Source organism: Rana temporaria, chromosome 3, assembly GCF_905171775.1.
Source record: "Rana temporaria chromosome 3, aRanTem1.1, whole genome shotgun sequence".
Classification (NCBI taxonomy): domain Eukaryota; kingdom Metazoa; phylum Chordata; class Amphibia; order Anura; family Ranidae; genus Rana; species Rana temporaria.
In genome coordinates, this window is record NC_053491.1 from 458,547,502 (window position 1) to 458,619,590 (window position 72,089).

At 45.8% G+C, this 72,089-nt stretch overlaps 2 protein-coding genes across 4 annotated transcripts; both read left to right on the forward strand.

The window, feature by feature from the left end:
• The first annotated feature begins 10,858 nt into the window (after window positions 1-10,858).
• Window positions 10,859-35,299, forward strand: LOC120933497 (transmembrane 4 L6 family member 4-like). Of its 2 annotated transcripts, none has more exons than XM_040346733.1 (5): window positions 10,859-11,113; window positions 18,812-18,877; window positions 25,084-25,253; window positions 28,865-29,075; window positions 34,995-35,299. In XM_040346733.1, the coding sequence occupies exons 1-4, from the start codon at window positions 10,931-10,933 to the stop codon at window positions 29,061-29,063; spliced, it is 618 nt and encodes a 205-aa protein (XP_040202667.1). In that variant the 5' UTR covers window positions 10,859-10,930; the 3' UTR covers window positions 29,064-29,075; window positions 34,995-35,299. The 2 variants fall into 2 exon arrangements, with proteins under 2 accessions (XP_040202667.1, XP_040202668.1); XM_040346734.1 differs by having other exon boundaries at window positions 34,998-35,299.
• A 12,102-nt stretch (window positions 35,300-47,401) lies between these two features.
• LOC120930944 (transmembrane 4 L6 family member 4-like) lies at window positions 47,402-68,929 on the forward strand. 2 transcript variants are annotated; one of them, XM_040342076.1, is made up of 5 exons: window positions 47,402-47,646; window positions 53,046-53,111; window positions 61,091-61,260; window positions 65,512-65,722; window positions 68,618-68,929. In XM_040342076.1, the coding sequence occupies exons 1-4, from the start codon at window positions 47,464-47,466 to the stop codon at window positions 65,708-65,710; spliced, it is 618 nt and encodes a 205-aa protein (XP_040198010.1). In that variant the 5' UTR covers window positions 47,402-47,463; the 3' UTR covers window positions 65,711-65,722; window positions 68,618-68,929. The 2 variants fall into 2 exon arrangements, with proteins under 2 accessions (XP_040198010.1, XP_040198009.1); XM_040342075.1 differs by having other exon boundaries at window positions 68,638-68,929.
• Window positions 68,930-72,089: the final 3,160 nt, after the last annotated feature.

The window sequence follows — 72,089 nt, forward strand, 5'->3', positions numbered from 1 at the left end:
TACCGAGCGCAGTACACTCGGGTATATTCGGCCAGGCTCGGCTTCTCACGCATAAACGTCACAGAGCGTGACTACGAGCGAAGCCGAGCCTGGCCGAATGTACCCGAGTGTACTGCGCTCGGTATATGTCGGCGCAGGCATTCAAACACTGTGCGGGAAGCGGGTATCGGCGTATATCGCGCACCCACGATTTTGCCATGATTTTCAGGGCAAAAAAGTGCGCGGTATACGCCGATAAATACGGTATATATATATATACTGTATATATATATATACACACACACACACACACATATATATATATATATATATATATATATATATATATATATATATATATATATATACACACATATGACCACTGTAAGTAGTGATTAATCACTTCCTCCGTTTATAAGCCTTATCTAAGGGTAACTGTGGGTCTGCTGGGTATCAAAATCCTGCTGATGACTCAGTTTTCTAGTTAAATCTAAGTAGATAAAACCTGTTGGCCAGCAACCAGCATCTTTATAGCTATTGCTGGATCAGAATAATTTTTACTTTGACCCCAAACATGTACAAAACACGGCAAGAAATAAAAGGTAAAAAGGTCAATGTGTAATAAGATAAGATATTAAGGTCTCAGCAATAACATGGAAGCCAGAAACCAAATAATTGTGGAAAATGTATGAGCCAATATTTCATACGCATGAGAGTGCAGCTCATAGGTGTGCGCAGCCTAATGCATTAGGGTGTGCACCCTTAAAGGCGTTGTAAATGAAACCTGTAACTGTTTACAGGGTATAGAGACATAATTGTTAACTGATTCCTTTTAAAAACGATTAAAAATAGATAAAAATCAATCATATAATGTACCTGTGGTTTCGTTTTTGCATGTTGTTTCCTGCCTCTGCTGTACAGAGCCACAGAGCCAATACAGGGCAGTGATGGTTTGGAAAACGAAACGGGATTGGTGCTGAGGGGTTTTAGACACACAGTAATCACACCTCCTTGATTAGTGACCACAGAGAGAAATATCCCAGTACTGTGGTTATCAGGAAACAGACAACCAGGAAGTGTGGAGATCAGAGAAGAATTACAGCAACTTGAGAGCAAAAACGAACAATGAGGACATGAAAACAGCACTGCATTAAGGTAACGGAAGCTATTAAGATAAAACAAAAAAAATCCTTTACAAACCCTTTAAGCGCAAACACACATGCATGTGTATGAATCTACATATATAAGACCCGACACATTGCTCTACCTCAGTGAAAGAGAAGAGCATAAACACTTCTCTTATGGCAGAGCCGGTAAGAGGGAGATCTTTCCCATCTTCCTGTTGCTACACAGAGCGATAACACTAATGCGCATGGGGTGATTAGGGTGTGCCTGGGCACACCCGGTGCGCACGCCTATGGTGCAGCTTGTCCATTCACTAGAGACCGGTGACATCACTGACACTTCTGGAGCTGCTGGATAGGATGGGTCCTCCGTTTTTTTGCCTAGATCTTCTCAAGAATCTGAGGCCCTAACACGCACCAGGTTGACTGTACAAACATGCAAAATCACAGGAAGTCACTGTGATCAAGTAATACTTAGTACTCAACAGTACTGCTATATCAAAGCGAACAGGCACCAAATCAGGTAGCAGAGGCAAATTTTATATATTGTGACCCAGTATGGTTTGTTACTAAGCAAGCATACAATGGGTTAACAATGGAAATAACACAATTTAGAATACAATGTGATTAAAGTGGTTGTAAACCCTTTACAACCACGTTTGCCTACAGGTAAACCTATAATAAGGCTTACCTGTAGCTACCGTGCATTTCTTCTAAACTTGCAAAGTTTAGGAGATATTTAGCTAGATTCAGGTAGGGTGTCCTAACTTTGCAGCGGCGTAGCTTAGCGTGTTTAGGCTACGCCGCCGTAAGTTAGCGAGGCAAGTACTTGATTCTCAAAGTACTTGCCTGCTAAGTTACGGCGGCGTAGCCTAAAGCGGGCGGGCGTAAGGATGGCTAATTCGAATTTGTCTGAGGGGGCGTGTTTTATGATAATGAGGCTTGACCCGACGTGATTGATGTTTTTTTTCTAACTGCGCATGCGCCGGGCGCCTACATTTCCCAGTGTGCATTGCAGCTAAGTCCGCCTATTGATTTCGACGTGGACGTAAACGACGTAAATCCCTATTCACGGACGACTTACGCAAATGACGTAAAATGTTCGAATTTCAAAGCGGGAACGGCGGCCATACTTTAACATTGACTACGCCTCCTAGAGGCAGCTTTATCTTTAGGCGGCCTATCTCTTACGGAAACGGCGTATCTTTACTGCGACGGGCGAACGTACGTTTTGTGAATAGGCGTATCTACTGATTTACATATTCTACGCCGACCGCAATGGAAGCGCCACCTAGCGGCCAGCCTAAATATTGCAACCTAAGATAGGACGGCGCAAGCCGTCGTATCTTAGATATGTTTAAGCGTATCTCTGTTTGAGAATACACTTAGGTCGGCGCAGATTCTGAGTTAGGTCGGCGTATCTACTGATACGCCGACCTAACTCTCTGTGAATCTAGCTAATTCACTGTATACACATATGCCAACGTCATCGAAGAGACGGCTCGTACGTGCCATTTCTTCAGCTAGTGTGCAGTTACCGTATGAGAGAGTGAGACCAAATTTAACACACCTGCTCCCCATTCACATATGTGACCTTGTAACACTAACGAGTCACATGACACCGGGGAGGGAAAGCGGCTAATTGGGCCCAATTTGGACATTTTCACTTAGGGGTGTCCTCATTTTGTTGCCAGCGGTTTATACATTAAACCACTTAAGGACCCTCCACTGTATATGTACGTCCTCTTTTTAAACATGGATATCTCAGTAACGGCAGCAGCTGCTGCCACAACTGAGATATCCATGTTTTCAGCGGGCGGCCGTGTAAACGATAACGGCGGTCTCCGCGGCGGATTCGCCGCGAGATCGCCGTTATCGGTGGCGGGAGAGGGGCCCCCCCCCCCTCCCGCCGCTTTTCCGCACCCTCCGCCGCTTACCGGAGCCGTCGGTAGCGGCGGAGGAGATCGGATGCTGCCGCCTGGAGAGTGAGGACTTGAGTGAGGGCAAGATGGCCCCCACCCGTCCTCATAGCTCTGCTGGGCGGAAGTGACGTCAAAACGTCAGTCCCGCCCAGCCTCTTAAAGAGACAATTTTTTTTCTGTCATTTTTTTAAATGACAAATTTTCCTTTTTTTTTTTTTTTTTTTGCATTTAAGCCTAAATATGAGATCTGAGGTCTTTTTGACCCCAGATCTCATATTTAAGAGGACCTGTCATGCTTTTTTCTATTACAAGGGATGTTTACATTCCTTGTAATAGGAATAAAAGTGATCATTTTTTTTTTTTTTATATTTTAGTGTAAAAAATAATAAAATCAATAAAATTAAATAAGAAAACAAAAAATTTTTTTTTTTAAAGCGCCCCGTCCTGACGAGCTCGCGTGCAGAAGCGAACGCATACGCGAGTAGCGCCCGCATATGAAAACGGTGTTCAAATCACGCAAGTGAGGTATCGCCGCGATCGTTAGAGCGAGAGCAATAATTATAGCCCTAGAGCTACTCTGTAGCTCAAAAAATGCAACTTATAGAATTTTTTAAACGTCGCCTATCTAGATTTTTAAGGGTAAAAGTTTGACGCCATGCCACGAGCGGGCGCAATTTTAAAGCATGACATGTTGGGTATCATTTTACTCGGCGTAACATTATCTTTCACAATATATAAAAAAATTGGGCCAAATTTATTGTTGTCTTATTTTTTAATTCAAAAAAGTGAATTTTTTCCAAAAAAAGTGCGCTTGTAAGACTGCTGCGCAAATACGGTGTGACAAAAAGTATTGCGATGACCGCCATTTTATTCTCTAGGGTGTTAGAAAAAAAAATATATATAATGTTTGGGGGTTTTAAGTAATTTTCTAGCAGAAAAAACTGTTTTAGTCTTGCAAACACCAAATCTGAAAAACACCTGAGGTCTTTAAGTGGTTAAAGTGGATGTAAACCCGAAAAAAATGTATTTAATTTTTTTGATGTCACAATGTACAGTATAAGATTTCCTATCATCTGTGCCCAGTCTTGCCACAGTTAATCCAGCTCTGAGCAATCCTCTTTTATTGTTCAGTGAAAAAAACAGACTTACAGAGAAAAACCTTAGTCCGTTCCGCCCCCTTGCTGTGAGTGACAGGTTATTTACATATCTCATGCACTAGCCTGGAGACAGTCATTATTTTTTAATTCCCACCCCCACTCCTTTTCTGAAGTCATGTGGCTACTTTTCTGGATTTTGACTGGATGTTAGTGATCATAGCAGAATTTAGTGTAATGCCACGTACACACCATCACTTTATGTGATGAAAAAAAATGACGTTTTTAAAAACGTCACTTTAATTGACTGTGTGTGGGGGAAAACGTCGTTTTATGTCTTGTAAAAAACGACCAAAAAAAATTGAAGCATGCTTCAATTTTATGTGTCGTTTTTCAAAAGTGCACTTTTTACTTCACAGAAATTGACCGTGTGTAGCAAAAAACGTCGTTTTCCAAGACGTTTTTTCATCCACGCATGCCCAGAAGCTACTTATGAAGCAAGCTTCAATGGTAAAACGTGGTGAGAACGTAACCTCACTTTGCAAGATCATTGTAAAAAAACGATGGTGTGTAGGCAACTTCGTCTTTGAAAATTGAAGTTTCAAAAACGTCATTTTTTACTTCACAGAAAGTGTCGTTTTTTTCCATCACATAAAGTGATGGTGTGTATGCGGCATAAGGGGAGTGTAGAGGAGGGCAGGGAGTTTACTGACATCACGACTCCACCCACAGAGCTCTAGAGAACAGATCCACCCACAGAATCTTCAGTTTTTCAGTTCTTATAACAGACAGAGGGGAGACATTTGACAGGTAAGGATACATGCAGGAGGCATCTACCGTGTTTCCCCGAAAATAAGACCGGGTCTTATAATAATTCTGGCTACAAAAAACACACTAGGGCTTATTTTCAGGGGATGTCTTATTTATTTATGGTATGTACAAAAAAGTTTCTCCCCCTGTCAGCTCTGGAGTCAGCATTGTGAAATTATGTAATCCCAAAAATAAACCTTTGTTTAAAGACCTTATAAAATTATGTAATCCGTTCTGTAAAAAGATGATATCATGTGCAGTGTGTCTCCTTGTGTAACATTATTGTGGAAAATACCTTATTTACAGTGCCGCTTGACGCTCACGTGACCCGCTGGAGCTCTTCTTCCCTACTCCAAATACTGCAGAGGGAGGGGCCAAGATCCCCAATGATGTCAGCCCCACTCTGAGTACTGCAGTGGGTAGGGGCTTAATAAAGTTTTATTGAGAAAAAAAAAAAAACAGCTGACATCAGCCGAGAGGAGAAGAGCTCCAGCGGGTCACGTGAGCACCCAGCAGTGCTGTAAATAAGGTATTTTCCACAATAAAGTTACAAAAGGGAGACACACTGCACATTATATAATCTTTTTACAGAACGGATTACATGTTTTTTCAAGGACTTTAACTAGGGCTTATTTTTGAGGTAGGGCTTATATTGCAGCCATCCCAGAAACTCGAGCTAGGTCTTATTTACGGGGTAGGGCTTATTTTCAGAGAAACAGGGTATATCCTTATAGATCAGCACTATGGCAGTAGTTTAGAAAGGATGAGAGTGGGTTTACATCCACTTTAATGGCTGTGTGTTGAGTTATTTTGAGGGGACAGCAAATTTACAAGCTGTACACTCACTACTTTACATTGTAGCAAAGTGTCATTTCTTCAGTGTTGTCACATGAAAAGATACAATAAAATATTTACAAAAATGTGAGGGGTGTACTCACTTTTGTGAGATACTGTATGTATGGCCTATATTACTACTATCTCATGTTTTTATGAGCATATGCTATAATATTTTAAACTGTTGTCATGGGTAACTGTAAGGAAGAACAGCTACAGCAACCAGTCGTTTGGTGTGGTACCTGGTTAGGTGACAGGTCCTCCAGTAGCAAGGGGGTTGGTGCCCTGACTCTCTCCCTAGCTATCCGTCTCCTCTGGGAGAAGACAAGCGTTACCGAGGTAAAAGGCCTGATCACTAGCTACGGGAAGGAAGGAGTTAACTGAGGACATATATGCATTCTGTTGTTGGGGTAACAGAGGTGGACAGTGGACTGGTGGAGAGGGCAATGGCTCTGTATGTCCCTATAAATGCAACACATATAGTGCCTTGAAAAAGTATTCATACCCCTTAAAATTTTCCACATTTTGTCATGTTACAACCAAAAATGTAAATGTATTTTATTGGGATTTTATTATAGACCAACACACAGTGGCACATAATTGTGAAGTAGAAGGAAAATGATAAATGGTTTTAAACATGTGAAAAGTGTGACGTGCATTTGTGTTTAGTCCCTTTACTCTGATACCCCTAACTAAAATCTAGTGGAACCAATTGCCTCCAGAAGTCACCTAATTCGTAAATAAAGTTCAATAGTGTGTAATTTAATTTCAGTAAAAGATATGGCTGTTCTGTGAAGCCCTCAGAGATTTGTTAGAGAACCTAAGTGAACAAACAGCATCATGAAGGCCAAGGAACACACCAGACAGGTCAGGGATTAGGTTATAAAAAAAATATCCCAAGCTTTGAACATCTCACGGAGCTCTGTTCAACCCATCATCCAAATGGAAAGAGAATGGCACAACTGCAAACCTACCAAGACATGGCCGTCCACCTAAACTGACAGGCCGGGCAAGAAGAGCATTCATCAGAGGGGCAGCCAAGAAGCCCATGGGAACTCAAGCAAAAGATCCACAGCTGAGGTGGGAGAATCTGTCCACAGGACAAATATTAGTCGTGCTCTCCACAAATCTGCCCTTTATAGAAGAGTGACAAGAAGAAAGACATTGTTGAAAGAAAGCCATAATACGTCCTGTTTGCAGTTTGCGAGAAGCCATGTGGGGGACACAGGAAACATGAGGAAGAAGGTGCTCTGGTCAGATGAGACCAAAATTTTACTTTTTAACCTAAAAGCAAAACGCTATGTGTGGCGGAAAACTAACACTGCACATCACCCTGAACACACCATCCCCACTGTGAAACATGGTGGTGGCAGCATCATCTTGTGGGAATGTTTTTCTTCAGCAGGGACAGGGAAGCTGGTCAGAGTTGATGGGAAGATGGATGGAGCCAAATACAGGGCAATCTTAGAAGAAAACCTGTTAGGCCTTGTACAGACGAGCAAACATGTACGATGAAACCGGTCCGCCGGACCGTTTTCACCGTACATGTCTGCCCGGGGATTTCTGTATGGTGGCTGTACTCACCATCATACAGAAATCTGTGCGTAAACAATACGCGGGGCGTGGCCGCGCCGTCGCCGCGACGATGACGCAGCGACGTGGGCGGCCCTGCCAGTTCAATGCTTCCACGCATGCGTCAAAGTCATTCGACGCATGCGAGGGATGGCGGGCGCTCGGACATGTACGGTAGGTCTGTACAGACGACCGAACATGTCCGAGCGGACAGGATTCCAGCGGGCTGTTTTAAAACAAGTTCGGAAATATTTGCCCGCTGGAAAAAGGCCCGGCGGGCAAATGTTTGCTGGAATACGGTCCGCTCGGGCCTACACACGACCGAACATGTCTGCTGAAACTGGTCCGCGGACCAGTTTCAGCAGACATGTTCGGTCGTGTGTGTGGGGCCTAAGAGTCTGCAAAAGACTTGAGACTGGGGCAGAGGTTCACTTTCCAGCAGGACAACGACTCTAAACATACAGCCAGAGCTACAATGGAATGGTTTAGATCAAAGCATAGTCATGTTAGAATGGCCCAGTCAAAGTCCAGACCCAAATCCAATTGAGAATCTGTGGCAAGACTTGAAAATTGCTGTTCACAGACACTCTGGGCCAGATTCACAAAAGAGATACGACGGCGTATCTCCTGATACGCCGTCGCATCTCTGTGTTACGGCCGTCCTAACTATGCGGCTGATTCATAGAATCAGTTACGCATAGCTAGCCCTAAGATCCGACAGGTGAAATTGACTTACACTGTCGGATCTTAAGGATGCAATTCTAGGCCGGCCGCTAGGTGGAGAGGCCATTGCGGTCGGCGTTGAATATGCAAATGACTAGTTACGGCGATTCCCGAATCTAACTTTACGTAGTTTCCGTCGAGTTACGCCGCGTAAAATTAGGGCTGAGCCCTAGTTGTTCTAAGCCATGTTAAGTATGGCCATCGTTCCCGCGTCAAAATTTAAAAAACCACGTCGTTTGCGTAAGTCGTCCGTGAATGGCGCTGGACGCCATTTAAGTTAACGTCTAAACAAATGACGTCCGTGCGACGTCATTTAGCGCAATGCACGTCGGGTAATTTACCCGACGGAGCATGCGCAGTACGTTCGGCGTGGGAACGCGCCTAATTTAAATGGTGCCCACCCCATTTGAATTGGGCGGGCTTGCGCCGAGCGCATTTACGTTACACCGCCGCAAGTTTACAGGTAAGAGTTTTGAGAATCGGGCACTTACGCTATAAACCTGCGGCGGTGTAACGTAAATCAGATACGTTACGCTGCCGTGGAGCAACGTAATTGTATCTGAATCTGGCCCTCTCCATCTAATCTGACAGAACTTGAGATATTTTGCAAAGAAGAATGGGGAAAAATGTCCCTCTCTAGATGTGCAAATCTGGTAGAGACATCCCCAAAAAAGACACTTTTCACATATTTATTTGTAAAAAAATTGAAAACCATTTATCATTTTCCTTCCACTTCACAATTATGTGCCACTTTGTGTTGGTCTATCACATAAAATCCCAATAAAATACATTTATGTTTTTGGTTGTAACATGACAGAATGTGGAAAATGTCAAGGGATATAAATACCTTTTCAAGGCACTGTACATTGGTGCAAGTGTGAGTCAAATGTTCTGGGACCAGGGACCCTGATGTAAGGAGCACTCTGATGGGAATCTGGTATAAGGAGCACCCTGATGGGGACCCTGATGTGAGGAGCACTCTGATGGGGACCCTGATGTAAGGAGCACTCTGATTGGGACCCTGATGTAAGGAGCACTCTGATGGGGACCCTGATGTAAGGAATAGTAATATGGGGACCCTGGTGTAAGGAGCACCGTAATGGGGACCCTGATGTAAGGAGCACTCTGATGGGGACCCTGATGTAAGGAGCACCCTGATGGGGACCCTGATGTAAGGAGCCCCCTGATGGGGACCCTGATGTAAGGAGCACTCTGATGAAGACCCAGATGTAAGGAATAGTAATATGGGGACCCTGGTGTAAGGAGCACTGTAATGGGGACCCTGATGTAAGGAGCACTCTGATGGGGACCCTGATGTAAGGAGCACCCTGAAGGGGACCCTGATGTAAGGAATAGTCTGATAGGGACCCTGGCTTAAGGAGCACCCTAATGGGGACCCTGATGTAAGGAGCACTCTGGTGGGAATCTGGTATAAGGAGCACTTTGATGGTAACCCTGATGTAAAGAGCAGCTTGAAGGGGACCCTGATGTAAGGTAGGACTCTGATGGGGACCCTGATGTAAGGAGTACTCTGATGGGATCGTGGTGTAAGGAGCACCCTAATGGGGACCCTGATGTAAGGAGCACTCTGATGGGAATCTGGTATAAGGAGCACTCTAATGGGGACTCTGATGTAAGGAGCACTCTGATGGGAATCTGGTATAAGGAGCACTCTAATGGGGACCCTGATGTAAGGAGCACTCTGATGGGAATCTGGTATAAGGAGCACTCTAATGGGGACTCTGATGTAAGGAGCACCCTGATGTAAGGAGCACTCTGATGGGGACTCTGATGTAAGGAGCACTCTCATGGGGACTCTGATGTATGGAGCACCCTGATGGGGACCCTGGTGTTAGGAGCACTCTGATAGGGACCCTGATGTAAGGAGTACTCTGATGGAGACCCTGATGTAAGGAGTACACTGATGGGGACCCTTATGTAAGGAGCACTCTGATGGAGACCATAGTGTAAGCAGTACTCTAATGGGGACCCTGGTGTAAGGAGCACCCTAATGGGGACCCTGGTGTAAGGAGAACTCTAATGGGGACCCTGGTGTAAGGAGAACTCTAATGGGGACCCTGGAGTAAGGAGCCCCCTAATGGGGACCCTGGTGTGATAAGAACTCTAATGGGGACCCTGATGTAAGGAGTACTCTGATGGAGACCCTGATGTAAGGAGTACACTGATGGAGACCATAGTGTAAGCAGTACTCTAATGGGGACCCTGGTGTAAGGAGCACCCTAATGGGGACCCTGGTGTAAGGAGAACTCTAATGGGGACCCTGGAGTAAGGAGCCCCCTAATGGGGACCCTGGTGTGATAAGAACTCTAATGGGGACCCTGATGTAAGGAGTACTCTGATGGAGACCATGGTGTAAGGAGTACTCTAATGGGGGCCCTATAATAAGGAGCACCCTAATGGGGACCCTGATTTAAGTAGTACTCTGTTGGGGACCCTGATGTAAGGTGCACTGAAATCTTTGGAGACCCCTGAGCTATATCATAGCAGAGTTTTCACAGCTCATCTATTTGTGTTGAGAAATGCAACAGAAAACCAATTTTTTACTTTATGAAAATAAAAGTTATGTTTTAGAGTCTATTGGGTTACCCATACATATTTCTTTAGCCTTTAGCCTGAATCTCGGGGTCATCGTGTCATGTCTTGTCATGTTTATTATGCAATGTGGAAAATTGTGCATAGGACACTGGAATAATTGATTTTTCCAGTCCAAACGTCACTATCAGGTGAGTCATTGTTATCAGAAGGCTGGGTCTGGTGTGAGGATATAAAGGACCAAGATCAATATATTCTTCACAGTCTCGTCTCCTTCCACCTTTTCCGATCTCTACGCTTGGATCGCCCACTGCTCGCCATGTGTACGGGAAAATGCTCCAAGTTTATTGGGATCTCCCTCTACCCTATGGCTGCCATTGCCGTAGTCTGCAACATAATCCTGTTTTTCCCGGGATGGAAGACTGAACCCATACAAAACCCAGGCGATCAGATGACTCCGGAAGTTCTGTACCTGGGGGGAGTCATCGGAGGCGGATTACTGGTACTGATTATATTGTCATTTATTATTTGCAAGTGCATATACCAAATCAAACAATATTTAAAGGGTGGGTCCGTTGGCAATTGATTTTATCATTACCTGCGCTATTGCATTGGAATGTCAATGATTGACCTGTGACATGAAACTTCCGCAACCTCATCTTAGTAGCAGAGTTTGGCTGTTCCTCATCCAGTTTTAAGGCACCTGTCTCTGTTTCAGGTAATGACTGTGTTTCAACTATTGGTATAATTAATTAACCACTTCAATACCAGGCATTTTCACCCCCTTCCTGCCCAGACCAATTTTTCATTTTCAGCGCTGTCGCACTTTGAATGACAATTGCGCGGCCATGCAACACTGTACCCAAATGAAATATTTATGTTTTTTTCCCACAAATAGAGCTTTCGTTTTTTGGTATTTGATCACCTCTGCAGTTTTTATTTTTTGCGCAATAAACTAAAGAAGAGCAACAAATTTTGAAAAACAACACAATATTTTTTACTTTTTGATTTAATAAATATCATTTTTTTTTTCAACCACTTAAAGGGTCACTAAAGGAATTTTTTTTTTTTGCTGAAATGACTGTTTACAGGGCATAGAGACATAATAGTTAACTGATTCCTTTTAAAAATGATTAAAAATTGATAAAAAAACAATCATATAATGTGCCTGCAGTGTAGTTTCGTTTTTGCTGTTGTTTCCTGGTTCTCTGATGTACAGAGAGCCACTAGAGGGCAGTCAGCCAATAGAGAGCAGTGATACTTTGTCTAAAACTCCTCAGCACCAATCCAGTTTAGTTTTACACACAGTAATCACACCTCCTTGATTAGTGACCACCGTGGGAAATCTCCCAGTACTGTGGTTATCAGGAAACAGGCAACCAGGAAGTGTCCAAAACAGAGAGGATTTACAGCAACATGAAAGCAAAAACGAACAATGAGGACATGAAACCAGGACTGCAGCAAGGTAAAGGAAGCTATTTAGCTAAAAAAAAAAATTCCTTTAGTGACCCTTTAAGGACCGCCTCCTGCACATATACGTCGGCAGAATGGCATGGCTGGGCACAAGCAGGTACCTGTACGTCCTCTTTAAGTGCCCAGCCATGGGTCCGAAGCTCCGTGACCGCGGCCGCAGGACCCGCGGACCCCGATCGCCGCTGGAGTCCCGCGATCGGTCCCCGGAGCTGAAGAACGGGGAGAGCTGTGTGTAAACACAGCTTCCTCGTTCTTCACTGTGGCAATGTCATTGATCGTGTGTTCCCTGATATAGGGAAACACGATCAATGATGTCACACATCCAGCCCCGCCCCCCTACAGTTAGAAACACATATGAGGTCACACTTAACCCCTTCAACGCCCCCTAGTGGTTAACTCCCAAACTGCAATTGTCATTTTCACAGTAAACAATGCATTTTTATAGCATTTGTTGCTGTGAAAATGACAATTGTCCCAAAAATGTGTCAAAATTGTCCGATGTGTCCGCCATAATGTCACGGTCACGAAAAAAATCGCTGATCGCCACCATTAGTAGTAAAAAATAAATATTAATAAAGATGCAATAAAACTATCCCCTATTTTGTAAACACTATAAATTTTGCGCAAACCAATCGATAAACGCTTATTGCGATTTTTTTTTACCAAAAATATGTAGAAGAATACGTATCGGCCTAAACTGAGGAAAAAAAAAGTTTTTTTTATATATTTTTGTGGGATATTTATTATAGCAAAAAGGAAAAAATATTGCATTTTTTTAAAAAATTGTCGCTCTATTTTTGTTTATAGCGCAAAAAATAAAAACCGCAGAGGTGATCAAATACCACCAAAAGAAAGCTCTATTTGTGGGAAAAAAAGGACGCCAATTTTGTTTGGGAGCCACGTCGCACAACCGCGCAATTGTCAGTTAAAGCGACGCAGTGCCGAATCGCAAAAACTGTCCGGGTCCTGTACCTGCATTTTGGTCCGGGTCTTAAGTGGTTAAAAAAAACGTTTTTCCCCCTCAGTTTAGGTCGATACGCACTCTTCTACATATTTTTGGTAAAAAAAAAATCGTTATATGCGTATATTGATTGGTTTGCGCAAAAGTTATAGCGTGTACAAAATAGGAGATTGTTTTATTGCATTTTTATTTATTTTAATTTACTAGTAATGGCGGCGATCTGCGATTTTTATTGTGACCGTGACATTGCGACGGACATATCCGATACTTTTGACACATTTTTGGGACCATTTAAATTTATACAGCGATTAGTGCTATAAAACTGCACTGATTACTGTGTAAGTGTGACTGGCAGGGAAGGGGTTAACACTAGGGGGCGCTGAAGGGGTTAAATATGTTCCCTGGGAGTGATTCTTACTGTAGGGGGGAGGGGACTCACAAGGGGAGGAGACCGATCGGTGTTCCTCTGTACTGGGAACACACATCGGTCTCCTCACCTCTGACAGAAGGTGGATCTGTGTGTTTACACACAGATCCATGGTCCTGCCATGATCACGGACATCACGGCCGCTGGGCACGCGCACCCGGGTCCCGAGAGATGCCACGGGCGCACGCCCCCTGGCGGCCGGGAAGCCCAGGACGTCATATTACGTTCATCCGGAGGGAGACAAGGGTCCTGCCGACGTCATTTTACTATGGCTCGGTAGGGAACTGGTTAATCATACACCTGGCTGTAATCCAGGTGTACAAAGTGTGCAAGTGTAAGGCCCCACACACACTATTAGATTTTCTGCAGATTTTTTGTCTTTAAATTTGTCCAAACCATATAATATGAGGTCAACCCTTAATGCCTCATACACACGATCAGATTTTCCGACAACAAATGTGTGATGGCAGGGTTTTGTCGGATAATCCGACCGTTTGTACACTCCATTCATGGGCGTCCGCTGAAATTTTTTCAGGGTGGGGCGCTTCGGCAGCAGCGATACAGTTGCATTTAACCCTTTCTTTAAACGCTAGCGGGGGTTAAAAGCGCCCCGCTAGCGACCGAATAGCGCAGCTAAAATGATCGTAAAGCACCGCTTTACCGATAATACGGCCAGCTGGCAGTGTGAAATAGCTCTTGAGATAATTCAGCCTCACTCCATGCCCATATAAATATAGCCTAGAGAATGTACAGACCCCCCTTCAACACAGATGCACCCCCCCTTCAGCACAGACCCCCCCCCCCTCTTCAGCACAGACCCCTCCATTTAGCACAGATGGACCCAACTTCATCACAGATCCCTCATTCTGCACAAACCCCTCCATTCAGCACAGACCCCCCTTCAGCACAGATAGACCCCCTTTAAACACAGACCCCCCTTCGGCACCGATGGACCCCCCATTCAGCACAAACCCACCCTCCCCCATCCAGTACCTCAGATCAGCCATCAGCGCTGCACAGGCACAGCAGGTTCCCTCCCCCTGTGTACACAATTACTGGAGGGGGAGGCGGCTTCACTCTGCTCGCTGTGCCTGTGTGACATCCGGCCCAGGAACGCTCAGACAGCCCGCGGCCGCAAAACTCTTCAACACCTTCTCGATTTTCCAGGGGGGGGGGGGTCAATTGCCCCCCCTTGCCCTATGGAGCGGACACCCATGACTCCATCGGACAATTGTTGTCGGAATTTCCGACAACAAATGTGGGATAGCATGCTTTCAAATTTTCCGACGACAAATGTGTCTTGTCGGATTATCCGATCACGTGTACACAACCCTGTCGGAAAAAAATCCAAAGTACAAACACGCATGCAATGAACCAATGCTAACCATAGTACAACATTGGCAGAAGTTGCTCAAAGGGTGGAGCTAAAGAGCTGAAAAAAACACATAAGGGTAGATTCAGGTAGCAATTACGCCTGCGTATCCATAGATACGCAGCGTAATTGCTAAGTAGCGCCGGCGTATTGACTTTCTGTATTCAGAAAGCTCGATACGCCGACTGTAGCCTAAGGCTGCATTCACACTTCAGCGTACAAAATCGCGGCGTTTTGTCCCGCGAATTGCGGAGACAAATAGCGGCGTTTTGTACTGCGATTTGCGGCGACAAAACGCAGCGATTGTGAATGCAGCCTTCACCCCCTCTATGGAGATGTTTCACATCTCCTATGCCGAACGCCGAAAGCCGCCTGAAAAAAAGGTCTGGGACTTTTTTTCAGGCGTTCGGCGTTCGGCGTGGAGATGTGAACCATCTCCATAGAGGGCAATGTAAAATCATCCCTCTGGCGTCTCGGGGCTGCAGCGGCGTCGCACTACAGGCGTATATACGCCTAGGTGTGAATGGGGGGTAAGATATGACTGGCATAAGGCTCTTATGCCATCGTATCGTAGGCTGCATTCTTACGATGGCCGCTAGGTGGCGTTCCTGTAGTGGTCAGTGTAGAGTATGCAAATTGCATACTCACGCCGATTCACAAACGTACGCGCGCCCGGCGTTCGAGTTTTACGTCGTTTGCGTTCGTCGATTTCTGCGTAAGGCTGCTCCTGCTATTAGGAGGCGCAGCCAATGGTACGTATACACGTCATTCCTGCGTCGCGATTTTCGAAATTTACGTCGTTTGCGTAAGTGAATCGTGAATGGCGCTGGACGCCATTTACGTTCACGTCGAAGCAAATGACGTCCTTGCGACGTCATTTACCGCAATGCACGTCGGGAAATTTTCCCGTCGGAGCATGCGCAGTACGTTCGGCGCGGGAACGCGCCTAATTTAAATGATCCACGCCCCCTACGGGATCATTTAAATTACACGCGGTTAAGCCGGCCACTTTTACGAAACGCCCCCGCAAATTACGGAGCAAATGCTTCGTAGCTCAAGTAATTTACGGAGGCGTAGCGTAAAAAAGGTATGCTGCGCATCCGTAGTAGTGCGCGCCCCTACCTGAATCTACCCCATAGTTTTGTGTATGTTGGCTGAAAAAGTTCTGCCGTCTGTATGCATACCAAGTTCACGGCCAACGCCCTTCGTACAAAATTCCACGGATTTGTCCGATGGAAATCCGATTGTGTGTACGAGGCTTAAATTTTCATTTCATTTTGTTTTTTAACTTTTGCACAGTAATATACAGTATGTGTTTGTGATATTGTGTTTTTAGCACGACAGCATCGCGCTGATTCTCGGCGACATGGTGCCGAGATCTCGCCGACATCGCACTCACTGGAATAGTGACAGCACATCCCAGCAAGTGCGTCATAGAAGCGACGGGAGATCCGACTCGGATTCCCGCCAATTCTACACGTGTGCGGCGTTTGTTATGAATCCTGAGGGGGAAGTCCCCGCCGGATTTTAGATAAAAATCCGGCATGGGTTCCCCCCCTCAGGAGCATACCGGGCCCTTAGGTCTGTTATGGGTTGCAAGGAGAGCCCCCCTACGCCGAAAAAAACGGCGTAGGGGGTCCCCCTACAATCCATACCAGACCCGTATCCAAAGCACGCTACCCGGCCAGCCAGGAAGGGAGTGGGGACGGACGAGCGAGCGCCCCCCCCCTCCTGAGCGGTACCAGGCTGCATGCCCTCAACATGGGGGGGATTGGGTGCTCTGGGGCAGGGGGGCGCACTGCGGCCCCCCCACCTCAGAGCACCCTGTCCCCATGTTGATGAGGACAGGGCCCCTTCCCGACAACCCTGGCCGTTGGTTGTCGGGGTATGCGGGCGGGAGGCTTATCGGAATCTGGGAGCCCCCTTTAATAAGGGGGCCCCCAGATACCGGCCCCCCACCCTAAGTGAATGAGTATGGGGTACATCGTACCCCTACCCATTCACCTGCAAGAAAAGTGGTAAAAACACAAATAAACCACACAGGGTATTAAAATAATTTATTATTCTGCTCCGGAGGCCTCCCCTGGCTTCTTTATTAGCTCTTTTACCAGGGGAAGCTTCTTCTTTGACGTCTTCGGGTGGGTGGGGGCCGCCGTCTGGTTCTCTTCCACCGCCGGGGGGGGTCGCTTTTAAAAAAGCCCCCACCCCCCGGCGGGTTTCCTCCGGCGTCTTCGGCGGGGGGGCTTCTTCTTCCGCTATCCCGACGGGTCTTCTCCGCTATCCGGGGGGTCTTCTCAACTCTCCGGGGGTCTCCTTCTGTCTTCGCCGCTCTCCGTTGTTGACTCGGCGCACCCCGGTTCTTCGTCTCGCTGTCCGGTGTCTTCTTCCGTGCTGTACGTCTTCTCCTTCCGTGCTGTGATGAGTTCTTCTTCCGTGCTGTGACGTCATGTTCTTCACTTCTCTTCTTCTCCCGATGTTGACACGCCGGCTTTCCTCTCTGCAATGACGGGTGCGCGGGTGCATCGGACCTATATAGGCCTCACAGTCCCATCATGCTCTGTACCTACCCATGTGATACCTACCCACGTGGGTAGGTATCACATGGGTAGGTACAGAGCATGATGGGACTGTGAGGCCTATATAGGTCCGATGCACCCGCGCACCCGTCATTGCAGAGAGGAAAGCCGGCGTGTCAACATCGGGAGAAGAAGAGAAGTGAAGAACATGACGTCACAGCACGGAAGAAGAACTCATCACAGCACGGAAGGAGAAGACGTACAGCACGGAAGAAGACACCGGACAGCGAGACGAAGAACCGGGGTGCGCCGAGTCAACAACGGAGAGCGGCGAAGACAGAAGGAGACCCCCGGAGAGTTGAGAAGACCCCCCGGATAGCGGAGAAGACCCGTCGGGATAGCGGAAGAAGAAGCCCCCCCGCCGAAGACGCCGGAGGAAACCCGCCGGGGGGTGGGGGCTTTTTTAAAAGCGACCCCCCCCCGGCGGTGGAAGAGAACCAGACGGCGGCCCCCACCCACCCGAAGACGTCAAAGAAGAAGCTTCCCCTGGTAAAAGAGCTAATAAAGAAGCCAGGGGAGGCCTCCGGAGCAGAATAATAAATTATTTTAATACCCTGTGTGGTTTATTTGTGTTTTTACCACTTTTCTTGCAGGTGAATGGGTAGGGGTACGATGTACCCCATACTCATTCACTTAGGGTGGGGGGCCGGTATCTGGGGGCCCCCTTATTAAAGGGGGCTCCCAGATTCCGATAAGCCTCCCGCCCGCATACCCCGACAACCAACGGCCAGGGTTGTCGGGAAGGGGCCCTGTCCTCATCAACATGGGGACAGGGTGCTCTGAGGTGGGGGGGCCGCAGTGCGCCCCCCTGCCCCAGAGCACCCAATCCCCCCCATGTTGAGGGCATGCAGCCTGGTACCGCTCAGGAGGGGGGGGGGCGCTCGCTCGTCCGTCCCCACTCCCTTCCTGGCTGGCCGGGTAGCGTGCTTTGGATACGGGTCTGGTATGGATTGTAGGGGGACCCCCTACGCCGTTTTTTTCGGCGTAGGGGGGCTCTCCTTGCAACCCATAACAGACCTAAGGGCCCGGTATGCTCCTGAGGGGGGGAACCCATGCCGGATTTTTATTTAAAATCCGGCGGGGACTTCCCCCTCAGGATTCATAACAAACGCCGCACACGTGTAGAATTGGCGGGAATCCGAGTCGGATCTCCCGTCGCTTCTATGACGGCTCTGTCTCCATCGCGGCAAGCCAGCTCGGCGCTGGCTCCCGCGATGGGGCTCGTAGGTGCTCAATCTCGCCGAGAAAGAGAGCGAGATTGACACAAAATCGGGTTCACCTACTGTATATGCACCGTATATATATAATACATACATTATATTTGCAAGATTTACAGGTGTTCATTTCTTGAATTTACTCATTATTATTATTATTATTTTATTTTTCCCTAGGTCCTGATTCCAGCCATTCACATCCAAGCGACAGGACGGCAGGGATGCTGCAACAACCGCTGTGGGGTATGTTCCTGATTGGATGTGGCTTACACATAGCAGGGCATATGATGTTCAATCACAGGCTAATTGTATTGCTTTTAGGCTTAATTATATTTATACTGTATATCAGTCAGAGCGTGGAAAGCAAGAGAAATGAAGACCGCCTGAAGTGTAGCTGAAAGGGTAACTACACTTTAGTGGGGAAAAAATAGCAAAAAAATAAATAAATAATATAGCATTTTACTGTTAAAACAGTAATAATAATAATATAGCATATTCAATTGCTACTCAAGTCATATTATAATTGATTTTTAATTAAAATGACCTTTCCTTTTCTATCTACAGAACTATAATTTTTTTGTAAAATACAATATGGCAACCTGGAGGTGTTCTGTACACAGATTCTGTACAGAGCCCCCCCCCCCCCCCCGCCAGAAATGCCATTTCCTGCTTGTGTGATTGGTTCACATATTTTCCCAGAAATCTGCACTAAGATACAAGTCAGATTTTGGAGTTAGATGTGGAGTTACTCTTTAAAGAGTAAATCCACTTTTGTTGAGAAAAAAAAACATTCCCCTCTGGGTGATCGATGTACTGAGTTGGTCTAATGGGAGTGGTTCCATCATTAACTGTCAGGTGTGCAGCTGCAGGGCACCAATGTGGAAATCTGCTGGGGCAGTATGTGCGGTGGCGGTATAGCGGCGCTATACTGTCGTAATTGCCGTGGAATTTCGGCGGTATTCGGACGCTAGCGGTGCGGTATTAACCCCCACTAGCGGCCAGAAAAGGGTTAATACCGCCGGCAATGCGCCTCTGTATTACCGCGGTGTCCCATTGTTTCCAATGTGAAGGAGCGGTATACACACCGCTCCTCTTACCGCTCCTAAGATGCTGCTTGCAGGAGATTATTTTTTTCTCCCGCCAGTGCATCGCCTCAGTGTGAAAGCCCTCGGGCTTTCACATTGAGAATGCTGGGGAAGGAGTATTCCAGGCGTTATTTATGTGCTATTTTTAGCGCTAAAATGTCTGAAATACTCCTCAGTGTGAAAGGGACCTCAGACGTGCTCCTATTGAAAGTATCTCTCCAAAAATGAAATTTTTGTTGCAGGGGATGCCTGAAATCTGACATGTATCTTGGTGCAGACTTCTGGGGAAATTGGCAAGCCAATCACACAAGTAGGAAATTATGTTTCTAGGGAGTAGTCAGTACACACTCTGGCCCAGATTCACAAAGGGCTTACGACGGTGCAACACCATGTACGCCGTCGTAAGTCCTAATCTGGGCCGTCGTATCTATGCGACTGATTGTTAGAATCAGTTACGCATAGATATCCATTAGATCCGACAGGCGTAAGGCTCTTACGCTGTCGGATCTTAAATAAATTTTTTTTTTTGGCCGCTAGGTGTCGCCTCCGTCGTTTTCCCCGTCGAGTATGCAAATTAGCTAGATACGCAAATTCCCGAACGTACGCACGGTCGACGCAGTGAAGTTACGACGTTTACGTTAGGTTTGCGCGGCGTAAAGTTGGCCCTGCTATATGAGGGGCAACCAATGTTAAGTATGGCCGTCGTTCCCGCGTCGAAATTTAAAAAGTCGTCCGTGAATGCCGCTGGACGCCATTTACGTTCACGTCGAAACCTTGACGTCCTATTTTCCGGACGGCGCATGCGCAGTACGTTCAGCGTGGGAACGCGCTTAACTTAAATGCTCCACGCCCCCTACCTGCCTAATTTGAATTAGGCGGGCTTGTGCCAGGTGATTTACGCTACGCCGCCGCAACTTTACAGGCAAGTGCTTTGTGAATAAAGCACTTGCCAGTAAAATTTGCGGCTGCGTAACATAAATGACATACGTTACGCCGCCGCAGAGATTTGCCGGATCTACGAGAATCTGGCCCTCTGTGTACAGAACAACTCCAGGTAGCCATATTGCAAAGCATTCTCAGAAAATTACAGCGGCTGCAGATTAAAAAGGAAAGGTGTATTTTAATAACATTCATCTACAATATGATTAGTGTCCAAATTATATGTGCTATATTATTTTTTCTTTTGTTTAATTTTTTCCCCCCACGAAAGTGGAGTTACCCTTTAAGCTTTAAATCTGAGCTCCAAGCAAACAGCTAAACACACAGATAAAATACATATATGGGAGAAGTTTTACCTGCCAAAGGATTTGTATTTCTCTTTCTCCAGTCCTGGGAGTCACAAGGCTCTACCACATAGCATTGTGCTATCTTGCGGAGCAGGAGACCTGCTTAACACTAATGCCCTGTACACACGATCGGTTCGTCTGATTAAAACGGACCAATGGACCATTTTCATCAGACGAACCGATCGTGTGTGGGCCCAATCATTTTTTTTTTTCCCATCGGTGAAAAAAAATAGAACCTGTTTTAAAATTTTCTGATGGTTAAAAAACCGATAGAAAAAAGCGATCGTCTGTGGGGAAATCCATCGGACAAAAATCCATGCATGCTCAGAATCAAGTCGACGCATGCTGGGAAGCATTGAACTTAATTTTTCTCAGCACGTCGTTGTGTTTTATGTCACCGCGTTCTGACACGATCCGATTTTTAACTGATGGTGTGTAGGCACGACTGATGAAAATCAGCTTCATCGGATATCTGGTAGAAAAATCCATCGGTACGTTTTCATCGGATAAACCGATCGTGTGTACGTGGCATTACAGGTCCTGTCCTTCCACTATCCTATGACTGGACAGTGAAAGGAGAAGCAGCAGATTGATGAGCTCATCTCGTTGTCACTCTGCTCTCTCCTTCTTGGCTCCTTGTGCTGACTCGCCCTCCCCTAGTCTGAGCTTTGCTGTACAGGGATTGCAAGAGGGTGATACCAGGTCAATTTCAGTTAGCTACACTGCTTGCATTAAAAAAAAGAAAAATGTCTTTTATATCTGCCTAGGGTTCAGCTTTGACATACCTCCCAACATTTTGAGATGGGAACGAGGGACACCTACTAGCAAATTAATGTAGGCATAGGCCCCCTGCCACACCCCCTTAAAAGAGAATTAAGCCCCCCCAAAAAAGGTTAATTAAATCTACACAGGCTTTTTTTTTACCATTACTGTTCCTTTATATTGAGTTTTAAAATTTAAAAATGTTGCAATTTAGAATTTGGATGAAAGGTTTAGCACAGGAAAACACTTTTTGATAGATAAAAAGTGCATTTTATACAACTATATAAATCAGACCAAAATGAGGGACAAATGAGCCGGAATGAGGGACAGAGGGACATTTCTCTAAATCAGGGACAGTCCCGCCAAATCCGGGACGGTTGGGAGCTATGGCTTTGACCTGGAGCTAAGTAGAATGATGACATTTTTGGGGCTCTAAGCCACAGCAACCAATCAAAAAGCAGATCACTAGAGGTGGATAACTGACTTCTAGGGCCTCGTACACACGATAGGATCGCCAGAGGACAACGGTCTGAAGGACCATTTTCATCAGTCCAAACCGATCGTGTGTAGGCCCCATAGGTTATTTAACCTTCGGTCAAAAAAATGAGAACTTGCTTTAAAATTTAACTGATGGACTTGTAACCGATAGCTCAAAACCGATCGTTAGTATGCAAAAGCATCGGTTAAAAACCTGCACATGCTCAGAATCAATTCGACGCATGCTTGGAAGCATTGAACTTCGTTTTTCTCAGCACGTCGTTGTGTTTTACGTCACCGCGTTCTGACACAATCGTTTTTATAACTGATGGTGTGTACGCATGACGGACCATCAGTCAGCTTCATCGGTTAACCTAAGACAACGGTCCTTCAGGCCGTTGTCCTCTGGCTATCCTATCGTGTGTACAAGGCCTAAATCCCCTTGGCTATGGCTGTCAGGCTTCCCTGGCAGCACCCTGGCTTTAATACTTACCAGTCATCGACTTACCTCATTGGAGCCCTTGTTTTAGGTCAGGCATTCAGAAAAGTTGCATTTTCAGCAACAGGTCAGAAATTGGAATCCCTCTCTTGACGAAAGGATTCCTCAACCTTGGCAATTACAAATGAAAATAAAGACACGGACTGAGTGGGTTTTATATGACCACATCAGCAAAAATTTTATTAACCAAAAAATAAAATAACTTCACGTAAAACATACCCGTAAGTGCAAATTCAACAAAGTAATGGCCAACAACAAGAGGTCTTTGGGTGTCTTTAGGGCACATTTTTAACTGGAATGGTCAGCCGCGTCCCAACCGGCTCAAAGACGTACCGACATTAGACATACTTCCATATTCCCCTCCCCCAGGGGACCTAGCTCCTGGGAGAACCACCGCTAACCAAGTGGAAGCGCCATACCTTCGATTGGCCCCACTAATCCTATAACCATGTAATTCCTCACTGACTCCCCCAAAGACCCCTTGACCAGCCAACTGCTGTGACAAAATGGAGCAATATACACCAGTCAAGACATTACACTCCTATACATTTTTATCATTTATTTATATATTTAGTTTTCTCTTTTTTCATATATATATATATATATATATATATATATATATATATATACCGTATTTATCGGCGTATACCGCGCACTTTTTTGCCCTGAAAATCGTGGGTGTGCGATATACGCAGATACTCGTTTACCGCGCTGTTTGAACCACTGCGCCGACATATACCGAGCGCAGTACACTCTGGCAGGGTTCGGCTCCGCTCGCGGTCACGTCCTGTGCGTCCTGTACGTCCTTTACACGAGAGGAGCCGAGCCTGTCCGAGTATACCCGAGTGTACTGCGCTCGGTATATGTCGGCGGAGTGGTTCAAACACAGCGCGGGAAGCGGGGATTCGACTCGGAGACACCACGATGGCCGCAGAAGGACGCCGGACCGAACAAGACCGCTGATGGACGCCCTTGCAAGACACCAAAACTGTAAGTATAAAACATTTTTTTCCCATGAATTTTAGGGCTACATTAGGGGTGCGCGCTATACGCCGGAGCGCGTAATAGGGCGATAAATACGGTATTATATATATATATATATATATATTTTTTTTAAACTCAATCAACACTAGATACACAATAGCACAACTACCTGTCCAATGCGGTAACCCCATAACAACAGGGACCTAGCTGACCGTTCCCTGACCCTGTACCTCCCCTAGTCTCCTTCCATTATCTCTTCCAGGTCTCAGCACCCGACCAAAGTTCTGCTTGCCTGACAACTAATAAAACATTATTCTAGTGATATAAAAAAGTCACTTGACCATCTGCAATATAATTATCTTATCTTGTGTGCAATAATGGAAAGAGCAGGTGGAGTCATCTGACCTGCATGGGTCATTAAGGCTCTCATCACATCTGCACGGGCTCCCCCTACTGGATAAACGTGTGCACAGCAGGGGGGGTGACTACTTTGTCGGAAAGGTACAGTAGACCTGGGAACCCCAGTGAAATTATATTAAGCCATTAGCTGTATAATGCGGTTGTACGGTTCTTCTAGTCTTGCACATAAAAACAAAGATCCGGGACCTCCTTACTTGTGCCATCTTGGTGCATGAACGAGGGGAAAAACCCACACATCTGCAGATGTACTGAAGGTTTCTTCCGGGTCTCAAAGGCTGGTAAGAGCCCTTTTGGCACACCTGTGCATATGTGGAATTGAGCGCACAACATTCTTGCCTAGAGGAGAAATGGGGAAAAGCTGTCCAGTACAAAAAAAAATACAAATAAGTATTAAATAATTGTGTATTAATATGCTATACTATATCATATTGTGCTTTATCTGGGTTTACAGTATACTGCTGTATAACACAAATGCCAATCTTTGTAACTATATTAAGTTAGACTTTAATATTCAATTTCATATTGGTATTTTATACAGAAGTGTGTAATGCTTTACTCTAGTATTGTATATTACTAAATCACACTACTATACTATGCAGCACCTTTCGATAATATCATTGTTATGCTGTACTACTATGCAGTTGGCATTATTGAATTATTTTATATTTTATTATATTATTTTACATTATATGGGATTTTTCTAACAGTACTGATAAAAAGAAAAAAGTAGAGAAGGTTTATATTGCCATTTATGTTTGAGTTGGGGAGATTTTTCTCCCACTTCCTGTTCCAGAGACCACACGGGACAGATGATCTTACCATTCCTTTCTCTCTCCAAAGTTTCCATGAAATGTTTTGTCTGGAGTTAAAGTTTAAAGTCGTAACAATCAAGATTTTGATTGATGCATGACATATATACCCCCTTTCTGCTTGTAGATGTTCCTGTCAATCATCTTTGCAGCTATTGGCGTGGCTGGATCGCTGTACGGTTTTGTCGTATCCATTGTGGGCATGGTGAAAGGACCAGTATGTCAGTACAAGCCTTTACTAAACCTTACGCAGCTCAAATGGGGCCGACCCTTTGACTCTGAGCTAGAAGATTTCAGGTAAGTCCTGCTAATCATCTAAGCCTAAAACAAGCACCAATTTTATACATGGGAATTCAACTCCAGCCCAAGTCAGTTATAGGCACCCTATGAGCAATTCTCAGTTTCCATGGCCTCTAGTGCCCACTGAAGTTTTGGCAATTAACAATCTTGGGGGTAGAATGATAGAGATGAGGTTTAGTCCTATGATGAGCAAAATTTGAGGCTCCACATAGGCTCTTGGGTTGATCTGAAGATTATCATGGGTTCTTACAGGCAGAAAAAGATGCAACCCTTAAGCACCCTTGTTACCTTTTATTTTAGGCCAGGTGACTTGTCTGAAACCCTTTAAGATTACAGCAGCAACAGCAATGCAGCTCTTTGTGGTGACCTCAAGTCTTTTAACTGAATTTTGGGAGCCCCTTCAGATTCAAAGCCTTGACTATACATTGGACCCCAACTCCAGCCCCAAATCAATTTTAGGTCCCCTTTGACTAAATGTCAAGTTGAATGGCCTCTTGTGTCAACTGAAACTTTGGCAATTCACATCTGAACACCAGGGGGGAAATTAGAATGCTGGAGGTGAGGCTAAAGCCTCGTACACATGATCAGTCCATCCGATGAGAACGGTCTGAAGGACCGTTGTCATAGGTTAACCGATGAGGCTGACTGATGGTCCATCGTGCCTACACACCATCGGTTAAAAAAAACGATTGTGTCAGAACGCAGTGACGTAAAACACAACGACGTGCTGAAAAAAACGAAGTTCAATGCTTCCAAGCATGCGTCGACTTGATTCTGAGCATGCATGGATTTTTAAACGATGCTTGTGCCTACTAACGATCGTTTTTTTTCCCATCGGTTAGGAATCCATCGTTAAATTTAAAGCAAGTTGGCTTTTTTTTAACCTATGGTTAAATAACATATAGGGCCCACACACGATCGGTTTGGACCGATGAAAAGGGTCCATCAGACTGTTGTCCTCTGGTTAACCTATCGTGTGTACGAGGCCTTAGTCTCATGATGAGCATAAGTTGAGGCTCCACATGGGCTCCTGGATTGATCTGAAGATGGTCAAGGGTTCTTACAGGCAGAAAAATATGCAACCCTTCAGCACTCTTGTTACCTTTTACTTTAGGCCAGGTGACTTGTCTGAAACACTTCTTAGGCCTCGTACAGACGATCCAACATGTCTGATGAAAACGGTCCGCGGACCGTTTTCATTGGACATGTCCGCTGGGATCATTTGGTCTGATGGCTGTACACACCATCAGACCAAATTTCCCACGGACAGACGACACAGTGACGACGCGGTTACGTGGCGGCGACGATGACGCTGCGACGTGCGCGAACCCGGAAGTTCAATGCTTCCACGCATGCGTCGAATCACTTTGACGCGATGCGCGGGTCCTCGTACTGACCATCGGACATGTCCGGCGGACAGGCTTCCAGCGGACATGTTTCTTAGCATGCTAAGAAACAGTTGTCCGCTGGAAACCTGTCTGTTCGGCCGGAAAATTGTCCGGTCGGCCCTACACACGACCAAACATGTCTGCTGAAACTGGTCCGACGGACCAGTTTCAGCGGACATGTTCGGTCGTGTGTACGAGGCCTAAGGCAACAGCAGTTGCAGTAACAACAATGCAGCACTTTTTGGTGATCCTAATGCCGCGTACAGACGATCGGACATTCCGACAATAAAACCGTGGATTTTTTTTCCAACGGATGTTGGCTCAAACTTGTCTTGCATACACACGGTCACTTAAATGTTGTCACACAAAATCCATTCTTGTAAATTCCGATCGGGTGTGGACAATTCCGATGCACAAAATTCCACACATGCTTTGAACCAAGTATGAGACGGAAGCGCTAGGTATGGTAAAACTAGCGTTCGTAATGGACATTCGTCACGCTGTAATGGACTGAAAAGCGTGAATTGTCTCTCACCAAACTTCTACTAACACAACTGGTATTGAACTTCCCTTTTCTAGTGCCATCGTACGTCACCGCGTTCTTGACGTTAGGAATTTCCGTCAACATTTGTGTGACCGTGTGTATGCAAGACAAGTTTGAGCCAACATCTGTCGGAAAATAAATCCACGGTTTTGTTGTCGGAATGTCCGATCATACGTAAGCGGCATTAGTCTCATGAGGAGCAGAACCTAGGCTCGTAACTTGATCTGAAGACTGTCATGCAACCCTTCAGCACTCTTCTTACCTTTTATATAAGGCCAGGTCAACTTGATCTTTTGTTGAGTTGAAGAGTAGGCACTAGTTGCATTAGAAATCTTGGTGGCAGACAGGGCGGCAGCCTGGAGCTTTTTGTTAGACAAAAGATTGTGTTACTGGCATCCAAAAATATGGTGTGTTGGGTGGCTGTATAACATCCTGCCACCCGAAGCTGTGATCTTTGTTGCCAACAAACAGTTATTGCAAAGCATGTGCCCTGGTTGCCCATGTCCAATAATACCTCTGCTAGGCAGGTAGACAGCCTTCTTGCATTTCAAGGCTTCAGTTTCACTTTAACCATGAACCTTTAACCATAGCTACTTCTAAATAAGAGGCAGACCCTACACCATATCAACTCCAGCCAAATGTGTCCCCTGGACTAGGGTTGTCCTGATACCGATACTAGTATCGGTATCGGGACCGATTCCGAGTATTTGCGGGAGTATTTGTACTCCCGCAAATGCCCCCGATGCCTCATCCGATACTCGCCCCCCCCTGCCTGCCGCCGCCGCCGCTTGGTTAATACGGGCGGGGAACATTACAGCTTTCATTTGAATAGCTGTAGTGTTTCCCGCCGCGCCGCGTATAGACACTCCCCCTTGCTCGGGTGAACTGTCCAATCCCGAGCAAGGGGGAGTGTCTATACGCAGCGTGGCGCAAAACACTACAGCTATTCAAATGAAAGCTGTAATGTTCCCCGCCCATATTAACCAAGTGGCGGCGCGGCAGCATGTAGGTAAGGGGGACATGACTGCATATATGGGGGGGACATGGCTGCATATATGGGGGGGACATGGCTGCATATATGGGGGAGACATGGCTGGATATGGGGGGGGACATGGCTGGATATGGGGGGGGACATGGCTGCATATGGGGGGGACATGGCTGGATATGGGGGGGACATGGCTGCATATGTGGGGACATGGCTGGATATGGGGGACATGGCTGGATATGGGGGGACATGGCTGGATATGGGGGGACATGGCTGGATATGGGGGGACATGGCTGGATATGGGGGGACATGGCTGGATATGGGGGGGACATGGCTGGATATGGGGGGGACATGGCTGCATATATGGGGGGGACATGGCTGCATCTGTGGGGGGACATGGCTGCATCTGATGGGGGACATGGCTGCATTTGTGGGGGGACATGGCTGCATTTGGGGACACATTTTAAAAAAAAGTATCGGTATTCGGTATCGGCGAGTACATGAAAAAAAGTATCGGTACTTGTACTCGGTCCTAAAAAAGTGGTATCGGGACAACCCTACCCTGGACCCTGAAAGTTTTTAGGAAGTACACTAAGGGAGTAAAGGAGCTCTTTCAGTGCTGCCCATACTTAGCCAAGCCCCTTCTATTAAGAGACGGGGTAACATTTGTTGTTTTCCTTCTCTCCTGCAGCAATGACAATTACCTGTTCAACACAAACCTCTGGAGCATCTGCGTCTACCCTGAAGGAGTGGTGTCTTTCAATGTCGCCCTGTTCTCCCTGGTGCTGTTTGCCTCTGGCATCTCCCTCATCCTCTGTACCATCCAGGTGTTGAATGGGCTCTTTGGCTGCCTCTGCGGTACCTGCCGGGATAAAAATGACTTGGTCTAACTGCTAGCACAGGTATGGCTGCTACTCGCGAATGAATGAACTCTGACGAATGGTCTAAAAATGCAAGCTGCCAAGTTATCCATCTAAACTACTGGCTTCAGTCCTTTCAGGAACAAGCCTGCTGTAAAAAAAGTGTCACTATACACGCTCGGGGTCAGAGATCCACTAAGCCAGCTATTCTCAACCAGGGCCGGACTGGCCGACCGGGATACCGGGAAAATTCCCGGTAGGCCGCCTGCTATCAGTCAAATGAATCAGCTCAGCTGTGGGCCACGGCCGCCATCGCGGTCGCCATCGCGGCCGCACTTTGCATTTATATGCCTGCCCTATGCCTAGCTGCACTCCAGTGTCATGTTAATGTCACACATTATTAATAAAAAGCAGCGGCGGGCCGGCCGCCAGCGGGTTGCGGCCGCCATGCTCGCCGCTGCACTTTCCTTGATTCCTTCCCGCTCTGTGTGGACTGGAGCGATCACGTGTCTGAGGGAGGGGAGGAGCCGAGCAGGGGAACCGAACGTCCCATCGTCCCGTGCGGCGCCAGCACCGCCCACTTTGTTTCTCCTGCAGAGTCACGTGACAGTGTGAAGGCAGAGGAGAAGTGAACGGCGCCGGCTATCCTTGGAGCACAAGGTGAATGAAATCTTGTATGCTGTATCTCGACTCTCTCACCATATAACGGTGCACCCCCCCGGGCCCCCCTCCTCTCTCTGTCTGTATAATAATCTGAGAGAGGGAAGGGGGGGGGTGTGAGTGCACCGTGCACTGGTGGTGTGTGAGAGAGAGAGATTTTACAATTTGCAGGGGCAGAAAAGATAGGTGCAGAGAGGGGGGGGGGGGGGGGTTGACCATGCAATGGGGAAAGAGATTATACAGTCCATATTACAATTTGCAGGGGCAGCAAAGGTGACAGAGGGGGGGGTTCATGGTGCACCCCCCTTTCTCTGTCACCTTTGCTGCCCCTGCAAATTGTAATCTGGACTGTATAATCTCTTTCCCCATTGCATGGTCAACTCCCCCCTACTCTCTGCACCTATCTTTTAAATGCAAAAAAAAAAAATGTGTCATTTGAAAAAAAAAAATAATAATAATCTGCCTGCGCTTAGGACTGTGAATTGGGCTGCTGCCCCCCCTAGAAACCAATCCCCTAAAAGGGGACCCAGTCACCCAGTCCCCTGCTGTCACCCAGTCCTCTGTCACCCAGTCCCCTGCTGACACCTAGTCCTCTGTCACCCAGTCCTCTGTCACCCAGTCCCCTGCTGACACCTAGTCCTCTGACACCCAGTCCCCTGCTGTCACCCAGTCCTCTGTCACCCAGTCCCCTGCTGACACCTAGTCCTCTGTCACCCAGTCCTCTGTCACCCAGTCCCCTGCTGACACCTAGTCCTCTGACACCCAGTCCCCTGCTGTCACCCAGTCCTCTGTCACCCAGTCCCCTGCTGACACCTAGTCCTCTGTCACCCAGTCCCCTGCTGACACCTAGTCCTCTGTCACCCAGTCCCCTGCTGTCGCCAAGTCCTCTGTCACCCAGTCCCCTGCTGACACCTAGTCGTCTGTCACCCAGTCCTCTGTCACACAGTCCCCTGCTGTCACCCAGTCCTATGTCACCCAGTCCCCTGCTGTCACCTAGTCCTCTGTCACCCAGTCCTCTGTCACCCAGTCCCCTGCTGTCGCCAAGTCCTCTGTCACCCAGTCCACTGCTGACACCTAGTCCTCTGTCACCCAGTCGCCCAGTCCTCTGTCACCCAGTCCCCTGCTGTCACCCAGTCTTCTGTCACCCAGTCCCCTGCTGTCACCCAGTCTTCTGTCACCAAGTCCCCTGCTGTCGCCAAGTCCTATGTCACCCAGTCCCCTGCTGTCGCCAAGTCCTCTGTCACCCAGTCCCCTGCTGTCGCCAAATCCTCTGTCACCCAGTCCTCTGTCACCCAGTCGCCTAGCCCTCTGTCACCCAGTCCTCTGTCACCCAGTCGCCTAGCCCTCTGTCACCCAGTCCTCTGTCACCCAGCCCTCTGTCACCCAGTCCCCTGCTGTCACCCAGTCCTCTGTCACCCAGTCCCCTGCTGTCACCCAGTCCCCTGCTGACACCTAGCCCTCTGTCACCCAGTCCTCTGTCACCCAGCCCTCTGTCACCCAGTCCCCTGCTGTCACCCAGTCCTCTGTCACCCAGTCCCCTGCTGTCACCCAGTCCCCTGCTGACACCTAGTCCTCTGTCGCCCAGTCCTTTGTCACCTAGTCGCCCAGTCCTCTGTCACCCAGTCCCCTGCTGTCACCCAGTCCCCTGCTGTCGCCAAGTCCTCTGTCACCCAGTCCCCTGCTGACACCTAGTCCTCTGTCACCCAGTCCTCTGTCACCCAGTCGCCCAGTCCTCTGTCACCTAGTCGCCCAGTCCTCTGTCACCCAGTCCCCTGCTGTCACCCAGTCCTCTGTCACCCAGTCCCCTGCTGACACCTAGTCCTCTGTCACCCAGTCGCCCAGTCCTCTGTCACCCAATCCCCTGCTGTCGCCCAGTCCTCTGTCACCCAGTCCCCTGCTGTCGCCCAGTCTGCTGTCACCCAGTCTGCTGTCACCCAGTCCTCTGTCACCCAGTCGCCAAGTCCTCTGTCACCCAGTCCCCTGCTGTCGGCCAGTCCTCTGTCACCCAGTCTGCTGTCACCCAGTCCTCTGTCACCCAGTCGCCCAGTCCTCTGTCACCCAGTCCCCTGCTGTCGCCAAGTCCTCTGTCACCCAGTCCCCCTGCTGTCGCCCAGTCCCCCTGCTGTCGCCCAGTCCAAGTGACAAGTGACACGCTGAATCTGGTAACGGGATGGGTGGCAAGTGACACACTAAATCTGGTAGCAGGGGACGCATGGCAAGTGACATGCTGAATCTGGTGACAAGTGGCAAGTGACATTTCCGAGTGTCTCCGATGCTCTCTGGCGCCCCCCACCTCTGGCCACATGCGGTATTGCATGCAATTGAAGTCAATGCGGAAAAAAATATTTTCGTTTCCATTAACTTCAATGGGGAAACTCACTTTGATATGTGAGTACTTTGGATTACGAGCATTCTCCTGGAGCGGATTATGCTCGTAATCCGAGGTTCCACTGTATATATATATATATATATATATATCTCCCTAGCCCTATGTGCTTTCATATCTGTCTTATCTTTATATAATACGATCTTTAAATGTTTCTTTAAAATGTATGGTTTTCTCTTTTATGAACAAGAAAATAATGACGTTATGATGTTGGGCTGGTATAATAATGCTATGGGGCTGGTATGAAATGTTTTCCAGGGCTGGTTTTTACTCCCAGTCCGGCCCTGTTCTCAACCAGCATTCTGTGGAACCCTAGGGTTCCTCCAGAAGTTGCTAGGGGTTCCTTGAGCTGTGGTTGATTGACCTCCCATCTGATGAAGCCTGCTTAGCCTATGCTCCGGACCAATGGCAAGTCAAACACAAACATAGTAGAACATAAATATATAGCGTAATGTAAACTCAACACAACATAATGTAACACAACTGAAAAAGAAATGCAAGTAATAAGGGCTCGTTCACACATTCTTCACTCTTTTAAGAGCAATCTGCATTCGGATTTCTCTCTAGTCTAGAGCGCATTTTACAGCACTGAGGAGTTATTGTATCGCCTCCTCCCTTCTTGCTTTAACCCCTTGAAACCGAGCATTAGTGTGCTGCAGCCCTGTGCATTGCATTCGGTTGCGGGGCACTTGCTGAATGGTCTCATTCACTGGGATGGGTTACACATGGCAGGTGCTATGCCCTCTGAAAGAGACAGGAAGTCTAATTCCTGCATGTATACACCCCCGGCACATACAGGGGGGAATGGGGAAGTGGTTGGGGGGGGGCAAAATGTGGCTCAACTGTAGGGTTTTACTTCCCAACTGCAAGTATGAATGAGCCCTAACCTAACATAGTAAACTATAATAAAACAAAACTTAAAAAAACATAATAGAATATAACATAGCATAATAAAACATACAGCAGTGGTTCTCAACCTGGGGGTCTAATGAGGATTTGCCAGGGGTCACCGAATCCTGGTCTGTTCCTGAAGCCGGCATCACTCTCCCAGCTTTTTTGCTATCCCTGGAGCCTGTGGCCACCCAGCTGGGCTGTTCCTGGAACTCGCAGCTGCCCACACAGCCTCTTCGCAGGCGCCCATTCAGTTCACGGCTTGGCTGGGGGGCAAAGACTAGAGGTCATCTGACAGTTGAGGAATGTAAAGGGGGAGGGGCTGGAGGAGACCCTATCTCCTGATTTTGCCATTGGTGTCACTGCTACGAGACACCACGGTGAAGCCGGAGGTACAGTGAGTGACACTACCTGTGATTATAGTTGCCATTAAAAGGACTCAGGGAGGGGTTAGGGGCGCAAATTACTCTTGTCTAGTCTTGCCTTGGGTGCTGACAACCCACGCTACGAAAATAATTTTACTGTGTTAGGGGTCCCCACAACTTGGGAAATTTTATCAAGGGGTCACGGCACTAGAAGGTTGAGAACCACTGACATAGGCCCCGTACGCACGATAGAATCCATCCGCAGATAAATCCCAGCAAATGGGTTTCTGCGGATAGATCCTATGGTGTGTACACGCCAGCGGATCTGTTTCCGCGGAGAAATCTCCTCTGGGATGGATTCCAGCAGATCGGATATTTGCTGTGATGCACAACAAATCCATCTGCTGGAATCCATTCCAACGGATGGATCCGCTCGTCTGTACAGACTTACCGGATCCATTCGTCCAAAGGGATTCCCCGCACGCGTCGTAATGATTTGACGCATGCGTGGAATTCCTTATATGACAGCGTCGCGCCCGTCGCCGCGTCATAATCGCGGCGACGGCGCGACACGTCATCGGCAGAGGATTTCAGCGCGGATTTCAATGCGATGGTGTGTACACGCCATCGCATAGAAATCCTCTGAAATCCTCGAGAGGATTTATCCGCGGATACGGTCCGCTGGACCGTATCTGCGGATAAATCCTCTCGTGTGTATGGGGCCATAGAGTAACATACAACAGACGGTAGCATAACATTTTATGGCACACTATAATAACATGACAAAATACAACATAAGTGAACATAAAGTAAAATAACATAACACAAAGAAACATAAAATAACACAAAATAATATAACATAATCTAACTGAGCATAACAAAACAAACAGTAATTAAACTAACTTTAACATAATTAAACATAGCGTATTATAACTAAATGTACCAGAACAGGAAATAAAAAAATATGTAATGTAACTGAACATAACATAAGGAAACACGACATAACTGAACAGAAAAGAACTAACAGCTTGTGCACCTCTACATAGAAACCAATCAGCTTCCAGGTTTTATTGCCAAAGCTAATTAAACAAGCTGAAGTTAGAAGCTGGTTGGCTTGGCTACTATGCATAACTGCACCAGATTGTGAGTGCTCCAGTGTTATCAAATCTCCCCTTAGAGCCCTTGCTCACCGAGCCGCCCCGAGCGTCGGCGTTAAAAGCCGCTATTTTTAGTGGTGCTTTACCATCAGATTTGTGGCGCTTTTTCGGCCGCTAGCGGGGCGGTTTTAACCCTTACTAGCGGCCGGAAAAAGGTTAAACGCACCGCTGGCAGTACGGCGGTTGCTGGCGGCACTGCCCATTGATTTCAACGGGCAGGAGTGCATTAGGAGCGGTGAGTTCACCGCTCCTAATGCGCTCCAAAGAAGCTGCTGGCAGGACATTTTCTGACGCCCTGTCAACGCACCACTCCAGTGTGAAAGCCCTCGGGCTTTCACACTGGAGTGAATGGAGGAGCTGTTTAAGAGGCGCTTTAAAGGGTGCTATTTTTAACGCTATAGCGTCTGCAAAACGCCCCAGTGTGAAAGTGGTCTTAAGTATCATAGCTAAACCATGAACTAACATAAACATTTGTCATTTCTTTTCTTTTCTGATGCACCAGAAGCTCCTCCTTCCATCTTTCAACACTCCGCCCCCAACACAAAGGCTGGCTTCTTTGGACCTGGTCACCTGATGTCATTCTTACGGAGCACCTGTTAATCTTTTGTGTGCGATGATGAGGGAATGAGAAGGTGATCTATACACCATGAGACACAATGAAGGGACACTGTCCACTGGACCGGCTTCTCTCGCACAGAGGATTCTGGGAAATTTTCCAGATGTGTATATAGATTTTCTATTCCTGTTTTTTATAATTTATATTGATGTTATGTTGTGAATAAACTGAGATGTAGAAATGTATGAAAATGTGGGTTAAAATTATTCCTTATGCTACCATTTTAAAGGGTTAATCCACTCCAGACCGAACGAAGACAAGTGCCCTCCACAAGGGTTTCTGGCTCCAGATCTCTTCAGCTAGCTTATGTCTTACTCATCCTGCTACATTCTTCATAATATCTCACAAGGGTGCGGTGCTATCCTTCAATAAATAAAGTGCATACATCATATAGGTGACCATCAATTTATAAAAAAATACACACAAAAAAAATTATATAATCAATCAAAATAAGTCCATCTTTCATAAAAGTCCAAAAAAAATAAGGAATGTCCAATTTCTGTGAATAGTGCAGTCCCATACACCATACGAATCTTGGGCCTGATCCACAGCCAGCCGGTGTAACTTAAATATTCGGATTTAAGTTACACTGCTGGAAAATTTCTACCTAAGTGCCCGATCCACAAAGCACTTACCTAGAAATTTTCGGCTGTGTAACTTAAATCCGGCCGGCGCAAGGCGTTCCTAATTTAATGTTGCGAGTCCCATTTAAATTAGGCGCGCTCCCGCGCCGGCCATACTGCGCATGCTCACAACATCATTTTCCCGACGTGCTTTGCGCGGTTTTACGTTGCGCCGGGTTTTGAGAATCGCGACGGGCGTAAAAAAAAAATACGAGTTGCGGCGGGAAAAAAAATAATTGAAAAAAAAAAGACGGCGACGCGGGATAGAAGGGTCTACTTTTACAAGGCCTAAACAGTTTAGGCCTTGTAAAAGCAGCCCTAATATTGCAACGGAAAACTAATACTTACGGAGAAAAAACGAAGCGTAAAAGCTTTGTGGATCTCCGTAAGTGCTAATTTGCATACCCGAAGCGGCATTTCGACAAGAAATGCCCCCAGCGGCAGCTGCGGTACTGCATCCTAAGATCCGACAGTGTAAGTCCCTTACACATGTCGGATCTTCTCCCTATCTATATGAAACTGATTCTGTGGATCAGTTCCATAGATAGAAACAGGGATACAATGGCGTATCAGTAGATACGCCGGCGTATCCCTTTTGAGGATCTGGCCCCTTGACTTTTACCACCACAGTGCCCTTCACCCCACCTATGGGGGTCCTCTCATCTGATTAGACAGAAGGAGAAAAGATTTTGTCTGGGCAACTAAAAACCAAGGGCCAGATTCACAGAGGAGATACGACGGCGTATCTCCTGATACGCCGTCGTATCTCTGAGAGTATCTATGCGTTTCATTCATAGAATCAGTTACGCATAGATAGCCCTAAGATCCGACAGGTGTAATTGACTTATACCGTCGGATCTTAGGATGCAATACTTCGGCCGCCGCTGGGTGGAGTTTGCGTCGTTTTCCAGCGTCGGGTATGCAAATTAGGTTTTACGGCGATCCACGAAGGTTTTCGCGTTCGTTACGTCGTCGCTAGTCGTTTTTTCCCATTGCAAAGTTAAGCCTGCTTTAACATGGCTTAACTTTAGACGAGCCATGTTAAAGTATGGCCGTCAGTCCCGGGTTGAATTTCAATTTTTTTTTTTTTGCGTAAGATGTCCGGGAATACGAAAGTACGTTACGCACGTCGCCGTTCAAAAAAATGACATCACTTTGCGCAAAGCACGGCGGGAATTTCAAAACGGAGCATGCACAGTACGTCCGGCGCGGAAGCGCGCCTAATTAAAATGGTACACGCCCCATTTGAATTAGGCGGGCTTGCGCCGGACGCCTTTATGTTACACCGCCGTAAGTTTACACGCAAGTGCTTGGTGAATCAGGCACTTGCGCTGAAAACTTGCGGCGGTGTAACGTATAGACGATACGTTACGCTGCCGCAGTTCTCTATGAATCTGGCCCCAAATTAGCACCACATTCCTAAATACATAGTAGCATATAAAGAAGGATTTTTATGGGACTATTAAGGTGCAAAAAATACAACAATATAGAAAAATATATACATTTAATAGATTACAAACTCATTTTGTATATATAAACAGAAAGTGCAAGCTGATTAGATGTCAACCTGTTTCGCCATTTCAATGGCTTCTTCAGGAGAATTTTTAATATCAGGCACTGCGTAAAAAAAAAAAAAAACGAAATTATAGTGATCTTATATTTAGTGCCTGATATTAAAATTCTCCTGTAGAAGCCATTGAAATGGCGAAACATGTTGAGATCTAATCAGTTTGCACTTTCTGTTTATGTATGAAGATCCAATTTTTAAGGTATTCTATGTATTCATATAAAATACATTTTTAATCTATTAAATGTATATATTTTTCTATATTGTTGTATTTTTTGCACCTTAAAAGTTCCATACAGATTCTTCTTTATATGCTGCTTAGACAGACTTCACGAACTACAGGAGGTCAATATGCGCTTTTGTAGTATTATAGTGGCACTGCTCCACTGGCTGATCGATCCCGGCCCGCAGCTCCCAGCGTGGTGTCACTTATATAGAAAGCAATGGAAAGTAGCAAAGGACGGATGGACGGCCGGACACCAAAGAACTCTTGAGTTGTCTTTATTGAAGGAACATGAGCAAACACCGCAAATACACAGCAGAAATCAAAAACAGCCGACGCGTTTCACACTTAGTTAGTGCTTATTCATATAGAAAGCAAGAGGAACAGACCATAGTGCAGATCGCTTATAGTAGTTTTTATTTAAATGTAAAATACACTCACATTTCAGAAGTAAAATGTAATGTCTCAGTAATACTCTCAGCGTCCACAGCCCCACCTAGCGTGATTATGTCACTGTCTACCTCATGCGTTGCGCCCAATGGGCTTTCTCAAAGGTTCAGGCTTTTATAAAATTGTGTGTGTGTATACTGTGCATGTATACTGTATGTGCGTATACAGTACTGTGTGGCCCCATAATCTATTGCCTTGGAGCTCCATAATCTCCTATTGCATGGGGACCCCATAATCTCCTATTGCCCGATGGCCCCATGAGTTGTCAGTCCGCCCCTGCTCCAAAGCCCAAGAAGACCCTTAGTACAGCTTCTGTCTTGGAGTTGATCCAAGATTCTCAGTGAGTTGTACCTTAAAGGGGTGGTTCACCCTAAAAACTACTTTTTTTCATTACACTGGCCCCCCACATTACAATACGATTAAGGCTATTAGTTTTTTTTTGATGCTGTACATACCTGTACAGCATCTTCACCCGTGGCTTCCGGGTTGCGAGTCCCGCGTGAGTGGGCGTTCCTAACATGTCTGTGATTGACGTTTTGACCAAAAACTAGCTCCCCCCGTCGCGTAAGCTGCGTCACGGTTGGCGAAAGGAGCCGAACGGCGAGTCGGCGCTATACTGTGCATGTGCATCGCCGTTCGGCTCCTTTCGCCAATCGTGACGCGGCTTATGCGACGGGGCGGAGCTCGTTTTTGGTCAAAACATCAATCACAGACATGTTAGGAACGCCCACTCCCGCGGGACTCGCAACCCGGAAGCCACGGGTGAATATGCTGTACAAAGGTATGTACAGCATAAAAAAAAAAATACTAGCCTTAATCGTATTGTAATGTGGGGGGCCAGTGTAATAAAAAAAAGTCGTTTTTAGGGTGAACCACCCCTTTAAGACCAGTTCTTGCATAAGAAACTCCCATTTTTGCCTCTAAAGCTGCCCTAAGAGCTGAAACTCGGCCTGAAGAGCTGTCAAAGAGTAGCTTCAAGGCCCCATCTCCAAACCTGCTCTATGATATTTAGGGGGATAATTACTAAAATTGGAGCGTGCAAAATGTTGTACAGCTCTGCATAGAAACCAGCCAGCTTCCAGGTTTCATTGTCAAAGCTTAAGGCAATATCAAAGCAGTTATAAAGGAAAAAGTTTTTTCACCCTAATGCATGACTTGAGAGGCTGTGAGGCAGGCGGCGGCCAGAGAGTCGTTGATTGCCGCCTTTACTAGTAAAAAAAAATATGTCCCCGGATTTCATTTTAAAAATCTAGTCACTTTAGCTTAGAGCCCACAATAGGGGACAACTTCAATAGGCTCCTGCCAACCCGATGAAACATTGCAGCGCCCCTTTCAGTACAGAGGACATATTACAGCATTACACTTGCCTACATGTGGCAGCTACTATTTAGGGATGTAAAGGGTTAACTGTGGAGTTAACCAACACCAGTGACAATCCACACAATTAAGGCTGCTTGTCAGACCTTATCGCAGTTGCAGACAGGTGACTTAAAGCGGAGTTCCACCCGCTTTAAGCACTCCTCATCCCCTTACATGCCACATTTGGCATTTTTTTTTGGGGGGGGGGGTGGAGGCTTCAGTAGGAGTGGGACTTCCTGTCCCACTTCCTACTTCCACCTACGGGCTGCCTAGACGACTCCTCCTTTCCCCTTAGGCGGCCCCTCCCTCTAGGCGATCTCCTGGGACACGTGACAGGTCCCAGGAGATCCCCTGTCCACTCATATAGCTGGATTCAGGTAGGGCGGCTTACTTTTGAGGCGGCGTAGCGTATCGCATATACGCTACGCCGCCGTAAGTCAAGAGGCAAGTGCTGTATTCACAAAGCACTTGCCTCCTAAGTTACGGCGGCGTAGCGTCAATGGGCCGGCGTAAGCGCGCCTAATTCAAATGAGGATGAGGGGGGCGTGTTTTATGTAAAATACTCATGACCCGACGTGATTGACGTTTTTACGAGCGGCGCATGCGCCGTCCGTGGACATATCCCAGTGTGCATTGCTCCAAAGTACGCCGCAAGGACGTATTGGTTTCGACGTGAACGTAAATTACGTCCAGCCCCATTCACGGACGACTTACGCAAACAACGTAAATTTTTCAAATTTCGACGCGGGAACGACGGCCATACTTAACATTGACTAGGCCAGCTATTTGTTCGACTAACTTTACGCCGGGATTCGCCTTACGTAAACGGCGTATCTTTACTGCGACGGGCAAGCGTACGTTCGTGAATCGGCGTATCTCGCTGATTTACGCATTCTAGGCGTAAATCAGCGTTCACGCCCCCAGCGGCCGGCGGAACTAGACAGCTAAGATACGACGGCGCAGGCCGTCTTATCTTAGCTAGGTTTAAGTGTATCTCAGTTTGAGAATACACTTAAACATACGACGGCTTAGATTCCGAGTTACGACGGCGTAACTACCGATAACTCTTTGTGAATCTAGCTAATAGAACGCAGCGCGACTCGCGCATGTGCAGTGAGTGCCCGGCCGTGAAGCCAAAAGCTGTCACAGCCGGGTGCCCACAATGTGAATGGTGGTGCCGGCGGAGAGAGAGGGAGAGGAGCGACGGTACAGGCGGCCGAATCGCTGGACCGTGGAGCAGGTAAGCGTCTGTTTATTAAAAGTCTGTAGCTACACTGACTTTTAATAAACATGAAAAAAGCCTGGAACACCCATTTAAGGTCTAGATTTCATCCTCACTGACTATGCCTGGAAAACAGGGCATGGGAGCACGCTTATGACCCCTGCATCCTGAGAATCTGAGTCTAAGGAAGTAGTGAACTGTAAACTGGAAAGACCGACAGGACCACTTCCCTTGCAATTATGATCCACCATACTAAATATGGAGAAAGAAAAACCGCCGCTCCAGATGAGTGCAATGAGCAATCAATGTCGTCCTCAAAGACCGTGGGTGCTGGCAATGCACAAGGAAAAAATCAATGGAAGAAATGTATTGACAGCCGCACACTAAAATCAACCTTGGAAGGTAGCCTTTATTGGTGCAAAAGGATAAAAGCACTACAAAACACAGCACAGCAAGCAGTGGGATATAAAAATTTGACGCGTTTCGCACAAAGGTCTAGTAGTGCTTAGTCACAGCTATGACTAAGCACTAGACCTCTGTGCGAAACGCGTCAGTTTTTATATCCCACTGCTTGCTGTGCTGTGTTTTGTAGTGCTTTTATCCTTTTGCACCAATAAAGGCTACCTTCCAAGGTTGATTTTGGTGTGCGGCTGTCCATACTAAATATGGAAGTGAGGTGTTTCCCACAGGGGGTACTGACAAACACTGACATCCCACAGGATTTCATGCCGCACGCGCAGCGCGGCGATTGGTGATGCGGGGTGTCAGTCTGACACCCTGCATCTCCGATCTCCGTAAAGAGCCTCCGGGCGCGCAGCGCGGTGATCGGTGATGCGGGGTGTCAGTCTGACACCCTGCATCTCCGATCTCTGTAAAGAGCCTCCGGCGGAGAATCTTTACCACGTGATCAGCCGTGTCCAATCACGGCTGATCGCGATGTAAACAGGAAGAGCCGTCTGACAGACGCGAGTATAGGAGAGCCGATCGGCGGCTCTCCCGACAGGGGGGGGGGTTCGCGCTGATTGTTTATCAGCGCAGCCCCCCCTCGGATCGCCACACTGGACCACCAGGGTAGGGCAAATAATAAAAAAAAAAAGCATGAAAAAATAAATAAAAAAAAGCATTAAAAAAAAAAAAGATGCCAGTCAGTGCCCACAAATGGGCACTGACTGGCAACATGGTTAAATCAGTGCTGCCCCACAGTGTCCATCAGTGCCACCCCAGTGTCCATCAGTGCCACCCCACAGTGTCCATCAGTGCCACCCCACAGTGCCCATCCATGCCCAGTGCCCACCTATCAGTGCCCATCTGTGCCACCCATAAGTATCCATCAGTGCCACCCATAAGTGCCGCCCATGAGTGCCCATCTGTGCCACCTATGAGTGCCCAGTGCTGCCCATGAGTGCCCATCTGTGCCGCCTATGTGTGCCCATCAGTGCCGCCTATGTGTGCCCATCAGTGCCGCCTATGTGTGCCCATCAGTGCCGCCTATGAGTGCCCATCAGTGCCGCATACCAGAGCCGCCAATCAGTGCCACCTCATCTGTGCCCATCAGTACTACCTCATCGATGTCCATCAGTGCCATCTCATCGGTGCCCATCAGTGCCGCCATATCAGTGCCCGTAATTGAAAGAGAAAAACTTATTTACAAAAAAATTTACAGAAATAAATAAAAACATCATTTTTTTTCAAAATTTTCTGGTTTTTTTTAGTTGTTGCGCAAAAAAAAAAAATCGCAGAGGTGATCAAATACCACCAAAAGAAAGCTCTATTTGTGGGGAAAATAAGGACGCCAATTTTGTTTGGGTACAGTGTAGTATGACCGTGCAATTGCCATTCAAAATGCGACAGTGCTGAAAGCTGAAAATTGGCTTGGGCGGGAAGGTGCGTAAGTGCCTGGTATGGAAGTGGTTAATAACAGTATTCTATTCCATCCCAGAGCAGGAGGTCGCGAGCCACATCAGAGGCCTCCACGGGCCACATGTGGCCCCCGGGCCACTGGTTGGGCATCCCTGCATTAGAAAATGGCGCACACATACCCAGAGAGACAACCAGGAGGCTGTCTGCATAGCAGAGCTCAAGGGCTCTTGCAAAATCAGTAAGGTCCACTAAGCAGCAAAATGTTAAAATTAGGGTTGTCCCGATACCACTTTTTTAAGACCGAGTACAAGTACCGATACTTTTTTTCAAGTACTCGCCGATACCGATACTTTTTTTTAATCTCATGTGACAGCGGCACATGTGTCAGTATTTTTTTTATTTTTTATCTTTAACAATTTGTTTTTAATTTTTTACATTTTTTTTTATTTATAATGCTTTCTTTTTTTTAAGGGGGGGGGGGTGGACCGTGTCAGTGGGGTAGATTCAGATAGATTAGCGGATCTTTAGATCAGCGTAATCTATCTGATTTACAATCCGCCGGCGCAAGTTTTTGAGGCTAGTGCTGTATTCAGAAAGCACTTACCTCAAAACTTGCGGCGGTGTACCTTAAATCCCCCGGCGGTATTCAAATTCCATGGCTAGGGGGCGTCTACAATTTAAATCAGGCGCGTCCCCGCGCCCATCCAACAGCGCATGCGCCGTCCGCGATTTTTCCCAGCGTGCATTGCTCCAAATGACGTCGCTAGGACGTCATTGGTTTTGGCATGAGCGTAACTTGCGTCCCCCCGTATTCTGAATCGACTTATGCAAACGACGTAAAAATTCAAAACTCGGCACGGGAACGACGGCCATACTTAACATAGGATACCCCTCACATAGCAGGGATAACTATACGCCGGAAAAAGCCGAACGCAAGCGACGTAAAAAAAAGCGGCGGGCGGCCGTTCGTTTCTGAATTGGCGGAACTCCTCATTTGCATATTCGTTGCGTACAAAAAACAAAACGCCACCTAGCGGCCAGCGGGAGATTGCAGCCTAAGATCCGATGGTGTAAGTCACTTACACCTGTCGGATCTTAGGGAGATCTATGCGGAACCTGATTCTATGAATCAGCCGCATAGATCCGACCGTCGCAACTCAGAGATACGACAGCGTATCAGGAGATACGCCGTCATATCTCTATCTGAATCCGGGCCAGTGTGTTTTTTCTTTAATTTTTTTATTTTCTACAAAAAAAAATTTTTTTATTCTTTTGTTTTTTTATTCTTTATTTTGGTGAGATATCAGGGGTCTTAACAGACGTCTGACATCTTCCCTTTGAGACAGGGAAAGGGACTAGACACGTGTTCCCCTGTCCCTTTCTCAGCAGCATCAGTTGCACTGAAAATGAAAGGAGAGAAGACAGCGTCTTCTCTTCATTCATAAACTGAAACATTATAATCAGAGTTTACAATGTTTCAGTTATGTGAATAGACAGAGTCAGTGATCACTGACTCTGTCCATTCGGAGCAGTAAGGAGCTGGATTTACCAGCTCCTACCCCGCTCTCCATCCTGACAGTTCCAGGGGGTGGAGGAGGAGCATGGAAGGGGAGAGAAACACGGCGGGATGCACGAGATACACGGCGGGATGCACGGGATACACGGCGGGATGCACAAGATACACGGCGGGATGCACGGGATACACAGAGGGATGCACGGTATACACGGCGGGAGGGAGACAAACTGCAGCAAAACGGAGGGGGGCTGGAGGACGACACGGGACAGTCAGCGGTGATCATGTGTGGGGGAGTTACAAGCACCGATCGCCAAGAGGAGATTCAGTTCGCATGTGCTGCGCTATACAAGTTTTTCACTCACTCACCGCTGATTTTAAAGCAGCTGAAAGCCACGCGGGGGGAGGGGTGTAGAGAGAAGCGGAGAAATTACTTTTAAATCTATACAGCGGTGATCGGTGCTTGTAACTTCCCCGCGCACTGATCACCGCTGACAGTACAAGTATCGGGTGAAGCATCGGGAGCATTTGCCCGAGTACAAGTACTCGGGCAAATGCTTGGTATCGGTCCCGATACCGATACTAGTATCGGTATCGGGACAACCCTAGTTAAAATCTCAGCATTTTGCTCTATTTTAACACTACTCCACCCAAAAGAGTGGCAGTCAAAGCTCCTGGTTTATCCCAGTAGAGGAACAAACTAAACAAACAATTAACCCCTGCAGTGCAGAAGCAGCCCCATTGCAAGGGAGAATTTTCAAGTTTTCTGGAGTTGGACTTTAAAGAATCCTTGGGATCAATTCACTAACGTTTACCGCAGTCATGTGACTCATTTGCATAAATGATTGCATGCAGTAAATTAATTCCAAATCATAAAAAAAAAAAATTATGCAGTATTTACTACACAAAAAAAAATGTGCAGGTAAATATCATTTAAAAATCGTTTAAATATCATTTAAAAAGCTCTTAAAGGAACACTAAAGGTTTGTTTTTTATTAGATCAATTGATTGCTGTAAGCTAGAGCATTTAAATATCACTTACCTCGTTTTTCCTTTAGACCTCCAAAATACAGTAATCCAGGTTTGAAAATGCCATTTCCTGTCTCTCCTCTTCTTGCTTTCCACCAGCATCTGAGCCGTTTTGCATGGTGGAAAGCAGAATGTGCTCACCCCCTCCCTATGACTACAGCCCTGCGTGAAGATGCTCTCTTATCCCTCACAGGCATGGAGGCTAAGCCTAATGGGAACTGTAGTTCCTATTAGACCGTGATGTAGCAAGAATGAATGCGCACCGCAAACCAGGAAGTCAGTGAGAATAATGATTCAGGAGTGACGGAGGTGAAAAAAAGCTCGATTTCAACAGGTATCAGACTAGTTATAATGCAAAACATTACTTTTTACTTCATCAGCTACTGTCAGACTTTAATTTAAGAGGAAAATATTTTGGTCTTTACAACCCCTTTAAAGGGTCATTAAAGGAAAAAAAAATTTTGCCTAAAATTAATGTCTGCAAGGTAGACAGACAGAATAGTGTAATGATTCTGTTAAAAACGAGTAAATACCTATTGAATTCTTTCATCTACAGTATATCACCTCCGGAGTTCTAGTTTCTGTTCTCTCATTCACTTCCTGGTTTGCGGCGCTCGTTCATGTAAGAACTACATTTCCCAGTATGACTTGTGGCACGTTCAGTAATTCACACCTCCTTGAAGTCTCTTAACATGTAGAGAGCGTCCTGCCGCACAGATGTAGTTCCCAGGAGGGGGTGAGCACGTCACTGACCACCGCAGTAAAGCCTCCCTTCACGGTGGTCAGTAAAATCAGACAAGCAGGAAGTGAACAGAACAGAGAAGAAATAGAGCAAAAACGAACAATGAGGAAGTGACAACCCCTTTAAGTCCAATTCACAAAAGGACCAGAGAGTAAAAAAACATAGATTTTTACCACCCGGGTTTTCCTGGCGGTATCACATGCGGTATGGGGATTTTGATGTAAGAGGGGCTCTGATAGGGTGTAAGGAGGACATTGATGTAAGAGGAATCTGATGTGGACCTTGGTGTAAGGGGGACTCTAATAGGGACCCTGATGTACTGTAAGGAGTACTCTGATGGGGACCCTGATGTGAGGAGCACTGATGGAACTATGATGATGTAAGGCGCACTCTGATTGGAATCTAGGGACCCTAATGTAAGGAGCACTCTGCATAGGGACTCTGATGTAAGGAGCACTCTCATGGTGACCTTTATGTAGGGAGCACTCTGATGGGCACCCTGGTGTAAGGAGCACTCTGATGGGCACTCTGGTGTATGGAGCACTCTGATGGGGACCCTGGTTTAAGGAGCACTCTAATAGGGACCCAGGTGTAAGGAGCACCCTGATGGGGACCCTAATGTAAGGAGCACTCTGTATGGGGACTCTGATGTAAGGAGCACTCTCATGGGGACCCTTATGTAGGGAGCACTCTGATGAGGACCCTGATGTAAGGAGTACTCTGAAGAGGACCCTGATGTAAGGAGCACCCTGATGTAAAGAGCACTCTGATGGGGACCCTAATGTGAGGAGCATTCTGATGGGGACCCTGATGTAAGGAGCACTCTGATGAGGACCCTGATGTAAGGAGTACTCTGATGAGGACCCTGATGTAAAGAGTACTCTAATGAGGACCATGATGTAAGGAGTACTCTGATGAGGACCCTGATGTAAGGAGCACTCTGATGGGCACTCTGGTGTATGGAGCACTCTGATGGGGACCCTGGTTTAAGGAGCACTCTGATGGGGACACTTATGTAAGGAGCACCCTGATGGGGACCCTTATGTAAGGAGCACCCTGATGGGGACCCTTATGTAAGGAGCACCCTGATGGGGACCCTTATGTAAGGAGCACTCTGATGGGGACCCTTATGTAAGGAGCACTCTGATGGGGACCCTTATGTAGGTAGCACTCTAATAGGGACGCTGAAAAAAAAAGGGAACTCTGATGGGGATTTTTTTCAGCCCATAAATAGTTGTAAAATATAGGATGTGACCCTCCTACTGAAAAGTTTGATTACCCCTGAGCTATATCATAGCAGAGCTTTAATTTTTCCTGTACGTGTGTTGAAAAATGCAACAGAAAACCATTTTTTTTTTACTTTTATGAAAATAAAAGTTTTATGTTTTAGAGTCTATTGGGTTACCCACACATAGATTAAGCATGTCACATGTAACGGTTATATAGATACAGCAAGTCAGGTGATTAAAGATCACTTCTTCAAGGCTACTAATGCTGCATGCAGTTTTTTTTAGCCTTGTAAATCTCTGGGTCATCCTGTCATATATTGTCACATGTTTGTCATTATGTCATTCTTTCATATGCAAAATAATGCGTAGAACACTGGAATAAGTTATTTTTTCAGTCCAAACATCACTATCATGTGAGTAATTTTTATCAGAGGGCTGGATCTGGTGTGAGGATATAAGAGTCCAGGATCCATCTACTCGCAGTCTCGTTTCTTTCCACCTTTTCCGAACTCTGTGCTTGGATCGCCCACTGCTCGCCATGTGTACAGGAAAATGCTCCATGTTTGTTGGGATCACTCTCTACCCTATGGCTGCCATTGCCATAGTCTGCAACATAATCCAGTTTTTCCCGGGATGGAAGACTGAACCCATACAAAACCCAGGCGATCAGATGACTCCGGAAGTTCTGTACCTGGGGGGAGTCATCGGAGGCGGATTACTGGTACTGATTTTATTGTCATTTATTATTTGGAAGTGCATGTACCAAATCAAACAATATTTAAAGGGTGGGTTCATTGGTAATTGATTTTTCATTGCCTGCGCTATTGCATTGCAAGGCCAATAATTTTCAATGCCATCCCATTGCACCTGCATTGTATCATGCTGTGATGCACAGCAACACACAGTAGTGCTTTGGAGTGCATTGCATAGCCTATTCATTTTTATAAAGCTGCTATGACACAACACGCGTTAACATGCAACATAACACTGTTTAATGCACTGCATAAAGTAAATGGGCACTTAGAGATAGGAAGTTAGAAAGAGCTTGAACAGCACATCTTGAAACCCCAGTCTGCTTTGAAATTTTTGCCTGGGAGAGGCCTTCCTGATACAGTATTACTACCTTATGTCTTGTTACTATGCTAAGCCTTGCCAGGGTGTCACCTGTGACATGAAACTGTCTTCTACAACCTCACCTTATTAGCAGAGTTTGGCTGTTCCTCTCCCAGTTTACATGTCACCATTTCTCTAGGTAAATATATTTCTAAATGTGCTATTGACATGAAATTTTCACCACATGTCAGTAACAACCCATGCAATCCATGGCTGCTTTGAAAATTTTGCCTGGGAGAAGCCTTTCTGATACAGTATTACTACCTTGTGTCTTGTTACTAGGGTTGTCCCGATACCGATACCAGTATCGGTATCAGGACCGATACCGAGTATTTGCAGGAGTACTTGTACTCCCGCAAATGCCCCCGATGCCTCATCCGATACCCGCCCACGCCGCCGCCGCAACGAATGCCGCCGCCGCAAACCGCAACAACGCCGCCGCCGCCTGGTTAAGCAGCGTGCGGGGAACATTACAGCTTTCATTTGAATAGCTGTAGTGTTTCCCGCCGCGCCGCGTATAAACGCTCCCCCTTGCTCGGGTGATCTGTCCAATCCCGAGCAAGGGGGAGTGTCTATACGCGGCGCAGCGGGGAACACTACAGCTATTCAAATGAAAGCTGTAATGTTCCCCGCACGCTGATTAACCATGCGGGGGCGGCGGCGGCATCTAGGTATGGGGGGACATGGCTGGATTTATGGGGGACATGGCTGGATATATGGGGCACATGGCTGGATATATGGGGACATGCCTGTATATATGGGGGACATGGCTGGATATATGGGGGACATGGCTGGATATATGGGGGGACATGGCTTGATATATGGGGGACATGGCTGGATATAGGGGGGGACATGGCTGCATATGTGGGGGACATGGCTGGATATATGGGGGACATGGCTGCATATATGGGGTGACATGGCAGGATATATGGGGGACATGGCTGCATATGTGGGGGGACATTGCTGCATATGTGGGGGACATGGCTGCATATATGGGGGACATGGCTGCATATGTAGGGGACATGGATGCAATATGTGGGGGGACATGGCTGCATATGTGGGGGACATGGCTGCATATGTGGGGGGACATTGCTGCATATGTGGGGGGACATGGCTGCATATGTGGGGGACATGGCTGCATATGTGGGGGGACATGGCTGCATCTGTGGGGGGACATGGCTGCATTTGTGGGGGGACATGGCTGCATTTGGGGACACATTTTAAAAAAAAGTATCGGTATTCGGTATCGGCGAGTACTTGAAAAAAAGTATCGGTACTTGTACTCGGTCCTAAAAAAGTGGTATCGGGACAACCCTACTTGTTACTATGCTAAGCCTTGACAGGGTGTGACCTGTGACATGAAACTGTCTTCTACAACCTCACCTTATTAGCAGAGTTTGGCTGTTCCTCTCCCAGTTTACATGTCACCATTTCTCTAGGTAAATATATTTCTAAATGTGCTATTGACATGAAATTTCTACCACATGTCAGTAACAACCCATGCAATCCATACATACAAAGAAACCAAAACAAATAAGTTCAGAAATTAGGTCATGTGTAATAAAATGGAAGGACACAGGAAAAAGGTATTGAACACCCCAACTGAAATGTATTTAATCCTTTGTTGGAAATGGCAGCTACAAGGCACCTCCTGCATGGAAAAACTTGTCTTTCTGAAGCTCTCCAAAAGTGGTCCTTGGCTCTTAGACAACTCTTCTGATAATTCTTTTCACTCCTCTGACAGAAATCTTGCGAGTAGCACCTGGTCATGGCCGGTTTATGGTCAAATGGTGTTCTTTCCACTTCTGGATTATGGCCCAAAATATTAATTTTCTAAAAGTGCTCACTGGAACGTTCAGAAATGTAGAAATCCTTCTGTAACCAAAGCCATCAGTATGTTTTGCAACAAGAAGGTTGTGAAGGTCTTGAGAGAACTCTTTGCTTTTACCCACCTTGGTAATGAGACACCTTTTTTATAGGCCATCAGTTGGGATTGAACCAGCCAGGGCCGATCCGCCCTATAGGCTCACTATGCAAGCCGCTTAGGGCCCCGAAAAGCTGCGGAGGGCCCCCCAAATTACTAGAGACCCCGCCTGGTGAGAAGTAATTTTTGGCCCCTCACCCCGCTTCTCAACTCGCTGGCTGCATGGGAGAAGAGGTAAGAAGTCAGCAGTCACAGGAGTCTTCTCACTTTAATGTAAGATGTCATTTCCAACAGCAGAACACCCTCAACTTTAATGTGACATGTCATTTTATTTTGGGGCTTATTTTATGCTTAGGGCCCCAGGGAGGTCAGGATCGGCACTGGAACCAGCTGATATTAATTTGCATTAACAAGGGGCGGGTTTGCTTTCTAATTACTGATAGATTTCAGCTGGTGCCTTTTTGCACCTCCCTTTCTTTATGCATTCAACACATTTTCCCTGTTTCATTTTATTACACATAACTTAATTTCTGAACTTTGTTTTGGTTTCTTTATATGTATGAATTGTTACCGACATGTGGGAAAAATTTCATGTCAATAGTACCTTTAGAAATATATTTACCTTAAAAAATTATGACACTTTTAACCACTAGCCGACCAGCCGCCGCAGTTATACGGGTCGGCTCGGCTGCGCGAAATCATGTAGCTATACGTCATTTCGCATTCCAGCCATTAGGGGCGCGTGCGCGCCGCTGGCTCGCCCTTGGTGCCGACGCGCGTGATCACCGCCGGGCACCCCGCGATCGCTCGTTACAGAGCGAGAATCGGGAGCTGTGTGTGTAAACATACAGCTCTCGGTCCTGTCAGGGGGAGAAATGACTGATCGCATGTTCATACAATGTATGAACAGCGATCAGTCATTTCCCTAAGTCAGTCTCACCCCCCCTTCAGTTAGAACACACGCAGGGAACATCATTAACCCCTTCCTCGCCCCCTAGTGTTAACCCTTTCCCTGCCAGTGGCATTTTTACAGTAATCAATGCATTTTTATAGCACTGATCGCTATAAAAATGCCAATGGTCCCAAAAATGTGTCAAAAGTGTCCAAAGTGTCCGCCATAATGTCGCAGTACCGAAAAAAATCGCTGATCGCCACCATTACTAGTAAAAAAAAAATATTAATAAAAATGCCATAAAACTATCCCCTATTTTGTAGACGCTATAATTATTGCGCAAACCAATCAATAAACGCTTATTGCGATTTTTTTGAATGAAAAATAGGTAGAAGAATACGTGTCGGTCTAAACTGAGGAAAAAAAACGTTTTTTTTATATTTTTGGGGGATATTTTATTATAGCAAAAAGCAAAAGATATTCATTTTTTTTTCAAAATTGTCGCTCTATTTTTGTTTATAGCGCAAAAAATAAAAACCGCAGAGGTGATCAAATACCACCAAAAGAAAGCTCTATTTGTGGGAAAAAAAGGAGGCCAATTTTGTTTGGGAGCCACGTCGCATGACCGCGCAATTGTCAGTTAAAGCGAGGCAGTGCCGAATCGCAAAAAGTGGCCCGGTCATTGACCAGCAAAATGGTCCGGGGCCGAACTGGTTAATACCTATTTTACCCACTGTACACACACACACACACACACATATATATATATATATATATATATATATATATATATATATATATATACACATATATATATACATATACATACATACCTCACATTTTTGTAAATATTTTAAAGAAATTACACTTTGCTACAATGTAAAGTAGTGAGTGTACAGCTTGTATAACAGTGTAAATTTGCTGTCCCCTCAAAATAACTCAACACACAGCCATTAATGTCTAAACCTCTGGCAACAAAAGTAAGTACACCCCTAAGTTAAATTGTCCAAAGTGTCAATATTTTGTGTGGCCACCATTATTTTCCAGCTGCCTTAACCCTCTTGGGCATGGAGGTCACCAGAGCTTCACAGGTTGCCACTGGAGTTCTCTTCCACTCCTCCATGATGACATCACAGAGCTGGTAGGTGTTAGAGACCTTACGCTCCTCCACGTTGCATTTCAGAATGCCCCACAGATGCTCAATAGGGTTTAGGTCTGGAGACATGCTTGGCCAGTCCTTCACCTTTACCCCGAGCTTCTTTAGCAAGTCAGTGTTCTTGTTTGGGGACTTTATCATGTTGGAATACTACCCTGTGGCCCAGTCTCTCAAGGGAGGGGATCATGCTCGGCTTCAGTATGTCACAGTACATTTTGGAATTCATGGTTCCCTCAATGATCTGTAGCTCCCCAGTGCCGGCAGCACTCATGCAGCCCCAGACCATGACACTCCCACCACCATGCCTGACTGTAGGCAGGACACACTTGTCTTTGTACTCCTTACCAAGTTGCCGCCACACACGCCTGACACCATCTGACACCAAATACGTTTATCTTGGTCTCATCAGACCTCAGAACATGGTTCCAGTAATCCATGTCCTTAGTCTGCTTCTCCTCAGCAAACTGTTTGTAGGCTTTATTGTGCATCATCTTTAGAAGAGGCTTCATTCTGGCATGAGAGCTAAGCAGTCCAATCAGTTTCAGGGTCTTGGCAAGTTCTTTGCCTTGAGGTGCCATGTTGACCAGTATGAGAGAGTGAGAGCGAGAACACCAAATGTAACACACCTGCTCCCTATTCACATATGAGAGCTTGTAACACTAACGAGTCACATGACACCGGGGAGGGAAAATGGCCCAATTTGGACATTTTCACTTAGGGGTGTACTCACTTTTGTTGCCAGCGGTTTAGACATTAATGACTGCGTGTTGAGTTATTTTGAGGAGACAGAAAATTTACACTGTTATACAAGCTGTACACTCACTACTTTACATTGTATACATTGTAGCAAAGTGTAATTTCTTCAGTGTTGTCACATGACAAGATATAATAAAATATTTATAAAAATGTGAGGAGTGTACTTACTTTTGTGAGATACTGTACATATAAAAAATACATACGTTTTATTGGTAAGAATTCCATGTGTTTATTCCTTGAATTTACTAATTTTCATTGTTATTAATTACTTTTCCCTAGGTCCTGATTCCAGCCATTCACATCCAAGCGACAGGACGGCAGGGATGCTGCAACAACCGCTGTGGGGTGATTGGATGTTGATTACACATAGCAGGGCACATGATGTTTATTCACAGGCTAATTGTATTGTATATATGCAGCCCTCAAAATTAACACTCTCCTGCTCGCATTTTGCGAGTAAATTTTGAGGGCTGGCGAGTGTGGGCTGCCTGGGAGCAGGGGGGCGAGCGAGGAGAAGAGAGTCGCCGCCCCCGCCTGGTTGTTCAAAGCGCAGGGAACATAACAGCTTTCAATTCAATAGTTGTGTTCACCGCCGCGAGCCGTCATATACAGCCTCTCTCCCCTTGTCCGGGAAACTTTGATAGATAGATCACCCATCCCAGGATTGGACGGGTGATCTGTCTATCAAAGTTTCCACCATAGCACAGATCCATAGTACAGGGCACTCCCATAATCCAATATGCAGCTAAAGGACCAGGCCCCTTTTTGCGATTCAGCACTGCGTCGCTTTAACTGACAATTGCACGGTCGTGCGACGTGGCTCCCAAACAAAATTGGCATCCTTTTTTCCCCACAAATAGAACTTTCTTTTGGTGGTATTTGATCATCTCTGCGGTTTTTAATTTTTGTGCTATAAACAAAAATTTTGAAAAAAATTCAACATTTTTTACTTTTTGCTATAATAAATATCCCCAAAAAAGATATAACAAACATGTTTTTCCTCAGTTTAGGCCGATACGTATTCTTGTACATATTTTTGGTAAAAAAAAAATCGCAATAAGCGCTTATTGATTGGTTTGCGCAAAAGTTATAGCGTCTACAAAATAGGGGATAGTTTTATGGCATTTTTATTAATAATTTTTTTTTTTTACTAGTTATGGCAGCGATCAGCGATTTTAATCATGACTGTGACATTATGGCGGACACATCGGACACTTTTGACACTATTTTGGGGCCATCGTAATTTTTACAGCGAAAAGTGCTATAAAAATGCACAAAGCCTCGTACACACGATCAGTCCATCCGATGTGAACGGACCGATGGACCGTTTTCATCGGTTAACCGATGAAGCCGACTGATGGTCCGTCGCGCCTACACACGATTGTGTCAGAACGCGGTGACGTAAAACACAACGACGTGCTGTGAAAAATGAAGTTCAATGCTTCTAAGCATGTGTCGACTTGATTCTGAGCATGCGTGGATTTTTAACCGATGGTTGTGCCTACAAACGATCGGTTTTGACCTATCGGTTAGAAATCCATCGGATAAATTTAAAGCAAGTTTGCTTTTTTTTAACCGATGGTTAAATAACCTATGGGGCCCACACACAATCGGTTTTGACCGATGAAAACGGTCCATCAGACCGTTGTCCTCTGTTTAACCGATCGTGTGTACGAGGCCTTACTGTGAAAATGACACTGGCAGTGAAGGGGTTAACCTGTAGGGGGCGCTAATGGGTTAAGTGTGACCTAAGAGAGTGATTCTTACTGTGTGGGGGCGTGGCCTGGCGTGCCACATCACTGATTGTCGTTCCCTATGACAGGTAACAGACGATCAGTGACAGTCAAACTAGGAAGACCGGGGAAAGGTTTGTTTACACTTCCCTCTCCCCGTTCTTCAGCTCTGTGACTCATCTCTGGGAGTAGTCACGGAGCACAGGACCAGGTCGCGAGCGCACCGCCGCCGGCGTGCTCGCGACCCACGGCTGGGCTCTTAAAGGCGACGTACAGGTACGTGCTTGTGCCCAGTTGTGCCGATGTATATCGGCTTGAAGGGGTTGTTAAGCAGTTAAAGGGTAACTACGCTTTAGTGGGAAAAAAATATCAAATAAAAAATAATAATATAACATATACAATTGCTACTTAAGCCATATTGTATTGGAATTTTAACTATAATCACCTTTCCTTTTAAATCTGCAGCGCTGCAAATTCTCTGTAAGATGCAATACAATATGGCTACCTGGGGGGCCTTCTGTACACAGATGCTGTACAGAACGCCCCCCCAGAAATGTCATTTCCTGCTTGTGTGATTGGTTTGTTGATTTTCCCAGAAGTCTGCAACAAGACACAAGTCAGATTTTGAAGTTAGATGTGGAGTTACTCTTTAAAGCGGTGTTTCACCCTAAAAAAAACTTTATAGCATCTCATTCAGCATAGTAGCGCGAGCTACAGTATGCCTTTATATATTTTTTTGGCGCCGTACTCATTGTTTAATCGCGTAGTAAAATTTCAGACTCCCCGCGGGGGAATGGGCGTTCCTATTCAGAGGGCTCGTGATTGACGGCCGGCTATGGCGCGTCACGCTTCACGAAAATAGCCGGAGTAGGTCTCGGCTCTTCCCGGCGCTATACGGCGCCTGCGCACAGACATCGGAGCTGACTGCGCAGGCGCCGTGAAGAGCAAACACCTATTTCGGCTATTTCCGTGAAGCGTGACGCGCCATAGCCGGCCGTCAATCACGAGCCCTCTGCATAGGAACGCCCATTCCCCTGAAACTTTACTACGCGATTACACAGTGAGTACGGCGCCAAAAAAAAATATAAAGGCATACTGTAGCTCACGCTAGTATGCTGAATGAGATGCTAGGAAAAAAAAAAAAAATTTAGGGAGAACCCCCGCTTTAAGCTAAACACACAGATAAAATACATATGAGGGAGCAGTTTTACCAGCCAAAGGATTTGTATTTCTGTCCATCCAGTCCAGCTAAAATAAATAAATAAATAAAAAGGGAAATTTGAAACATCCGACCAAAGTTCTGCTTGCCTTACAACAGATGAAGCATTGTTCTAGCGATATAAAAAAGTCACTTGACCATCTGCAATATAAATTATCTTATCTCGTGTGCAATAATGGAAAGTGCAGGTGAAGTCATCACACCTGCATGGGGTCATTAAGGCTTTCATCACATCTGCATTGGCGCCCCCTACTGGATATAAGTGTGCAGAGCAGGTAGGGCGACTACCTTGTAAGGTACAGTTAATCTGGGAACTCCAGTGAAATTATATTAAGCCATTAGCCGTACAATGCGGTTGTATGGTTCTTCTAGCCATGCACAAAAAAAAACAAAGAAACCGGGACCTCCTTACTTACGAGGGGAAACCCCACACATCTGCAGATGTAAGAAAGGTCTCTGCCGGGTCTTAAAAGCTGGCAAGAGCCCTTCAGCACATCTGCACACATGTGAAATTACAAACTGTGTAACTATAAAAAGTTATACTTTATTATTCAATAGTGTATTTTTATATTTATATTTTATAATGTGTAATGCTTCTACTGTAGTATTGTATATTGCTAAATCACTCTACAGGGTGGGCCATTTATATGGATACACCTTAATAACATGGGATATATATGGGTATATGTGAGGGGGGAAACTTTTCAAGATGGGTGGTGACCATGGCGGCCATTTTGAAGTCGGCCATTTTGAATCCAACTTTTGTTTTTTCAATAGGAAGAGGGTCACGTGACACATCAAACTTATTGGGAATTTCACAAGACAAACAATGGTGTGCTTGGTTTTAACGTAATTTTATTCTTTCATGAGTTATTTACAAGTTTGTGATCACTTATAAAATGTGTTCAATGTGCTCTCCAGTGACATGCGGCGAGTGCTACGCTGTGGGCTCTTGCTGAATGAAGCTAGGACAGCCACTGATGTTTCTTCATTAGACCCCTTTCACACTGGATACGCCTATAGTGGAGCGTTAAAATCGCGTTAAAAACGCTGTAAAATAGCGTGTTTTACTGCGATTTTAACGCTCCACTATAGGCGTATCCAGTGTGAAAGGGGTCTAATGAAGAAACATCAGTGGCTGTCCTAGCTTCATTCAGCAAGAGCCCACAGCGTAGCACTCGCCGCATGTCACTGGAGAGCACATTGAACACATTTTATAAGTGGTCAGAAACTTGTAAATAACTCATGAAAGAATAATTGTTTTTCTTTCATTTTCTAATTGTTTTTCTTGTGAAATTCCCAATAAGTTTGATGTGTCACGTGACCCTCTTCCTATTGAAAAAACAAAAGTTGGATTCAAAATGGCCGACTTCAAAATGGCCGCCATGGTCACCACCCATCTTGAAAAGTTTCCCCCCTCACATATACTAATGTGCCACAAACAGGAAGTTAATATCACCAACCATTCCCATGTTATTAAGGTGTATCCATATAAATGGCCCACCCTGTACTATACTATGCAGCACTGTTCTATACCTTTCTATAATATACATTTTATGCTAACTACTATGCAGTTGGCATTATTGAATTATTTTATATTTTATTACTGTATTTATTGGCGTATAACATGCACTTTTTTCCCCTGAAAATAGAGGCTTATCTGTGCCTTCGTGTTATACTACAATATTCTTTTTTTATTACCAACGGGGGGCGGTCCGCCCCAGTGCCACCCATTGGGGGGGGGGGGGGGTGTCAGGCCGGCTGCCCCTCCTCTCCTGGCCCTGGGACAGCACTGCCAGCATACCTTAAAGTTAAGAAAATGTTACTGCCAGTCCTTTCTCATACACTGCTCCTCCTGTGCCATCCTCAATGTAAATGGAAGCCTTTAAATACCTCAACGCCGCTCTTTCTGGCCGCTCTCCTGCTCCTGCTCTGCCTCCTCGAGTGTAGCTTTTGATTGGAGGAGGAGAGCGCTCATGTGACCATCAATGAATCAGAAGAGGAGAGCAGTTACATGACCGGGTCCACAAAAGAACGGTGTTAATTGAGGTTTTTAGAAGCTTTGATTTAAGACAGTGACACGGGAGGAGCGGTGTATGAGAAGAGGCTGACAGTGATGTTTCCTCAACTTTAGAGTAAGCTGGCAATGCTGACCCAGGAGACTGGGGGCCTCCTGGGAGTGCAGGGGGGCTTTAAAATGAATGGGGGTCTGTGTCCCATGCAGGGAGTCTGTGTAATGTGCAGGGGGCAGTGGAAAGTTTTTTTCCTGAAACTTCCCTCTTAAAGTTAGGGTACGTGTTATTAGACATGTGCAATTCGTTTTGTTTCTAATTCGTCTTTTTACGAAAATTCTGAAATTCGTTAATTACGAATTTTCGTATTTACAAATTTTTTATTTATGAATTTTCGTATTTCCGAAAATTCGTATTTAAGAATTTTCGTATTTACGAATTTTCATATTTTTGAAAATTCGTATTTAAGAATTTTCGTATTTCCGTTTTTTTCTCGAATTTTCGTATTTACGAATTTCGGAAATTCGGATTTTCGGAAATTCGGAAATACGAACATTTTTCAATTTTCGAAATTCCGAATTTTCGAATTTTTCAATTTTGAATTTTTCCATTTTCGAATTTTTCAATTTTCGAATTTTTCAAGTTTAGAATTTTCGAATTTTTCAATTTTCGAATTTTTCAACTTTCGAATTTTGAATTTTTCAGATTTTGAATTTTTCACATTTCGAATTTTTCACATTTCGAATTTTTCACATTTCGAATTTTTCAATTTCCGAATTTCGAATTTTCGAATTTTCGTATTTATGAATTTCGAAAATTCGAAATGTGGAAATACGAAAATTCGAAATTTGAACAATTCGAAATTTGAAAATTGAAAAAAATCGAAGTTCGAAATTTCGAAAATTTTAAAATCGAAATTTTAGAATTCTTCAAATTTGGAATTTTTTAATTTTCGAATTTTTCACTTTTCCAATTTAGAATTTTTCAATTTCCGAATCTCGAAAATTGAAAAATTCGAAATTCGAAAATTGAAAAAATCGAAAATTGAAAAAAATGTTTTAAATTTCGAATTTTTAAATTTCCGAATTTTCGTATTTCCGAATGTTCGTATTTACGAATTTCGAAAATTCGAAATTGAAAAATTCGAAAATTTTCGAAATTTCGAATTTCCGAATTTTCGTTTTTTCGAGATTTGGTATTTCCGAATTTTCGTATTTTCGAATTTTTCGAGATTTGGTATTTCCGAATTTTCGTATTTACTAATATTTTCGTATTTCCGAATTTTCGTATTTCGAAAATTGAAAAATAAAAAACTTGAAATTTCGAAAATTAAAAAATTCCAAAATTCGAAATACGAAACTTCGAAAATACGAAATTTCGAAAATTAAAGAATTCGAAATTGAAAAATCCGAAAACCGAAAGTCAAAAATTTGAAAATTGAAAAATTCGAAAATTAAAAAATTCGAAATTTCAAAAATTCGAAATTTCGAAAATTGAAAAATTTCGAAAATTCGTAAATTTCAGAATTTCCGAGAATTCTTATTTTTTTTTTGTTTCATTCGTTTTTTTTTTTTCGTTTCATTTGTTTTTTTTTCGTTTCATTTGTTTTTTCAGTTTTTTGCTTTTTCGGAAATACGGAAATTTTCCGAATTTACGAAAAAAGCAAAAAAAAGAATAAAACGGAAAAAATATATTTTTTAGAAATTTCAGAATTTCCGAAAAAACGAAAAATGAATGAAACAAAAACGGAAAAAAAGAATTTTTCGAATTTCACGAATTTACGAAAAAAAACCAAAATAACATAAACGAAAAAAACTATTTTTTTGGCAGTGCACATGTCTACGTGTTATACTCCGATAAATACAGGTATATTATTTTACATGTGTAGCGGGGTCATCCTGTCAGAGCCTTACGACAGGTCATCCCCGCTGGAACTTTATCCACATTTGTAAATATGTTAGACATTGTTATAAAATTATGCATTGCGGGACTGCGAGTAGCAGGAGATATGGACTCCATTGACTCTTAGGAGGGAACAGACTACACTTCCCGCAATGCTCTGCACCACTGGAACACGTGACAATTCTGCTCAGCCACTCAGAAGGATCGGAAAGGCTACTGAAGGGAAGGGAGGGGCTACTCTCGCTCTCTTGGGACCTGCACTTCTCTCCTCTGCGGAGCTGCTGACAGAGTACAGCCGTACTGTTCGGCCAGAAGCCTGGGCCTGGATCCACCGAGAGACCAGCCGTCTGGAAGGAAGCAGGACTCCAGCATCCAGCCCGTGTACCCGGAGATCGTAGAGGCAACCCAGCTGATAACTGAACCAGTGGAGCACCCTTTACGGCCTCCGTTCCTCCTGGCCACTGGGAGCGGCGCGCGCGCCCGCCGCATCACTCGGATGCCGATGCGCGTGCCTGGCGGCCACGATGTCCGCCAGGCTCCCGCGATCAGCGGTTACAGAGACAAGGACGTGGATCTGTGTGTGTAAACATAGTACATAGGGACATAGATCGGTCATCTCCCCCAGTCAGTCCCCCCCCCCACAGTTAGTAACACTATATAGGGTACACATTTAACCCCTTCCTCACCCCCTAGTGTTAACCCCTTCAATGCCAGTCACATTTATACAGTAATTAGTGCATATTTATAGCACTGATCGCAGTATAAATGTAAATGGTGCCAAAAATGTGTCAAAAGTGTCCGATGTGTCCGCCATAATGTTGCAGTACCGATAAAAATCGCAGATCGCCGCCATTACTAGTAAAAAAAATAAAAATAATTATGTCCCCTATTTTGTAGGCGCTATAACTTTTGCGCAAACCAGTCGCTTATTGCGATTTTTATTTTTTTTACCAAAAATGTAGAATACGTATCGGCCTAGACTGAGAATTTTTTTTTTTTTTTTTTTTTAATTTAGCTATTTATTACAGCAACAAGTAAAAAATATATTTTTTTTTCAAAATTGTCGCTCTATTTTTGTTTATAGCGCAAAAAATAAAAACCACAGAGGTGATCAAATACCACCAAAAGAAAGCTTTATTTGTGGGGAAAAAAGGACGTCAATTCTGTTTGGGAGCCACCGCGCAATTGTCAGGAAGGGGGTATATGTGCCCAGTAAGCAAGTGGTTAACAGTACTGATAAAAAGAGAAAAGTAGAGGTTTATATTGCCATTTGTGTCTGAGTTGGGGAAATGTTGGCCAACTTCTTGTTCCGGAGACCACACAGGACAGATGATCAAATCCTTCCTTTCTCTCTTCAAAACTATCCATGAAATGTTTTGTTTGGAGTTAAAGTTTAAAATCGTAACAATTAATATTTGGAATTGGTGCATGACATATATACCCCCTTTTCTCTTGTAGATGTTCCTGTCAATCATCTTTGCAGCTATTGGCTTGGCTGGAGCGCTGTACGGTTTTGTCGTATCCATTGTGGGCATGGTGAAAGGACCAGTATGCCAATACCGGGCTCTCCAAAACTTTACTCAGCTCAAATGGGGCCGACCCTTTGACTCGGAGCTAAAAGATTTCAGGTAAGAGCTGCTAATCATCTAAACCTTAACATGTTCCCCACCGAGTCATTGTAAAATGTGGTCGGCGAGAACCCTTCCTCCTTCAGACTGGACGTCATATGACGTCGTTGCATTCCCGGGCGGCTAGGGCGCGCGCAACGCCCCCGCCGCATTGCTCGGGACCCGGTGCGCGTGCCCGCGATGTCCGCCTGGCACCCGCGATTGCCCGCAATCACGGCAGGACCATGGATCTGTGTGTGTAAACAATAACAACAATGCAGCATTTTGGCTTTTAACTGAACTCTATGTAATTTTTGGACATCGCAATAGGCATAGCAATAACAACAATGCAGCATATTACACTTAAGGTAATAGCAGTAACAACAAAGCAGCACTTTGGGTGGCCTTAAAGCGGTAGTTCACCCTCACTGACATGATTTTTCCATCGAGACAGGCATTGTAGCGCGAGCTACAGTATGCCTGTCCCGATTTTTTTACCCCCGTACTCACCTTGTACGCGTACATTAAAGATTTCGGCTCCCGCGGGGAATGGGCGTGCCTATGGAGAGGGAGGATGATTGACGGCCGGCCCTGGCACGTCACTCTCCCCGAAGACAGCCGGAGTAGGTCTCGGCTCTTCACGGCGCCTGCGCACAGGCTATGCGCAGGCGCCGTGAAGAGCCAAGCCTATTTCGGCTATTTCCGGAGAAGCGTGACGCGCCAGAGCCGGCCGTCAATCATCCTCCGTCTCCATAGGCACGCCCATTCCCAGAGGGGAGTCGGTATCTTCGATGTACGAGTACACGGTGAGTACGGGGATAAAAAAATCGGGACAGGCATACTGTAGCTCGCGCTACAATGCCTGATTTTATGGTAGAAGAAAAAAAAAAAATTTTTTTGCGTTTATAGGGTGAATCCCCGCTTTAAGTCTTCTAACTGAACCCTATGAAATTTTTGTGTCACCTTTGGATCCAAAGTCCTGACTGTATATGGGACCTCAACTCCAGCCCAAGTCAATATTAGGTTTCCTATGACCAAATGTCAAGTCCAATGGCCTCTGGTACCCACTGAAGTTATGTCTATTAACATTTGAACATCGGGGGTAGTAGAATGCTGTAGGTGAGACTTAGCAGAAGTTAAGGCTTCACCTTATCCTAATGCCGCGTACACACGATCATTTTTCAGCATGAAAAAAACAAGGGGCCAGATTCACGTAGAATCGCGGCGGCGTAACGTATCGTAGATACGTTACACCGCCGCAAGTGCCTGATTCACAAAGCACTTGCAAGAAAACTTCCGCCGGCGGCCTCCGGCGTAAGCCTGCATAATTCAAAGGGGCGTGTGCCATTTAATATAGGCGCGCTCCCGCGCCGGACCTACTGCGCATACTCCCTTTTGAATTTCCCGCTTTGCGCGAAGTGACGTCATTTTTTTTTGAACGGCGACGTGCGTAGCGTACTTCGGTATTCCCGGACGTCTTTCGCAAGAAGGAAACATTTTTAAATTTCGACGCGGGAACGACGGCCATACTTTATACAGCACATACGTGTGCTGTGTAAAGTTAGGGCACCTAAAACGACGACTAACTTTGCGACGGGAAACTAGACTAGCAGCGACGTAGCGAACGCAAAAAAACGTCGTGGATCGCCGTAACTACTAATTTGCATACCCGACGCTGGTTTACAACGCGAACTCCCCCCAGCGGCGGCCGCGGTATTGCATCCTAAGATCCGACAGTGTAAAACAAATACACCTGTCGGATCTAAGGGATATCTATGCGTAACTGATTCTATGAATCAGTCGCTTAGATACTCTGAGAGATACGACGGAGTATCTGAGATACTCCGTCGTATCTCCGCTGTGAATCTGGCCCAAAGTTTTTCAGCACGGCGAAAAAACAAAGTTTTTCCAACTTCATCATTAAAACGGCGTTGCCCACACACCATCGTTTTAAAAAAATGCTCTAGCAAAGCGCGGTGACGTACAACACGTACGACGGCACTATAAAGGGGAAGTTCTATTCGCCTTTGGGCTGCTTTAGCTGATTCCGTATTAGTAAAAGACGATTTGCGCTTTTCTGTCTGTTACAGCGTGATGAATGTGCTTACTCCATTATGAACGGTAGTTTTACCAGAACGAGCGCTCCCGTCTCATAACTTGCTTCTGAGCATGCGCTGGTTTTTAACGTCGTTTTAGCTCACACACGATCATTTTTTACAACCTGAAAAACGACATAGTTTAAAACTACGTTAAAAAATACAGCATGTTCGAGAATTTTTTGTTTTTGTTTTTCAGAACCTGAAAAATGATGTGAAGCCCACACACGATCATTTTAAATGATTTTATTTAAAAACAACGTTTTTTTCATGCTGAAAAATGATCGTGTGTACGCGGCATAAGTCTTTTATCAGAACTAATGTAATGTAATTTTTGGACCGATAACTCCTGACAAATTCTCTGACACTTTAGACAAAAGCAGCCTGAATCTTCTTTGAGGGGAGGTTGCTAAAATAGATTAGCAGGGAGCTGGCCCTATTACAAAACACCTCTAAGGCCCCGTACACATGACCGGATCTATCCGCTGGGATTTATCCGCGGATCAGTTCCAGCGGATAAATCCGGTCGTGTGTAGGCCCGAGCGGACAATTTTCGGCGGATAAAAATCCAGCCGACGGATTCCCAGCGGATAAAAATTTTGTAGCATGCTAAGAAATCTATCTGCTGGAATCCAGTCCAGCGGACTGATCCAGTCGTCTGTACAGACTCACCGGATCAGTCCGTCCGCTCCCATCCCTCGCATGCGTCGTAATGATTCGACGCATGCATGGAAGTATTTACCTTCCAGTGTCGCGCACGTCGCCGCGTCATCGACGGCGCGACACGTGACTGCGGATGTTTTCCGCGCGGATTTTGATCCGATGGTGTGTACAAGCCATCGGATCAAAATCCGGAGGAGGAATGTCCACCGGAAACGGTCCGGCGGACCGTTTCCAGCGGTAAACCCCTCGTCTGTACGAGGCCTAAGAGTCTCTGCCTATGATGAGAGGGGCTGTGTGCCTTTCCTCCAATCAGCAATGTTAGCTATCTTGGCTGTATGCTCAGACATCACACGCTCGGTTAAACAGTAATGCCCTGTACACACGATCGGTTCGTCTGATGAAAACGGCCCGATGGACTGTTTTCATCGGACGAACCGATCGTGTGTGGGCCCCATCGTTTTTTTCCTATCGGTGAAAAAAATAGAACCCGGTTTAAATTTTTCAATGTTGTCTGTAGTGGATCTTTAACCATGGTTACTACTAAACAAGAGGCTAACCCTACAATGGGCAAGCAGGGTTAGGACTCCCCACCATGTCAACTTCAGCCAGCTGTGCCCCCTGGGCCCTGAAAGTTTTTAGGTATTACACTCAGGGCTGGCCTTAGGTGTTCAGGCGCCCTGTGCGAGCTAATCCTGTTGCCCCCCCCCCATCTTCACCCCTCGCCCCCTGGTCACCTAAACATACACAAAGAGGAAAAAAATATTTGCAATATTTTTAACAGTTTGCACCCCTTTACATTACACATCCCCCTGCACCTCTGGACCCCTTTACATTACACATCCCCCTGCACCTCTGGACCCCTTTACATTACACAGCACCCTGCATCACTGGACCCCTTTACATTACACAAACCCCCTCAGTGCAAACTCCTCCCATTCAGTACCTCAGATCAGCGTGCGGCAGCACATGCACAGAAGGTCCCCTCCCCCTCTGTACACATAAACAGAGAGGAGGGGGAGGCGGCTTTACTCGGCTGTGCCTGTGTGACATCAGGTGTTCTGTGAGAAGTGCCGAATACCACTAATCAGGACAGCTCAGCCATGGCCGTGAGAGGAGGGGGATCGATGGTGCAGCGATGTCACCCCGCTCCCCTCCCCCTTTGTATCGCGGTATCTGCCTGTGCCTAGAGTCTCTCTGCAGCTCTTATTTGCCGCGGTGCTGCCTAAAGTCACGGAGTGGCGGTGGCGGTGTCACCACTTAAGTCACGGAGGGGGGGCTTCCCCAGTGTGTGGCACCCCGGTGCAGCCCACCCCCAACCTAGTACGGCTCTGGCCGCAGGGCGCCCCTGTTGCCCATGGCGCCCTGTGCAGCCGCACAGCTCACACACCCCAAAGGCCGGCCCTGATTACACTAAGGGGGTAAAGGAGCTCTTTCAGTCCTGCTCAAACTTATCAATGCCCCTTTTATTAGGAGGCTAAATAACATTTGTTGTTTTTTTCGTTCTCTCCTGCAGCGATGACAATTACCTGTTCAACACAAATATCTGGAGCACCTGCGTCTACCCCGAAGAAGTGGTGGCTTTCAATGTCGCCCTGTTCTCCCTGGTGCTGTTTGCTTCTGGCATCTCCCTCATCCTCTGTACCATCCAGGTGTTGAATGGGCTCTTTGGCTGCCTCTGCGGGACCTGCGGTGATAAAAGTGACTTGGATTAACCACTAGCACAGGTATGACTGCTACTCACAATTAAAGGAACTCCGACAAATAGTGTAAAATTGCTAGCTACCAAGCTATCCATCTAAACTACTGGCTTTAGTACTTTCAGGAACAAGCCTGCTGTAAAAAAGTGTCATAAAAGTTGTAAAATAGTGTCACTATACAAACTGTGGTTGTAAAAAAGTGTCACTATACATACTCCAGTTCATAGATCTACTAAGCCAGCTATTCTCAACCAGGATTCTGTGGAACCCTAGGGTTCCTCCAGAGGTTGCTAGTGGTTCCTTGAGCTGTGGTTGATTGACCTTCTATCTGATGAAGCCTGCATAGTTCCAAACCAATGCCACTTGACAAAGCCTGCGGCATGACACCATTGATCTTTTTTGCCATCTATAAGGGTGACATTCTGACTACCACTGCAAGGGTTTTATTATTCCTATTGACTACCAATGTATAGGGCATTATTCCCATTGCTCCCAGATGAATTGGCTTCAGTAAGGGTTCCCTAAAACCTGAAAATTATTTTAGGGGCTCCCAGGGCTCTGCGGGGCCAGAAGGAAGTTCACCTCTCCCCTCTCCCTCCCTGCAATCTTTTGGGACATGTCACAGGTCCCAGAAGATTGTCCGGCCATTCACAACACGGCTCACACATGTGCAGTGCGTGCCTGGCTGTGAAGCCACAGCCGGGCGCCCACAGTAAGAATGCTGGGACCGCGGAGAGGTGCGGGGCTTTGAACGCCCGCATCGCTGGACCGTGGGACAGGTGAGTGTCCGATTATTAAAAGTCAGCAGCTACACTTTTTGTAGCTGCTGACTTTTAAAAAAAATTTTTTGCCGGAACTCCGCTTTAATACATCATAAAGTACCGTATTTATTGGGGTATAGCGTGCTCCCGCGTATAGCGCGCACCCCTAAAGTTGCCCGAAATTCCTGTGGAAAAAAGATTTTTTGTACTTACAGTTTTGGTGTCTTGCGCGGCGTCCATCGGCGGCCTCGTCGGGTCCGGCGTCCGTCTGCGGCTTCGGGTGTCCTCTTCGTCGGGTCCGGCGTCCTTCTGCGGCTTCGGGTGTCCTCTTTGTCGGGTCCGGCGTCCTTCTGCTTAGTCCTCGCATCCTCCCCGCTCGTTTCCCGCGCCGAGTTTGAATACTGCGACGACATATACAGAGCGCAGTACACTCGCGTATAGTCGGCAATGCTCGGCTACTCTCGCGCTCACGTCCTCTACGTCCAGGACGTCAGTGCGAGAGGAGCCGAGACTGGCCGACTATACACGAGTGTACTGCGCTCGGTATATGTCGGCGCAGTATTCAAACTCGGCGCGGGAAAGCGGGTATCGGCGTATATCGCGCACCCACGATTTTGCCCTGATTTTCAGGGCAAAAAGGTGCACGGTATACGCCGATAAATACGGTAATGTAACTGAACATAAAACGTAACATCACTTAAAGTGGTGTTCCAGCCGTTTTTGTTTTTTTAAGTCTGCAACTACAAACACTGTAGCTGCTGACTTTTAATAAGGGCACTTACCTGTCCAGCAAGCCCAGATGACGACCCCCCTAAGGCCGATCCATCCATCGGACCGGATGCTGGCACCGCCATTGCAACTAAGGGAAACCGGCAGTGGAGCCTTGTGGCTTCACTGCCCGTTTCCTACTGCGCATGCGCATTGTTAATGGCCCCGTCGTCTTCTGGGACACACACAGGTCCCAGAAGACAACGGGGGAGCTCACCGAAGAGGAGGAAGTGGTGGAACAGCACCACGGACTAGGAAGAGGCAGATTAGGAAGATTGCCTAGCAACAGGGGTTTCTGGTAAGTAAAAAATATATTTTTTCTATGTTTTTTTATTTATTTCAAAGAACTTTTTAATGTAGAAATGTTTTTAGGGTGTACCTCCGCTTTAACTGAATACAATAAAATATTGAATAGAAAGTAAAAGAACATAACATAAGGTAACATGGCACAATGGGGGAGATTAATTAAAACTAGAGCGTGCAAAATCTGGTGCAACTCTACATAGAAACCAATCAGCTTTGAGGCTTTATTTTCAAAGCTTATTTAGAATCTGATTGGCTCCCACGCACAGCTGCACCAGATTTTGCAGCACTCTCCAGTTCTAGTAAATCCCCCCCGTTAATGTTTTATAGCTGAACATAATGGCCCGGATTCTCAAAGCACTTACGCCGACGTATCTTTATATACGTCGCGTAAGTGCACAGATGCGCCGTCGTATCTATGCGCCTGATTCCTAATGCTAGATACGCCTGAAATGTGGCGACATCCGACCGACGTAAGTTTCCTACGCCGTCGGAGCCTGTGCGCATATTTACGCGGGCTGCAAGGGGCGCTTCCATTGATTTACGCGTCGAATATGCAAATGACCGAGATACGCCGATTCACGAACGTACTTGCGCCCGTCGCAGTAGTATACGCCGTTTATGTAAGGCGTAGGTCCGGCGTAAAGTTATTCCACCTATAGGAGGCGCATCCCATGCAAAGGTATGGACGACGGAACAGCAGTCGCATTTTACGTCGTTTACGTAAGTCGTACGTGAATGGGGCTGGGCGTAGGTTACATTCACGTCGTAGCCATTGAGCCGTCGTATCTTAGGGAGTAAATTCGACGTGATTGTGAGCATGCGCGCGCATGCGCCCTTCGTTCAGCCCATCATCTGCATGGGGTCAAGCTTCGTTTAAATGGATCACACCCACTTCCTTCCTACTTTGAATTAGGCGGGCTTACGCCGGACAATTTACGTTACGCCGGTGCAACGTTGGGAGCGAGTGCTTTGTGAATACTGTTCTTGCCTCTCAATGTTACGTGAGATGCGATGCTCTACTTGAATCCGGGCTCATATGTCTAAATGAATGTAACATAACTAAACATATTTTACATAAAATGTGTAGTTTCTTTTTTTTTCATGCAGATTGAGAATTATTTTAATTTGCTGGCTGACCCATCAGAAGCTCCTCCTCCCACCTTCCATAGCTCCGCCCACCACAAAGGTTGATCCTTTGGACCTGAGCACCTGTTAATCTCTTGTGTGCAATGAAGAGGGAATGAAAAGGTGATCTATACACCATGAGACACAATGAAGGCTTCTCTAGCAGAGAGAATTCTGGGAAATTATTCCAGATGTTTATATAGGTTTTCTATTCCTGATTTTTTATCATGTATATTGATGTTAAGTTGTGAATAAACTGAGATGTAGAAATGTATGATATGTTTAAAGTTATTCCTAATGCTTCCATTTTAAAGGGTTAATTCACTCCAGACTGAACTAAGGCAACTGCCCTCCACCAGAGTTCCTGGCCCTATATCTCTTTAGCTAGCTTAAGTCTTATGCCGCGTACACACGATCTTTTTTCGGCATGAGAAAAAATGTTGTTTCTCAGCATGTCCAAAAAACAACGCTTTTCCAACTTCATCATTAAAAACGATGTTGCTCATCACACCATCGTTTTTGAAAAATGATGAATAAAGCGCGGTGACGTACACCACGTACGACGGCACTCTAAAGGGAAAGTTCTATTCGCCTTTGGGCTGATTTTAGCTGATTCCGTGTTAGTAAAAGACGATTTGCGATTTTTTATCTGTTACAGCGTGATGAATGTGCTTACTCCATTATGAACGGTAGTTTTACCTGAACGAGCGCTCCCGTCTCATAACTTGCTTCTGGGCATGCGCGGGTTTAAAACTTTGTTTTTGCCTACACACGATCATTTTAAACAACACGAAAAACAACATTTTAAAAAACGACGTGAAAAAATGTAGCATGTTCGGATTTTTTTTTTGTCGTTTTTCAGAAGCCGAAAAACTATGTGAAGCCCACACACGATCATTTTAAATGACGTTTTTAAAAACGTTGTTTTTTTTTATGCCGAAAAACGATCGTGTGTACGCGGCATTACTCATCCTGCTACATTCTTTATACAATAATATGAAATGATTGGAATATTATGGAACAACAGACTAGGGTTAGTCATACCATATTGTATGTTTGCTAGTTCTGGCACCCAAGTAGCCCCGACTTTTAAATTCGGAAATTAAAAAAAATCGGAAATTTCGAAATTAACGAATTTCTAAAAATTTGTTAAAAACAAATTTGAAACTAAACGAATTGCACATGTCTAATTCTGAGTGCTCCAGTTCTAGTAAATCTCCAACTCAGCTTCAAAATTGCTCCAAGACCTTCATCTCCAGCTTCAGACCTGCTCCAAATCCCCAGCTCTTACTTCACCGATACTCTTATGCCGCGTACACGCGATTGGAATTTCTGACAACAAATGTTCAATGTGAGCTTTTGGTCGGATATTCCGACCATATGTAGGCTCCATCGGACATTTGCTGTCGCAAATTCAATTTCAATTCAAGTTCTTGTCAGAAATTCTGATCCTGTGTATCCAATTTCAACGCACAGAAATTCTACGCATGATCGGAATCAATTTGACGCATGCTCGCAATCATTGAACTTCATTTTTCTCGGCTCGTTGTAGTGTTGTACGTCACTGTGTTCTTGGCGATCGGAATTTCGGAGCAACAGTTGTGTGACCGTGTGTATGCAAGACAAGTTTGAGCCAACATCCATCAGAAAAAAAATCTACGCTTTTATTGTCGGAAATTCCGATCGTGTGTAGGCGGCATTAGACCCTAGAAATTTGTACCTAGACACCAGTTCTGGTTAAAGAAACTCCCAATTCCACCTTCAGAGCTGCTCCAAGTGGCCCAGCTCAGGCTTACCAGCTTCCCATGACCCCTAGTGTTGGCTCCCGAGCTTCTCCAAGACACCTCATTCTAGCTCCAGAGCCTCTTCAAGACCCCCCAGCTCCAAAGTTACTCCAAGGCCCTTAATCTCAAAATTGCTCCAAGACTCAATATCCAGAGCTGCTGCAAATCCCTAGCTCTGGCTTCAGAGTTGCTCCAAGTTTCCCAGATGTGGTTCCAGAGCTTCTCAAAGACTCCCAGCTGTGGCTCCAGAATTGCTCCAAGACCCCCAACTCCAACTTCAGAGCATCTTCAAGACCCCCAGCTTTGGCTTCACAAAAGTTCCAAAACCCCCAGATCCAGAGATGCTCCAGTACTAGCAAAATTCTCATAATAGCGGCCTACCACTATATACCATAAAAAACTACCATTTTATTTTATTATTGATAAAATACTTTTTTTATCAATCACCGCACCTCAGTGTTGCTGAAATCCTGTAGCCACTTTGCAGCCACATTTTGTCTATATGTACTCCACCAATGGCTGCATGGCATTTCACAGTGCAGATTTTCTTATAGTGACAACAGTAGACCATGTCTGGGTTATGTGTGTCTGCATTGTCCCTTGTAGTCACCATAGGGTGACAGCAGGCCTGTCGCTACAGGACAGGCAAAACAAACAATTGCTTGGGGCCCCCGAGCTGGCCTGGGGCCCCCAACTTCCCCTTCCCAGGCTGTAGCATGGCCAAGCTCCTCTTCCTTCCTCCTGGAGTCCTGTCAGTCCGGCCGGGAACTGCGCGTGGTACAGGAGATTCAGTTTCCTGTTCCCGGCCGGACTGACAGGAAGTGCACACTGAGTGCGCACTTCCTTTCACTCCAGCCAGGAACACAGAAAACTGAATCTCCTGTACCGCACGGTACCCGGCCCAGCCCGGGCACTATCTGATTGGGAACTGGGGACCCATAATGATAGAACACCTGACTGACAGGAGGAAGAGGAGCTCGGCCACGCTACAGCGGCAGCCTACAGGGAAAAAGAGGAGGCGAGAATAGAAAAAAATAGGGACTAGGGATGGGGGGAGGAGTAAGAACATGGGTGTAAAAATTAGTGTAGCGCTAACGTAGGCCTTGCATGCGAGGGGGGGGGGTGCTTGGGGGCCCCCATTTTGCTTGGGGCCCCCAAATTCCTTCAAACTGCCCTGGGTGACAGCACAGGAACACAGTTGGTAGAAAGGGACAGATTAGTCACCTGCAATAGAAAATGTCTAAAAAAAAACTTTATGGTATAATGAACAGGTATTATTTTACTGATAGTTGCAGACTTAAAATGATTGAAGCTTAATTCTGAAAAAAACATTAACAAGTTTTAGGAGTATATGAGAATTTACACACCTCATTCATGAACTCACACTACTAAGCATGCAATAAATTAAGGCAACTGAGAGATGACCATGAGAAGTGGTACTGTACAGAGTCCATACATACAAAATAGGAACCGATACGGAGAATAACACCCAGAATACAGGACAAGAGAAGCGATACTGTGCAGAGTCCATACATACAGTGCCTTGAAAAAGTATTCACACCCCTTGAAATTTTCCACATTTTGTCATGTTACAACCAAAAACATAAATGTATTTTTTGGGGATTTTATGTGATAGACCAACACAAAGTG

Coding starts and splice junctions, on each gene's coding strand:
- LOC120933497 (XM_040346733.1), top strand. CDS start 10,931: ATGTGTACGGGAAAATGCTCCAAGTTTATTGGGATCTCCCTCTACCCT. Junction 18,878..25,083: donor GCTGCAACAACCGCTGTGGG/GTATGTTCCTGA, acceptor TTCTGCTTGTAG/ATGTTCCTGTCAATCATCTT. Junction 25,254..28,864: donor TCTGAGCTAGAAGATTTCAG/GTAAGTCCTGCT, acceptor TCTCTCCTGCAG/CAATGACAATTACCTGTTCA.
- LOC120930944 (XM_040342076.1), top strand. CDS start 47,464: ATGTGTACAGGAAAATGCTCCATGTTTGTTGGGATCACTCTCTACCCT. Junction 53,112..61,090: donor GCTGCAACAACCGCTGTGGG/GTGATTGGATGT, acceptor TTTCTCTTGTAG/ATGTTCCTGTCAATCATCTT. Junction 61,261..65,511: donor TCGGAGCTAAAAGATTTCAG/GTAAGAGCTGCT, acceptor TCTCTCCTGCAG/CGATGACAATTACCTGTTCA.